This window comes from Ochotona princeps, chromosome 22 (genome assembly GCF_030435755.1).
Source record: "Ochotona princeps isolate mOchPri1 chromosome 22, mOchPri1.hap1, whole genome shotgun sequence".
NCBI classification, from domain to species: Eukaryota; Metazoa; Chordata; class Mammalia; order Lagomorpha; family Ochotonidae; genus Ochotona; species Ochotona princeps.
Window position 1 is genome coordinate 20,190,856 of NC_080853.1, and position 68,780 is coordinate 20,259,635.

Here is a 68,780-nt window from a genome sequence, read left to right on the forward strand (position 1 = left end):
ACACAAGAAGAGAAGCCTATCTTCCCCCCGCCCCCCGAAACATAGATCAGTATTGAACTGTCTAGAAGGACACCCAGGAAACTAACAGTCGGTGTTTTGGGGAGGGCAGGAGGCGAGGTACATGTTTTTTACTGCCTGTTACATGACATACCTTGAACCATTTGCTCAGCGTGTATACGGCCTATTAAAAACCATGTTAACAAAGCAAAACAAACACCTTTACATTCTAGCTGGCACTTGCTGGTTAGACTGAACCAAGGAAGCTCAGCCACATTCCAGGGGTCCCCCCAAGCTGACTTCAATGGCAGAAGTGGGTCTCCAGCCAAGAGCACCCATGTGTCTGCACTGTCCCCACTCCCAGGCTTCCTGCCATTGACAAGGTTGAAGATATTTTCCTGTGGCTTTGCCAGAGGCTGTCTGTGCCTGGACCAAGGGCAGGTCTGGCGGCGAGCAGTATGCTTTCCTAATCAGCTCCTGAAGGGGGAAGTGCAAGCTCCTGGGACACAGGATAGGCCAGACTCGTGTCCCTGGACCCAGGAGAAGGGAGGGAGCGGCCCCTGGAAAGTGCCTGTGCGTGGGATGGGCCCCTGGGGGCCCTCCTTCCTCCATGTCTAGTAGAAACGGGTTCAAGTGTGACCAGTGCAGGTGACTTGGGGACTCACGTGTTGCCACCAGCCTTGGGTTTTGTCTGCGAGGAAGCCCTGGTCAGTAGGGCTCACCCATGGCATCTAGTTCAGGCTCAGAGAGTCAGCTGTGAGCAGTGAGGGGTTGGGCGGCTCAAACCCAGGGAGCGCTCAACATGATCTGGTAGTTGGGTCATTGCACCCATGTGGGGGACCTGAGTGGAGTTCCTGGCTTCTGGCTTTGGGCCCTGGTGGGCTGCTATGCGCATGTGGGAAGTGACGCACATGCCCACATTTTAATTTTAAATTAAATTTTAAATTTTCATCTATTTTTATTGGAAAGATTGATTTTTACACAGAAAGGAGAGAAAGATCTTCCATCATTGGTTCACTCTCCAAGTGGCTGCAACAGCCAGAGCTAAACTGATCTGAAGCTGGAAGCCAGGGACTCCCATGTGGGTGCGGCAGCCCGAGGACTTGGGCCATCCTCCCCTGCTTTTCCAGAGCACAAGCAGAGAGCTGGATCAGAAGTGCAGCAGCCAGGACACACACTGGTGTCCATATGGGGGGGTGCTGGCGCCACAGGCGGATGGATTAGCTTGCTCCTCTCCTTTTGGCCTTCTGAGTTCTGACTGTGGCTCCACTGAGCTCCTGGCTCCTCCGAGCAGTGATGTGGTCACCCTCTCGGCTGACCCTGTACTGCGCCCCTGCCTAGGACTGCTGAGGGGACAGCTGGGGCCCAGGGTTTGTGCTCTGTGTGCAGGTGGGACCTCCGGAGTGGGGGAGGGAGCTGCTTCCTGCTCTCACAGTGGCCAGACCTCAGAGCGTCACTCTGCCATGTGCTTGCTGTCTTTGTCCCAGAAATACAATAATCTCAGCTATACAGGACTCGGTGAGCACAGGTGCATTCACACAGGTGGAGTCCAGGTGTGTATACACTCACTTGTGCAATGACACATTTACGAAAGGGCATAAGAAGCATCGAGTGAGGACTGGCCTTGTGTGTTGACCCGGCACAATCCCAAGATGGGTCAAGAGAAAAGGAAGAGGCAGGAAGTGAGATTGGGGCGTGGGGAATCATCTGTGCATGTTCTAGCTGCTTCATGGGAAACCCTGGGATTCCGGCTGCTCCTGGTGGCTAGCTGGGGGTTGGAGGGAAGAGGAAGGCAGACAGCACGCCATTCATCCCCTTCTTCCCTGGGGATTTAGAGTCAAGTGAATGAGATACACATCCTCACTCAGAACCAGATAAGACTGCATTAGAACCTTCACTGCCACGCAACACCATCTAAGCAGCAGCCGGCGGGGAAACTTTGGAATTCTCCACCCCTAGACAAGTCCAGGGAAGGGGCTGCCTCTGACCTGCAATATCCACAACTCTTTCATTCCTTAGCTGGGAAAAACATCTTTTATTTAAAAATATCTTTTATTTTTAAACCCATCAATTCTCTCTCCCTCCCTTCCTCTCTTTCTCGCTCACACACACACACACACACACACACACACACACACACACACACAAGCATCACCATGCTCATACCCTCTGTCACCCACAGTCTTTGTTTTTTCAAAAGTTCTGTCTTGTCTCTGCTCAGTCAGGGCTGGCTAGCCTCCATGGATCCTTGCAGCTCTCGAGGGTGACGAAGAGATGCCCCAGGGTCCTGGCCAGAGGCTCCTGAGGGTCCAGGCCACTGTCCCATGGTCCCTTCACAAAGAAGAGATGGCTCTGGCTTCTGGGGTCTTCTCCCCTGTACAGCCAGTGGCCAGCTCCTGGCTTCCTTCTCCCGGGTCCTGCACCGAGCAAGTGCCGCTGGCTGGGGGCCCAGTTTCATCTCCGTGGTCCTCGAAGCGGGGTCACCCCTCTCACCTTCAAGCAACTGCCCCCCAGGTCCCGACGACCACCCTGTGGGAGGGGAGAAAGAGGAGGTGCAATCAGATCACCCCCAACATGGAACAAGCCTGTGGGCACAGCACAGACTTGATGGATGAATCCAGATTGGCCACCCCGACACCACAGCTGACAGTGAATGACGACAAAAGCAAGAGGATGCTGAGGGGACACTTTTGGGGCCGAGAGGACCAAGGGAAGGTGGTCAGCTAGGAGAGGTGCTGCCATGCCTGCATGTGTTCACCTCCATTGTTTCCCTCTGGGTGCTGTGGCTTGGGAAAAAAACATCTGATGATTCTGCAGCCCAATGTTTCACATTCAAGGGGGAAGTATTCCCCCACTCAGAGTCCTTCCATCTGCCCCACCACATCCTCCACCTCCTTCCCAAGTGGTCCAGGCCCTCTGGCTGCCCAGCCACCCTGGAAGGCTTCTTTCTCTACTGCGGAGGGCAGATTTCTGGCCTTTCTGGGGACAGTTCCCAAAGGGGATGGTGGTCTCTCCTCAGTTCCCCACCAGGCTGGAAGCTCAGGGAACGCTGCCAGTTCAGAACCTGGCTCAGAGCAGGTGCCCATCAATGCTGCTTGAGTTAAATAGCGGCAGCTGGGAGATAAGCATACAGGGGCGGGTCTGAAGCCTCCAGATGAGACCCAGTCTCGATCAGGCCCTTTTAGGTGAGGTGAGAGGGACCCAGCACCGTTCATTAGCCAGTGAGGTCACAGATGGGAGAGTGGCCCCTGTCCTGAGGCCTGTAGCTGTGTGGGGATCTGTCCCAGGGCACCCAGTCAGTTGGTAGGAGTTAGGCGGCAGATCCTCATCATTCAATAAGCCCTCCTGGTTTTGGCCAGCGCTGGTGTCATGAACCCCAAGGTGAGTACTCCTCGCTTGCAGCCCTGCCAGGGGGGATGCTGTGGGACAGGCAGCTTTCTCAGCCCATGTACACAGACAGCCAGTCGGCCATCTGGGAGCTCCGGTCCGGGCCTCCCTCCACCAGTCCCGGGTGCAGGTTGGGGCAGATCCATCCAGATGCGAGCCCAGCCTCCCTGGAGGCCCTCCAGCCCGGGGACAACATGTTCACTCACAGGCAGGGCTATTTTCAGGGCTGAGGCCACGGTCCCAGCAGAGTCCAGGGCCTGGGCTTCTCAGACAAAGTCTGGCAGGAACAGCTGAGGAGGGTGGAGGGGGCAGAGGAGAGGGTGTAGTGTGGAGGTCACGGGCGTAGTGTGGAGGTACTGCCTTCTTGCCTTTCCCGGGTTAAGTCCCCGGACCCAGGAGTATGGCTTCACACCCCACATCTGGGGTTTATCTGCACACCTGGGTCCCCTGTGAGCATGGGGACTGTTCACCTCCTTGAATCTGTCTCCTCATCTGTGAAATGGGCACCAACCTTCCCAAGGCGTTTGTGAAAGTGAGTGCAGCCTGTGAAGTGCCAGGAGTACTGGACGAAGTCCTGGCTGAGGGACTGTCTTTTAGGAACTCAGAGCCAAGGAACCCCAAGTTGGGTCCAAATGTGACAGTCCTGGGTCCCAGCTGGCCTCGTTTCCCTGCTTGTCAATGGAGTTTCTTCACAGGCCACACAGACACACACACACTAGCTCAGGTTACGCCAGACCGTACAGGGAAAGGCCTTCCTTAGCTGTACCCTAAGTGCTTAACGAGTATGTCCTTATTATGTCCATGAGCAGCATGCACCGCTAACGGATGGCGGCTCTGGATCCAGCTGTCCTCTAAGTGGGCTCCTGAGCTGGGTCCCCCTGCAGTAGGGAGCCTTACCAGATGATCATGCTCCCCCCACCCCGCCAGGGGACAAAAGAGAAACCAGAACAGACCCAAGCACTCCTTCCTCTGTGCCCACTCGCTGTTTCTACCACCCACAGCTGTGCCTCAACCCGCCTTGAACCATAAGGATGCTACAGGGAATGGTTTCCATAGAGAGCCCAGCCTCAGGGCATATGGGATGGGAGGGAGGTGAGAGGGATGGTTCAGGGAGGAGTAGCATCTGGGGCTCCCACCCCAAAGTGTGGAAGGGAACGGGGCTCCCCAAGGCGACCTTTTGTCTTCCAGCCCAGTCTTTGATGAGGGGCCTGGGGTGGGGAGAAGGACGACCCCACCTGACTGTGTACTCCCAGAGGAGCCAGTGGAGTGGCGAGCGCATCTCCTACAGCCAAATTTGGCTGTGTTCTCGGTCCCACACACAGGTTCCAGGGAAGCAGCCAGGCCTCACGAAGGCCCTGTGCAGAGGGAGAGCCTGAGGCTGGCAGAGATGTGGCCTGCTTGACTGCTGGGGGAGGAGGCCTATGATTCCCTGTTCTCCCACCCCAGGTCTTCACCCCAGCGCCTGTAGTGCCAGGCCTTCGCACTTGGTCCTTCCCCCACTGCCAAGCCTAGGAGATGTGAGTGCAAGGCCCAGCTCCATGTCAGGGTTTGAGTTTCCCAGCAGGTGGGGAGAGTCCCAGGGTTGGGAGGGTTTCCCCTGGGCTCCTTCAGTTTCTGGTTCCCCCTGCCCCCAGCACAGTGTTCCATCTTCATCTCCCTGCTCTGGGTGGAGATCAGGTGGCTGTAAACCACCTGCTTCTCAGAGTCAATGAGGGTGGCTGCTGGGCGGCTACGGGCAGCTGAGCCAGTGGTAGCATCATGGCTGTCAGCCTGTGCCATAGCCTGGGGCAGAGATGGGGCCCCCAGGTGGGATGCAGGTTGGGGGTCCTGACAGGGTACCCCTCAGAGGCTAACAGGATCAATGGAGGGGAAAGTGAGGTAGCCCAGGGGCGCCAAGCTGGGCTGAGAGTCCAATGAGCTGGAAGCGGGTGAGCTAGGGCCAAGGCGCGGAGACACTGGCATGAGACACCACAGAGCTGTCCTTTCTACAGTAGGCCGGCTGTGAGAGCCACAGACCCAGGAGTCAGGGACCCGGATGCAGCTGCCCCCGCTCGATAATTTGGCCACCACAAGCCAGTCTGGATTCTCTCAGCCTCAGTCTCCCTGGATGTAAATGGTGGCAGCTTGGATCTGAAGTTGTCACACAGCCCAGGTGACAAAGAGGGAGAGGCTGGGCATGACACTAAGCTTGACTCTGTAAGTTTGGCTGCTCCCCAGCCCCCGTGGGTCCTGGGCTGGCCTGGTTCATGCCCCAGCTCTGTCCAGCTGACCCCACAGTGCCTGCTCCCCTACACTACATTGCTGGCTGGGTGCTTGGAGGAGGACCTCTTCCCACCTATTGTCCATCAGCGGGGCACCTCAGCTTGCTGGTAGAGGGTATACGACCCCCTTGCCTCTCAATCGCCAGTGTTTGGGCCAGGGTCTAGGACTGGGGGTGTCATGTCAAGGAGGCGGCAGCCTGGGAATTTCACCTCCCACTGCCGCTGTCCCTCCTCAGATTCAGGCGGAAGCTCCAACAGTCGGGATTCCAAACGGCCCGGCAGTCTTTGTTACCCTTTCCTTGTGCCCTGTTCCAGGAAGGAAGGACAGCCCAGCGCACCTTTTGAGGCAAGAAGGCATCCTCCCGCGGGCAGCCCTGCGGGATTCCCCTCGCCCTTTGGGGTTGGAGGAGAAAGAGCGAGAGGCTGCGCATCCCACGGAATCAGGCGGCGGTCGCGCCATACGCCACAGCCTCCCCTCTCCCCGTGTTCTCTGCAGGCCCCGATCCAGCAGCTGGGCGCACTCACCCCCTTGCGCTGGTTGCTGAGGCAAAAGGTGCAGATGGAGCGTGGCTGGCGACCGTCGGCAGTGGCCGAGGGGACGGAGCTCTTGGCACTGCCGGCCGCGCGGAAGCACGGCTGCCCGTCGTCGGCCGCGTCGCCCAGCAGCAACACGTTGGCCAGGTGAGCGATGTAGCTGGACGCCAGGCGCAGCGTCTCGATCTTGGATAGCTTGCGGTCCACCGGCTCGGTGGGGATGAGCGTACGCAGCGCTGTGAAGGCCGTGTTCACGCTCTGCGTGCGGTCCCGCTCCCGCGCATTGGCCGCCTGCCGCTGTCGCACCACCACCACGGGGCCCGCGCCGGCCGCCCGTCGCCCGCCCCCGGGGCCGGGGCCTCGCCGTGCCGCCTCCAGGCCTTCGCAGCAGCCGAACGACTGATCCGACGCGTCGCTCTCGCTGCGGTTCTCCTCGTCCTCGCTCAGCAGCCGCACGTCCGGGTACAGCACGTGCGCGCCGACCGGGCGCAGCAGCGCGAACGCCATGGGCGCCCGGCCGAGTCCCTCGGCGCGCCGGCTCCCCGCCTCCTCGGCCGCGCCCCGCCGTGCGCTCCCGCGCGCTCCCACGGCCCCGCCAGCCGCCGCCTTATAGCCGAAGGTGGGGCCGAGCCCGAGGCCGCCCCGGCTGGAGGCGGAGGGTCCGCCGCGGCCAATGGAGAAGCGCCCGCTGCAGCTCCGGCCAATGGCGACACGCCCGTCGCTCCTCAGGTCCCCAGGTTGAAAGCCGGGCCCGGGAGTCAGGCGGACGCCTTGAAGGCTCTCAAGTCTTCGCGAGGCGAGCTGGGCAGGGGCCAGAGGTCTGGGCCAGCGAGTGGGATGGGGTGTCCCCATTTTCGCCCGGACCGGCTGGGAGATCGCATGCAGGTCCATTCTCCTCTCTTGGCCTGGGTTTTCCTGGTTGGGTCGCAAAGACGCCTCCTCCAGCCCTCATGCCTGCAAATTTTAACCGTGTGCTCCTTCAGCTTTTCCTGTGCGGTAAAAATTGAGGAAGTGCCTTCTCACATGGCAGGTGGCCCTGGCCCACACAGTTCTAGAATGGAGTCCTGTAATCTGTATTTTGTACTAGCCCAGGATGATGGTGGCAGTGGTGTTGTCATGGGAGAGAGTTTAGTGAACAACACTGGAAAAACCAGGATTTGGCCAATTTGCGTCCTGATGACAAACTTAGCAACAAACAAACAAACAAACAAACAAAACAATCGAACCCCAAATCCAAACGCTTACTAGTAATTCCGCGTGCATTTATCGATTTGCTCAGCAACTCCTCCAGAGCCTGCTCTGCAGCCAGTCTAAGGCCGCGGGCATGCACCAAGCCACTGTGGACCATTAGCGAGCTGATATTGTGGTGGAGGCTTTCGGCTTATGCCGCAGCCCTGGGTGCTTTCCCATGCCCAGCTGACACTGGGTCCAGCTGGAAACCTCTGATGGACAACCACAAGCTCTGACCTGCAGCCTGGCCAATGGTGAGGGGGCTGTGCTACCTCTTGGAATCCATTCCCCACACCCCATCACACAGGTCAGACTGTGCCTCCTTTGGGAATCTTTCCTTGGTTCGTCCTAACCTGTCCCCTCCTGGTGGGCTCTGGGAGATCTACAAGAGTTGAAGATGACTCTGGGGTCTTTCTTGTGCACTTGCCAGCTCCATCTCAGGGGCCTGAGAGGACCTCTCTCTCTCTGGCTCAGAGGGGAGGCACTGGTTGACACAGTAAGTACAGGTAGCGGAGCCGGGAAGCTTCTAGCTGCATTTTGGCTCCTCTGGCCCCTTTGCTCTCAGGTCTGCTGTGTTGTGTTTTCCCTGCTTCGCTGACCCAGACCAAGAGGCATGGAGAGGAGGGGCTCTCCCTCGGCTGGCTGCCTGGAAAGGAGCCTGCTTAAGCCTTCTGGACCCCAAGTCGGCCTGAGAGTCTGTTCCCACACCTGGCTCCCCGCCGTCCCCCTGCTACCCCTCCTCCTATTTCCCCATACACCATTTGACCGTGACCCTGGCCAGGCTGGGATTTGGGGAGGAGGAGCAGGCGTCTGCAGCGGCCCCCTCCCCGCAGGGCCAGCCCCACACGCAGCCCCCAGGCCCGGCCGCTGCTTCCTGAGTTGATGAATTATTACCGGGAGATTTCCTTCCCTGTCTGCGCCTCCTCCTTGCTGGGGCTCAACAGACGCTCCCTCCACTTTCGCTTTCTCCCTCCTCGCCCCCTCCCTTCCCCTCTACTCCTGACCCTCAGTGGGGCTTGAAATTCCTCTGTCCAGTTACAGCTCCAAGCAAGGCCAGCCGGAAGGCAGGGAGGGGGATAGCCTGCCTGGCTCATTCATTCATATACTCCTTAGGCAGCTTTTGACACGTGGGATCCTGGGAGTAAACTAAAACCATGAATGAGAACTGAGCCGGGCCTGCTTGCTGCCAGAGAGAGAAAGGCTCATGGTAAACAAGCACTTGGAGGACAATGTGGTGGGAGAAGCCCAAAGCCTGGCATCTCAGAAACCCAGGTCTGCTGTCAAAGTTAGCTCCCATGCCCCTGAGACCAGTTTGCTGCTCTGAAAATGGAGCATAAAATTAGTGCCCGTTCGCTGGGTAGGGGATGGCAGTCTGCCCAGTGCATGGTACAGTCTTGCTACCTGAGAGGGCTTTGTGCAACCGTTATGCCCCATCCAACAGCCTGGGCTGCCAGTGGGAGGGGGCTCCTACTTATGTCTTAGTCCTTTCCCCCACCAGTCCCAGCCCTGTCTGGTCTCTGCTCTCACATGATCCCAGCCGTGTTGGCCTCTGTCTGTCCCTGTGCCCACACAGACATGGCCCTGCTGTCTTCCTAACACCTTTCCTCATTACCCTGGACTCTCGCCTAAACTTTCCCTGAATGCCAGGATCAGCTCCACACCTGCCCCTCTCTGCTGCTGGCACTCTCGGCTCTCCCTCTGTCCCTGGTTGTTTGCTTTCTGTGGCCTTTCTCACTGCGTTGCCTCATTCATTTATTCATTCATTCTCAAGTACTGAATGCCTGCTAGGTGCCAGGCCCAGGTCTGGAGTATGGGAAGCTATGACAGTGAACTTGGAAGACACTTAATTGCCCATTGCCCATTCCCCTCTTCTCAGAGACAGGGCTTTGTGTATCTTGCCCATCACAGGTACAGGAGGTATATTCATGATTCCCACATTATGAGTTCGGAGAGGAGAAAGTGACTTGCTTGGGGTCGCACAGTGGACTCATATGGAAAATCAGTTTGATCTGACTCTAAAGCCTAGCTCCTTCCTCAGCCATGTGGCTGAGGGGTCACCAGGTCAGAGGAGGAGGAAGGTCTGATGGGCAGAGAGCTCAGCGGCTGGGTCAGGAGCTAGTCTCCCTGAGCATGGACCCCTGGGCTGCAGTCCTCCTGAAACCATCAGTTTTGTCCATCTCTGACCCTTCCCCAGCTATCATACCTGCCAGGAGTGCTACCTATCTCTTTGGGTCTGACTGGATAATCCTGCTTCCAGTTCCATTGTCATGGTGCAAGTCATCATGGCCATCACTGCCCTGATTCCTCTTTATTTAAAAGGAAGATTGAGAGGGAGAGAGAGAGAGATCATCCATCAACTGGTAAACTCCCCAAATGGCTGCAATGACCAGGGCTGGGGTAGGGTGAAACCAAGAGCCTGGAGCTTCATCCAGGTTTCTTATGTGGGTGCAGGGGTCCAAACACTTGACCATCCTGTGCCACTTTTCCCAGGCCATTAGCAGGGAGCAGGATTGGTAGTAGAGCAACTGGCACACAAACCCATATGGGATGCCGACGTCATAACGCCACAAGCCAGTCTCTACTCTAGTATCTTTGAGGCATGTCTTGGATATATCATTTTCCTGGATAAAAATGGGGTGGGGACAGTGCTATGACACAGCAGACTAATTCTCTGTTTGAGGTGGTAACATCTGATATGGGACCAGGTTCAAGTCTTGGCTGCTCCATTTCTGACCCAGCTCCCTGCTCTTGACCTGGGACAATAGTGGAGGATGGCCCAAATGCTTGGGCCTCTGGACTCACGTGGAAGACCTAGAGGAAGCTCCTGACTTTGGGCCAGCCCAGCTGTGGCCATTGTGGTCATTTGGAGAGTGAACCAGTGGATGGAATCTCTCTCTCTTTCTCTCTGTGTGTAACTCCACCTTCCATGTTAAAATGTGCATGCTATATTTGTATACAAGTGGCAATTTCTGTAGTTCTGAGTCAGATTATTTTGTTTAGCTTCCTCAGTGCTGCTCTGTGTTCTAACTCAAGTCTGCCGCTTCTGCCAGCATGGTCAGTATGTGTGGTGTGCATGTATCCCACATTCCTCCTTTCCCCATCCCCTTGGTGGCAGCCCCAGTGATGCCCTCCAGCTCCTGCCTCCCTGGGCAGAGTTGTGATGACCACGGCTCTCGCCAACTCCTGTGTGTGCTTCGCTGGTGCTCTCATTTGCTTTTTGTTACTTAAACCAAAACCCCTGAAGAGTGTATTTCAGGGAAATGCACATTTCAGCTTATAGTTCTGAGAGTCGCAGTTCAAGATCAGATGGCCCCGCTAGTGTGGGACCTGGTGCAGACTGCCACGGGTAGAGGATGTGCAGGGCAATGGTCATAAAGAGGACCAGGAAGCAGAGAGAGAGAGAGAGAGAGAGAGAGAGAGAGAGAGAGAGAGAGAGAGAAGCTAGGCCACTGGGCTTCAGCAACCCATGCCCTGGCAGGAACTACCTACCTTAGGGCAGGCCCCTTCCCATCAGCCCACCTGCTAGATCAAGTGTCCCTCCCAATCTACCCATCACTCGCAGGTATCATTAACCAGAAACCCAAGTCTTTGGGGACTGAAATGTCTGAATGTGTTTGGAGAACCCAGTGTTGTTGGATCCCATAGCATCATAGTAACACGCCCATAGCATCATAGTAACACGCCCAGGGCTGGGGTTGTTGAGATGGGGACAGTATACATCCTTAGCCTAAGTCCTGCCTCGCTGCACTGGATGCTGGCTGCCCCAGTCCCATGCACAGCGCACAGTGGGCATCCCTAGAGCATCTCCAGCCCCTGGAAGGATCTGAATTGCCAGTGACAGAGAAGTGGTTTGTCCCGTTTGACCCTCAATCTCATTGTTCTTCCCTCGTTAGACTCTAGGGAAGGGGCTGTGTCCCAGCACCATGGACCAGAGCCTGGTGCTTTGAGGCGTCTCTGAGTGAAGGAACAGGCTGATAGATTCCCACACTTCCATTGAACCAAACCTCACCTGGGCGGTTGGCTGTGCTTCCCGTGTGGATGGCTGGGTCTAGCTGGGGATGTGGGACAAAGTTCTGCACCTCAGCCTACTTGAAGAGACTAACAATAGCTCTGTGTCAAGAACTCACATATTAATGACATATAAGTGATAGTTCTCTACTCTGCAGCCCGGGCAGGATGGGGCTGGGGGCTGGGAGCTGGCTTCACAGAACCTTGACCTGGGCAGATTACACCATCCACACTATCCAGTTTGGTAGCCCAACCCAGACAACAAGTCTGGGATGAGAAAGCCAGCGTAGCTTGGGGGAGCTTCCTGCAGGAGGTGGTGGCTTAGATCAAATGTAGAGGGTCTCAGCTACTTTATATGAGGAAGCCCCAGGATGCAACTCTGCTTTTGTCTATCCTGTTACCTGTATGATGCTGGAACAGCAGGTGCCTATGTGGGTTACTGTCCCAGGTTGGCCTGAAACTACAGCTGTTTCTCCCCGACCCCCAGCAGCAGAACTTGGCTGTGTTCAGGGCAGCCATGAGCCCATCCACAAATACTCTCCTTCTTAGCTTACCTCGCTGTTTGGGGTGGCCCCGTGACTCATTCTGACCAAAGAGATGAAAACACCAGTTACTAGAAAGGGCCTGATTCCCTAAAGGAAATGGCAGAGTTTCCAAGAAAGCTAATGCTTTCCCACCTTTGCTTTCCTCCTGCCTGGAATGGAGGTACAATTCCTGGAGGCAGAGCAGCCAGTTTGGAGCCATAAGGACAGGCACTACATGCTAAGGATGGCTGAGTGGGAAGCCAGAACAGTTGTGATTTTTATGATTTCTTCAAGCAGCTACACTAGTCCATGACTTCTTGAAAAATAGAAGTGTCACCAGCATAGCCACTGTGCTAGGTTTCTGTTACGTGCAGTCAAATACAAGTCATTGTGTATCCAGGTGTTATACTGATATTCAGGATGTTAGCACAAACTGCCTTTTACTCAGGGTCTCACTTCTTCCTAGGCACCGGTGGCTGGGGTCACCACTGTGTCACAGAAATGGAAACAGGAACTTGCCCCCAGATAACCCAGCTAGGAGAGTGGTCAAGGCCAGACTGCACCTGCGTTTCTCAATGATGAATTCGGGGCTCACAGCTGTGATGAATGATAAACTCACCCCAATCTTCCCATCAGGACCTGAGGTCTGTGCCCTCATCCTTGGAGCCAGAGCAGGCCTCTGACCTTGAACTTGTCCAAAGTGACTGTGCATCTCGTGAAGTTGGGGTCATCAAGGATAGTGCAGCATCCTCCATGTTTGTTGGAACTCTGACTTGAAGCTCAGAAGGGTCATGTGACAAGTTCAAATGGCCTTTCTTTAAAAAAAAAATGAATTCATTAATTTTCAAGGCAGAGTGACAAAGAAGAAAGACATACAGAGAAAGCTTCTATCTGCTGGTTCACTCTCAAATGGTCACATCAGCCAGGGCTGGGCTAGGTCAAAGCTGGGAGCCAGGAACTTTGTCCTGGTCACCCATAGGGATGGCAGGGGGTCCTGGTGCCTGGACCATCATCTGGTGCCTTTGCAGGGGCTTTAGAACGAAGCCGATTGGCAACAGAGCAGCTGGGTCTGGAACTAGCTCTTGATGTAGGATGCTGGCATCCTGGCAGCAGCTTAAACTGCTACAGTGGGATGTTGGCCCTTGATGTGCCATTGTGAATCCCCAACTACAGGATCTGTGATCAGGAGAAAGCTGGAACATGAAGACACTTGCTCATTTGGGAGCAAGGTGAGGATTTAGCTACTGAGCAATCATGGCAGGCCCTTGTTTTTATTATTATTGTTGTTGTTATTTTTAAGATTCCTGCAATTATCTGAAAGTCAGAGTTATATTCCCTCAGATAGACACCAAAGGCAGCCTGGTTAGGCTGAGAGCCTGGTTAGGCTGAGAGCCTGGTTAGGCTGAGAGGCTCAAGCACTTGGACCATTTTCCACTGCTTTCCCAATTCCTAAGCAAGGAGCCAGATCAGAAGTGGAGCAGCTTGGAAAGGAACCACCGACATCATAAGCGTTGGCTTTAGCTGCTACTTTGTGATGTCTGCTTGCCCCACCAAAGCTTGTTTTTGTGTGTGTGTGTGTCTCTGTTTGCAAACACCCACATTAATACACGGTGTTGATTCATTCCTCTGTTGCCCACATCAGCAGCCCAGTCAGTAACCCAGGGCTGGTGAGGCTCAAGCCCCCTCTGTTGGGAACGGCCAAGTCAAGCCACCCTGAGGAACATTGTTCAGCCCCCGCCCCAGCCCTGTAGCCCTGCAAGTGGAGGCATTACCAACGGGCAGCATCACCAACGGGCAGCACAGTGCCTTGGTAAATCAAGGTACCAGTTTGGTGAGAGGAGACCTTGAGCAAGAAGGCAGAGATGCCGCCAATTTAACCTCAGCTAGAATGTGGGCATCAGTACCGCAAGTCCATCCAATCTCCTCCATGACTGCTGGCGAGCATGTGGGCAGCATCAGTGTGTGTGTGTGTGTGTGTGTGTGTGTGTGTGTTATACATGCAGGATCTATGACTGATTTCATCCATCTAGGGCTTGCTGGGTAGCAGTAGGGGACAGAGATGGCAACGGCAGTAATTGTGACTTGCTGAGGTCACATGTTGAGCGATCGCCTCCTGAGCTTATCCAGGCCTCGCTGCAGTCCCAGGAGAGCCATCTGCCAAGGAAGCCCATCTCACATGGGGGGCGGAAGCTCAGACCCAGCAAGGTCGAGCACTTGACTCCAGCCAGTCAGAACCGGATCTCAAAGCATTTCCAGCTGAGCGCTTCCCGCTTTGACACACCTGCCTGCCTGCTTGCTCACACCGGTTCTGCACAGCCCACAGCTGGCCCACGGCACTAATGCAGGCTTCAAGGCTGGCCTCATCCCCAGGGGGTCTGGGGCTGGGAACAGGCTCTGCCCAGTGGGTCAGAGGGGAAACTGAGTACCCCAGGGAGGAGGGTAGTGGGCAGAGCAGAGGCTGCTGAGGCAGCAGGCAGGCCTGAGAGGTGTCCTGCAGGGTAGGAAGCAAGGATCTTGACTCTGACCCCAGATCCCCTCCCACAGAGGGTTAAAGCAGCCCAGGCACCTCCGGCAGAGCGGAAATCAGGTTTTTTTGAGAGCTGAGCAGGGCTCGGAGGGATGTTTTTCCTTTCCATGTGTCTGCTGGTGGTTGGCTCATAAAATGCACCGGAACTCCATGCTGCACTGTGGAATTCCTGCTGGTCGGAGAGAACAAGAAGGTAGACAGGGGTGGGGGGGCACGATGTGACCCCTTGTGAGCGAGATTCCCTACCCCACACACACCATCTTCAAGATTGTGGGTGCCCCTCTGGAAACCTCCCAGGACTCCTTGGTGGGAGGCAGGGAGAGGCAGGATGGTGTGTGTGTGTGTGTGTGTGTGTGTGAGAGAGAGAGAGAGACAGAGAGAGGGAGAAACTTATAATGAGAAGTGACAGCCACTCGCCAGTTTTTCCTAAAGTGAATTTGGAGAGTGGACAGAGACAGTCATGTGGAGGCAGGTCAATGGTGTGTGAGTCAGGTCCTCCTTTGCTGTCTGGCTTTGAGCAAACCTCTGGCTAGCTGCTGACCCAGAGCCCCAGTTGAGACAACTGCTGGGCAGCACGTGTCAGTTGGAGATGCCAGGCTGGGGTTTTCCTGCCAGAGGGCACCTTGCGTGCATCCCTCCCGGAAGGCATTGCAGTGAACGTTCCTCGTTTACGGATAAGGCTCAGAGTGGGAATGTGGGCTGCCTGATGTTACCCCCTGGGCAGAGTGGGTCAGTGGGGGCCAGAACCCACTTTGTCCTACCTCCCAATGGAATTCCTAATTCTTCTTGTCCCTGGATACCCTCCTGCCCCACCCCACCTCCTGATGTCCATATTCTTGAAGACCTAGCTCATGCATCACCTCCTCCAGGAGGCCTGCCCTCACTAGCCACACCCTTGGGGGTGATTACATGATTTGGTTGTTGGGCTGAGAGATCTAAAAGTGGAGGTGGAGCTGGGCACAGCCAGGTCTGCTGCCCCGGCCAACTAAAGCAGCTTTTGATTTACCTTGAAGCATCTAGGTGCTATGACGGTTCTAGGCCACGGCTCCTGTCTGCCCCCTTGGGTCTGAGTGGGTTGATGACAGCTGACATCTAGAGACATGGCAAAAGTGACTCGGGGTGACTTTGGAGGCTAGTTGTCGGTGCCTCCATGCCATGCTGCGAGGAAACCCAGGCCCTTGAAGAGGCCGGGCACAGGGAACACTATTGACCATCATCCCAAGTGCCTTCCATGGTGCGTGGATCCAATTGATCATCACCCCAAGTGCCTTCCATGGTGCGTGGATCCGATGTCTGATCCTTACTGCACTAATGATTGTGTTCCTTTCGTTTCCTTTTCCTGGAACTTTTTCTTTATTCTGAAAGTTCTTTGACTTTCACACTCTCAACTTTTTTTTTTTTTTTTTTTTTTAAGAGTAAGGCCAGTTGTTTTGTAGGTTGTCCTCCTGTCTGGGTTTTTCTTTATGATTAGGTTCAGATCAGGCCCTCTCACAGGAGGGGTGCTGTGCCCACACCCCCAGTGCTGCCCACCAGAGCCACGTGGCACTGACTTGCCCTGATACTGGCGGTGTTCACCATGATCCCTTGGTTCTGGAGCATCCCTGGGGAGGTCATTGCTTTTCTCTTGATCACGAAACTGGCTCTTGCAGGGAGATGCCGTGTGTCTGCATACTCCCCAGCCAGGCTGGTCCACCTGCATTCCATCCAACTAGAAGGACCCTGGAGGTTATGGGCATGGAGCCATCTTTCAACATAGCAGACAGATATGCTGCCCAGTCCAGCCTAACCTCTCCCTCACCACCTGCTTCTCACTGGTCCTTCCAGGGTGCACCATGCAGTGCTGAACTACCACTCACAGCCAACCTTCTCAAGCACAACCTTCTCTAAACGTATGCTGTCTCATGCCATATTTCACTGCACATCTTGGAGATTTTTCCATTTGTGCCTGTACGCAGACATCTCTTGTTGATCCTTGATGCTCAGTTCTGCCTGCACTCTCAGGGTGGCACACTGATAAAGAAATGGAGGCCCAGAGTGGGGAAGGGTTGGGTCTCCAAGGTCAGAGGCCAACAAGCTTGGAAAGCAGCGCATGATCGCTGCCCACAGGAGCCACTGTGGCTTGCCTTTGGGAACTCCACCTGCCAGGGCAACTCTTGCTGCACCGGCAGCCCAGGCTCATGCCCCACTTCTCAGCCTGGCTCCCCTTGGTCACCCCCAGCCTCGGGTCCCCCTCTTAGCTCTCATTAGGGACTCCCCTCCTGCTCCCTGCTGGGCCAGGCCCTGGGAGCCCCATTGATCCTCTGACAGCCCAAGACAGATGGGTGGAGAGTGTGTATTCAGGTGCAGGCGCCAGCACATGGAGGCCAGATGAGAGCAGGGAGGTGGGAGGGGGAAGAGGGCAGGGGCCGGGTGGGGTGGGGGCGGGAAGGGGGGAGTAGGGATCTGGGGAGGGTGAGGCTATAGCAGCCCCCAAACACCTGCCTTGGCCCTTCCTCCCCCCGCCTTGCTTCCAGAAGGCCTGGCAGTGCAGGCTCCCTATACCTTCTCCTCTGTCTCCCTGGGCCCAGAAACCTGAGGGTGCTGCAGAGAAGCTGGAGTACACAGGGAGCTCAGGTCCTCCTGTGAGACTTAGGGGGCTGTCCTTTGAGCCTTTGAGTCCTTAGGGGGGCAGGCAGGAAGCCGGTTCTGAGCAGCACTGGCAGGTGGTGCCACAAGGTAGGCAGTGCCTCCAGGTCTCTGTGCCCGGCCTCTGTGTGTTCCCACTTCATGGCTCCAGTGTGGCTGTGGCTGCAGAAATCCTGGCCAACACAGTCCCTGGCCCTTGCCCAGAGCCTGCACAGCCACCTGCCCCACATAGGGCAGTGCCAACCCACCCCAGCCTGGATGCTGGGAGACGCTGTGGTTGGAAGAGGTAGCAGTGGCTCAGTGAGGCCACACGGGGAGCCTGGGCTGAGGGAGGGAAGAGGGGCTCCCTGGGCAGGAGATGTGGGCATAGGCAGAGTGAACCCAGATCTAGGGGGTATGTGGGCTGCAAACAGGCTGGCGTGCAGAGAGAATGGGGCACACAGGAGAGAGGAATGTGGACAGAAGGAGGATTTGCATGGAGATAGGAGGTAGAAGGGAGAGCCCATGGGAAGCAGGGTACATAGATGGGGAGGAAGAAGTCTGTTGCTTGCTTTGGGGTCCACAGAGAATAACCGCAGAACAACACCCAGGTGCAGCCTGGGCCTGCAGCGCCTGACCACTGGGGTGTGCCCTCCCAATCATCAGTAGCCACCATGCCAGCCTGCAGCAGGCGGTGGGGCTGGGGAGGGACAGCCGGGCCTGGGGGCAGGGTTCTGGACCACCTACCTGGGCCAGGGCCAGAGGAGAGAGCCAGGAGGGTGCAGGGGTCCTTACAATCCTCTGGCTGTTAGGCTTAAAGGTCCTCAGATTGCAGGGAAGTGGTCCTGTGCAGAGGAGCCCGGAGAGCAGAGTGGCCGGTAAGGAGCAACTTGTGGGGCCTCCCTGTGCCGGATGCTGCCCGCAGGTCTCTGCTGAGTGCTCACTCTTGACCCTGAGAGGCAGCTACTGGCATGAATACCATTTTACAGATGGGGAAACTGAGGCATGGAGCCAGGGAGCAACAGAGCTGGGATTTGAAGCTGGTCTGGCCCACCAGCCCCTGTGGGGGCAGGAGGCTCTTCCCTGCTTTCCCCTCTCGGCAGGGATGCTGTATGTTTGGTGCCCCCGGCAGGGGTGGGAGGTGAGATTTAAGTATGAATAAATAAACAGGGAGCAGATGGTGTGCGGGGGGCGCTCCAGGAGGGGTTGGGCCAGGGCCTCCCACTTCTCCCTGGGAAAACATCAGCGGGCCACAGCAAATGGATTCCAGACTCGGGGCCCGAGAGTTCCCCTCCAACCTCCTTCCTAAGCCTGCTCCCCTGCTCAGGAGAGCAGCAAACCTGCAGTGCAGGTTCTGCTCACTTCTTATTTCTCTTTTTTCCTGTGTAGCCTCTTTACCTGTCTGTGCCCCTATTTCCCCATCTGTCAAATGAGCGGGAGGAGGATGAACTCCATTCAGTCACTGTTCAAGGGCTACTTCCTCTCATTGCTCCAGGCACACTTGGTTCAAGCAAAAAACTTGGAGTGTCAAGGAGGCACCAGGTGTCTGTCTTTTGTTTGTCAAGAATCCACCCAGCAGACACCTGCTCCGGTCTGCCTTTCCCTCAGCACCATGCCTGCCTGGAAGCGTACAAGAGCCAGTGATAGCTTTTCTCTGTAGCTCCAACACCAGCCCAGCCCAGGCAGATTTGAGAGCAAGCGAGTGAGCGAGAGAGAGAGAGAGAGATCAAAATGAGATCAGTCTTCCATCCACTGGTTCACTCCCCAAATGGCTGCCACAGCCAGAGCTGAGCTGATCCAAAGGCAGGATCAGCTAGCTCCCAGGTGGGTGTAGGGGCCCGAGAACTTGAATCGTTCTCCACTGCTTTCTCAGGCAACAAGTACGTACCCCTGCGCTGGGGACTCCCTTGGTGACTTTCAATTGATGATGAATTCTGAGTTTTGGTGGGTGTGTGGGTTTTGCTGGTGGGAGCTCAAAGCAGGCACCTCTTTCTGGAGCCCTGTCTGGCATTTTCCAAGGAGAAGACAGTCAGAGACCAGGGGAGCTCCGAAATTGGGTGATGGGAGTCACTCAAGCGTTGATATGGAGATAGTCATGGGGCTGCGTGCATTTGTCAAGATGCCTCACGTGGCAACACTTCAAGTGGCTGTCTGTATGTAAAGGAGACCCTGCTGTTAAAAGTCAGACTTCCACTGCAGCAATGTCACCAATACGTGGACGTGGTGTGGCCAAAGGCCTGGAAGCCAGCCACCATGCAGAGTAGACAGGTGGAAAACCGGATGAACTGGAAACAAGCAAGCCAGTGAATATCTTTCCTTTCTGGAGTCAGTCTGTTCTACACAGCCCTGGTGTCTTCAGCAGCTGCCCTCAGAGGTTGCCCTGTCTCAGCTTGCATTGCTCCGGGGATGGGGAACTCACTACCTTGTCACACAGCCCCTGATATTGGCGAACACTGAGAATGAGAGAAAAACTTTTGTTTTTATGAACTTGACCAACACAGCGAGACTCTGGGCTTGGTCTCAAGTCAAACGGAAGCAAATAGAATCAGGCATTTAGGACTAATGACCCCTGAAGCCCTCTGTCTTCAGTGACCCAGACTGTGAAGGGGGCACTGGATGGGGTTCGTAGGAACGTGCTTGTCACCTCACTGCTTTGGGATGCACTTTGGGGAGCAGACGCCCCGTGTGTGTCCTGTGTTGTCTGAATCTCCCCCTCCCACCCCACCCCAAGCACCAGGGGCAGAATGGGATTCACCCCAGGGCTTGGGGTCTCTGTCCCATGTTCACCTGCAGGACCACCAGGGTCTCTCTTTAGATCACACGCTGGCCACTGGCAACTCCTGGTTCCCAGCACTTCTTTCTGCTTGGGCCTAGCCCAGCAGCTATACCCCTCCCCGATACTGTGCCCACCCCTTCCCACTCCTGCTCAGCAGCCAGAGTGGGACCACATTCCTTCCCTGCTCAGAGTCTTGCTAATTCCTGGCTCACTCAATGGGAAAGCAGAGGGAGTCTCTTGTCCCAGCCCCCACTGCATCTCCAACAAAGCCTTTCCCAGCCTCGTCACCTGCCCTCCATCACCTTCCCACCCCAGGTGTCTCAGACACGCAGCCTCCTCACTTGTCTCTTGCTAACTCACTCTTACTGCTGACAACCACCTCAGGGCTTCCGCCCGGGGCCGTTCCACCTGGCCATGCTTCCCTGACACCCCCATCTTTCTTGCACTTCCAGTGCAGGTCAGTCAGCACCCTGCTCTCACCGGCTGAGACCTTGCCCAGATTCACACGTCCCATCCCTCTTTCTCCTTTGCCTCTTGGAGCGAATTGCTCCAGGAACTCACGGTCTCTCTTTCCTGCACATCACTGGCTGGGGCAATGCAGGTCTCTGTGCCCCCTGCCCGGAGGGGGATGAGGATGGCTGCCCATCCTGCCCAGTCCCTCCGTGGTGCCGACCCCCTCTCTGAGGCTCCACTCCACAGCCCTCACAGGCCCCAGCGAAACTTCCAGAGACAACTCCGTCCTCTCCCTCTACCCCTCCCCTGGCAGGACCCCAGCCACAGCCTCCAGCCCAAGTCCTCCCCAGGAGAGAGCTGTGGGGGCAGACCCACAGCGTTCCCAGGGAAGCCAGAGCCTTGGTTTCCAGGCCGCATCCTCTTCGGCAGGAGTAGGAATAGCCTGTGGGCATGAGCGCACTTGCCCCATTGCATCGTTCCAATGTAGTATGTGTGCTACCAAAGTCCAGCTCTTGCCCCTATTATAGAGACTGGAAAACCGAGGCTGGGTGAGGTGAGCTACACCCCCAGGACAGCTAGAGTACCAGTTACTCCAACATGTCCCTGGTGTACCTGCGGAGGATTAAACCGGCTTGAGGTGGGGGGGGGGGGGGGGGCGGTCACACGATTGGTGGCCCAGGCACCAAGTTCAAAGCCGGCGCCCTGGGAATTTAAAGTGACTTTGTGACAACAGGCACGCTGGAGTTGCTTCCACAGCGGCCGGCGGCGATCAGGGTGGGAGCCCAGGCCGGCAGGCCTGCAGCCCGGGCGCGGACCCGTTGAGGCCCGAGGTGGGGCGCGCAGAGCCCGTGGGCTGGAAGACATTACACGGCTGTCGGCCGGGGGCGTCGCTACGAGTTCCGGAGGGGGTCCCGGCGGCGGCCGGCGCGGCCGAGGGGACGGCCCATCACAAAGCGCGCTTTGTTCTGTGCTGCCCCCCGGGAGCTGGAACCAATGGATTGGCGGCAGCTGGGGTCATCCGTCAGCCAGCGCGGGGGTCAGGCCTGGGGAAGGGGCCGCGAGTCGGGGCGCAGCGGCCGCGGTGTGGGCGGGGGAGGCTGCGCTCATGGGCCTCAGTTTACCGGTGTCTGTGCTGTCCCCCTCTCGGGTAGACTGAGACTCTTGGACCGAAGCCGCCAGGGCTAGGTGGCCACTGTGCTGAGCTGGAGTGAGCAGTGGGCATGGGGGCCCGGACCAGTGGCACAGTGTGTGTGTAGGTCTAGGTCCACTCTCCTGTCCAGCCTGGGAGACCCCTGCTTTACCTTGGGCACCAAGCTCGGCTTGCCCCCACTTGTCTTAACTGAGCCTGGCAGCTGACAGGTGGAGCCCAACCATGTTGGTTGGTTGGAGGTCCTTGGTGGCTGGGCTGGAAGGACCCAGGGAGGTGGGGTCTGAGCCCCCTGGGGTTCAGCCAGAGCCTAGAGCCCCTACAGCTCCCACTTCTGACCCAGTGCCTGGCAAGACACGGGAAGAAGGCCCAAGTATTTGTGCCCCTGTGGCCCCTTGGGAGACCCAGTGGAGTTCCTAGCTGCTGGCTTCGACCTTTGAGGCCACTTGGGGGAATGGACCAGTGGGTAGCAGATGTCTGATATTCTGCCCTTCAAATAAACATCCTAAAAAAAGGAAAACAAACAAACAAACATAAAACAAACCAAGGGGTCGGTGCAATGGCTCAATTGGCTAACCTTTTGCCTACAAGCGCCAGCATCCCATGTGGGCACCAGTTCATGTCCTGGCTGCTCCACTTTACATCCAGCTCCTTGTTTGTGGCCTGGGAAAGCAGCAGAGGAAGATGGTCCAAATCCTTGGAACCCTGCACCCATGTGGGAGACCCAGAAGAAATTCCTGGCTCCTGGCTTCAGATTGGCTCAACTCCATTGTGACCATTTGGGGAGTGAACCAGGGAATGGAAGATCTTTGTCTCTGTCTCTTCTTTCTGTAAAATCTGCCTCTCCAATAAAAATAAACTACCCCCTCCCCACAAAGCCCATCCACCGCTGAGTGCCTTAACTGCTTTGTTCCCAAGACAGGCATTTTATTTTTTTTTTAAAGATTTATTCATTTTATTACAGACAGATATACAGAGAGGAGGAGAGACAGAGAGGAAGATCTTCCGTCCGATGATTCACTCCCCAAGTGAGCCGCAACGGGCCGATGCGCGCCGATCCGAAGCCGGGAACCTGGAACCTCTTCTGGGTCTCCCACGTGGGTGCAGTGTCCCAATGCATTGGGCCGTCCTCAACTGCTTTCCCAGGCCACAAGCAGAGAGTTGGATGGGAAGTGGAGCTGCCGGGATTAGAACCGGCGCCCATATGGGATCCCGGGGCTTTCAAGGCGAGGACTTTAGCCACTAGGCCACACCGCCGGGCCCCAAGACAGGCATTTTAGTATCTGATTCAGGAGAGCTGGGGGCCAGAGCCGTAGAAGCTGTCCCCCCCATCTGTGCGTGCACCTGCAGGGTTTCAGTCACATCTGCCCCTGAAGGAAGAATACAGGTTCCCCGAACCAGGAGGGCACCGAGCAGTCACCAGCCTGGATGAGAGAGGCTGGCAGGGTCACTGCTGGAAACACAGTGGAGAGTAGAGTGGGATGGGGTGGCAGGGGCCCACACACCTCACACGGTCCCCTTGGGAGCTTGGAGCCGTGGGCAGGTGGCAAGCAGCATAAGCCAGACCCGCGTGGACTGCTCCTGACTGGCTCCTGCCAGTAGCAAGAACTGTGGGACAGGGCGAGAGGCTGATGGAAGCCATCAGGAACAGGAAGTCGGGTAAGGAGACAGCAGCAGGGAGAAGACTCCTGGGAAATGAAAATTAAAAAAAAAAAAAAAAAGTTAAGATCCACTGTGGTGAAAGGGATGGAGTCATGGGGTCCTTACATGTGGCCATGGTCTGGGGCCAGTCTCCCAGGGCTGGGGTGCGGTTGGGAAGGGGATGCTCAGGAGAGGCAGGTGGCCCAGCTTGGGGGGAAGGCATCGGAAGTTTTTGAGAGGGGCAACTCCAATGTTGACAGGAAGTCAGCTGTGCCGAGGCTGTGAGTGTGCAAGGTCATAGGGCAACAGGAGATGATGCATGGCCTGATGCTCTAGGCTGCCAGCTAGGTCTCCTGCTCATGCCTGAACCTCTCACCCCCCACCCCAAAGTCTGGGTGAGGAAGGCAGCCCTCAGCCAGTCCCATCCCACAACTGTCGTTCAGCAGGCTAGGGACCCGGGCTTGCCTTAGGGAGGGACATGGAAGCAGCGTCACCTGCTGGCCAAGCGTGAAACTGCAACTCTAACCATTATGGGGCAGCCCACAAGTTTCACTCTGCAAAACCCAGCTCCACTTCCTCCAACGCCAAGCGTGTCCTGTCCCCCAGGTCCCCTAGCACTGCTTGGCTGGGGCCCTTCTGCTCTCATTCTTATTCCAGCCCTGTGTGCACCGGAGGGGAGTTACTCCTGGCCACACAGAGGCACAGCAAGATCGCCATGCTGACAATCTCAGGCCCAGCTTTCAACCCAGACCTATCAGGTGGACTTCGCGCTGTACCTAAGCGGGTCCAAGCATGTTTCCTCTGCTTTGTGGATGGATGAGCGCCGAACTGAAAATGATCAATAGCATCACAGGGAGTGGTCCTTCGACAACGCAACATCCTCACCTGGGTGTCAGAAAACCTGTATGGACCCAAGCCCCTCCCCTCGAAAGCCACATGCCCCTCTGTGTTACTTATGCTTTTATTCTGGAGTTACTTTAGCCTTACAGAAAGGCGGCTGCTAGTACAGTCGCTGTCTCGCTTCACTCTGCCCACCTGGCAGCACCATCTCACATGACTGTGGGTATCTGTCCAACCCCAGAGGCTGGCCTTGGCATAGCATGGCCCACGGCCCCGTCTGCACCTGTCCTCTGCTTCGCCTCTTCTTCCAGGACAGGGTCTCAGTGACTTTAGGCTGGGCAGAGCAGGGAGTACTCTGTGTTTGTGTGTGCATAAGAGAGAGAGAATGAAACAGAGAAGAGCGAGAAGAGCGAGCTCACCCATCTACCTGTCCGAGATGAAAACAGGCACAGAACCAGCACGGTTCTCTCCCCATCAAGAAGTCAGTCTGGTTCCCACCCCTTGATTCTGGGCAACGCTCCAGGACCATAACAACTTAGTGGCAGGGACACATCCTGGACCCAGAAGTCTGGCAGCTCACGTTCCTGGAACCTGCAGGCCGCCTGTGAGTAAGCCAGAGCTGGTCCACTAGGGAGCGGGGCCCAGCAGGAAGAGAATGCGGTCAGGCCAGCCAGCACCTCTACTGTGGGCAGGCACAGGCCTGCTCTCAGCTGCAAGGCTGAGCTCAGCTGGTGCCTGTGGAGGCTGATGCACGGTGTCCCCCACCCCCCACTCTCAGGAAAGGGACCCCAATTTCTGCTTGGGAGTCCCAGGAGATGAGACCTGACCACTCTTCTCAGACCATTTTTGTCCTCTGATGTCTCAACTTTCTCTGCAGCCAGGAAAGCCATGTCAGGGCGATCTGAGCAGATGCACGGGGGACCCAGTGGGACATGGGCCTCTTCCTCACTCATGGACACTTAACTGACATGGCCCTGTCTTCTCCCCTGGTTTCTTCCTGGCACAGATGTGATCCTGGAGACACAGCAGCCACCTTGTGACCAAAAGATAAGAAGCACTGAGGACCAAGTGAGAGAACTGTGAGAGGTGAGCTCCACCTTGCTGAGTGGCTGAGCAGACTTAGCCACCTGTGTCAGGAGTTATGTGATGCAGAGAAACAAGCCTGTTTATTCGTGCCACTGCGGTGAAATGCAGTTGCTGTATGGGCTGTATACAGACAAAGCCTGAAGGACCCCAGGCCTTGGGAATCGGGGTCCAGCAGCTCTCCTTCCCCACAGCACCCCTGTTACAATCGGTCAAGAGGAAGGCCACACACACAAGTTCACGTTCAGAGATGGGAACCCGGCTCCCATCCTGTGCATTGTGGATCCAGGGCCTGGCAGCTCAGCAAAGGGTGTGCCTGGAACCAGACCCTGCCTGCTGTGGGCAGAGGGAGCGATGCCCAGCTCCACCTCCAACAGGGCCCAGTTTATGCGATGCCACTGGCTGCATCCTGGAGGCCGCTACTGCAAGTCCGGCGTGGACGCGCCCAGGTACACACGCAGGTCCGAGAGGGTGGACTTCACCAGTTTGGCTGGGATGGTCTCTCGCCTCAGCTGCTGGTAGGCAGCATAGCGGTGGCAGCCCCCAAAGGAATAGAAGTAGTTGCCGCCCTGGGCCCCCCTGATCCACAGCACGTCGATGGGGGGCACGCTGTCTGGGTCCTCCTGGTGACAAGGAGATATAAGGTGAGCAGGGTGCAGCCACAGGGAGCTCTTGGGGGCACACAGGGCTCTGTCAGCAGTGGATGTTACCCTGGGGGCTCAGCCTTGGCGACAGGGTCCACTCCAGGGAAATGGGCAAAGGCTACAGGTGAGTGACTTTCCTCCCTAAAGACCAGGTTGCCCATGTCTTAGCAGCATCTAGCCTCTGGCCCTGATCTTAACTCGGTCAGGATGAGCCAGGCATAGCCCATACCTTCCTAGGGCTTCGTACTAGAGGGGTATGTGGAACCCACAAATGGATGTGGTCATACAGGTGGCATCACAGACACGGGGGCCCACAAGGCCTGTGCAGAGTGGCCATGAGGTGGACAACCCCTTGGGAAGAGAGACAAGTGGCTGAGTTCAGACAAAGCTCCCAACATGCTATGGCCAAACTCAGCCGCTTGGGAGTTGTGTGGCCTCGGGCGCTGTGCCTCAGTGGTCCCCATCCATACAACGGGATGAAGGCAACAGAGTCACGTTACACAGCTGTGGCACCAAGAGAGTTCAAAGTGCACAGTAGCACCTGCCAGGTGGTGCAAAGGGCCCGGGGCTAAAGATACAGCCAGGGGGAGGCCAGTGGGACTGATACAGGCTCCAAGATGGGGGTTCAATAGAGACCAGAATGGTCAGTGCAAGAGCCCACTGAGCAGTGGGCTGCCCTGATCTGAGAACCTCCTGGGGGTGGTCACTGGGGCACTGGCTGGGGGTGGTGGGGCAGGCAGTTGAGTCCCAAGCAGGGACTCAGCGGACGATACTGGCGTGGCCCACACAGCAGCCAGGACAGAGGGAAGGGAGGCAGGGTGGGGGGCATGAGGGCCGGAGGGTGTGGGCCGGGAGGTTGTTGGGAGCATATGGGGTAGGGCATTAAGTGTGAGAGCAGGAGGAAAGACAACCGGACACACAGAGACACCAGGTCACGTCTGGTGGACATTGGGGCCCCACGGGAAAGGAAGCGACAGCGGGGGAGCCCAGACAGGCAGCTCCAGCAGTGGGAGACAGAAGTGCATGTTCCAGAACGTTCCAGACACGCGGGTCAGCCGTGGAGGTGTCTGCTAGAATTCTGTTGCCCACTCCCAACTTCCCCAGGGTCAGGGGCGAGGGGACAGGATGTCACAGAGACTTGGCTGGCCCCACCTTCATCACTGAGAATCCCCAACCAACTCCCTTGGGGATGGGCTGAACCTTGGTCTCCTCACTTCCTGCACCTGCTGCCTTGACTGGCAAGGCCCACCTCGGATGGAGAGGGCGCCACCGGCCGGACTGCTCAGTACGTGTCCCTCCCAAGGGCCTGACTTTGAACACGCCTTCCCTGCCTCCTCGGCTTCTCACCTGCGAAAAGGTGGGGTGGATAGGGGGACAGCGCCGGAAAGGACTCGGCGGCCATTAAGTGAAGGCTTTTGGCCAATCCTTTCCTTGTTCCAATCAGGCAGCGGAGGCCCAGGGAGGCCCGTGGCCGCTCAAGGTCACACAGCCCAAGCTAAGTACCCCATGGAGCGTAGGCCCCGCTCCCCACCCCACACCCGGGACCCCGTTCCTCGCACCGAGCTGGCCTCCCCCAGGGCCTCACCCGGATCGTGTCCACCAGGCTCTGCACCTTGGCCGGGTCCAGCACGGACGGCAGCGGCCGGATGAGCACGCTGAGCGGCACGTTGTGCACGGCGTCTATGCAGCCCGAATGGATGCTGCTGCCCTGCGCGCCGCCGCTCGGCCCGGGCCCCTCGTGCGCCCCCCGGCCGGCGCCGGCCCTGCCCAGCGCGCCTCCTGCGCGCATTCCCATGGCGCCTCCGCCCCCGCCCCCGCCGCCGCCTTCCCGGCTTTAACTCCGGCCGGGCCGTACCATCCGGAGAACCGGGAGGGGTGGGGCAGCCACGGCGGCGCGCGCTCCTCCCGCGGGCACCACGGCGGTCGGCCGGCGGACCCCGCCTTCACCCTGCGGGACGGCGCGGGGCCTGAGCTCGCGGGGCTGCGGGGCTCGAGCGGCACCCGGAGCGGGCTGTCCGCCGGGGGTACCCCTGCAGCCTCCCCGTGGCTCCGAGTGGGCGCGCCCGGACCCGCTGACTCAGGGTGAGCTTGCAGGTGTTTGCGCGGGAGAGGCGCGGGTGACGCGCGCTCGGGGTGACTCAGGCCCGCGCGCACGGGGCGGGGAAGGGGCCGCGGCCCGGCTTGCCGAGCGAGGATGACTTGGCTGCTGCCGCACAGCTTGAGGGCGTGCCCGGCAGACGGCCTTCGGATCTGTTGTGAGCGCGTTGCTTGGGTTAGTACCTCACAGAGCCCTCACACGACCCCACAAGGTAGGCAGGATCCCTGTTCCCATTTCACAGAAGAGGAAACTGAGGCAAGGGCAGGTATCAGCGACTCTCCCCTGCTCCCCACTCAACCGGGGGCCAGAGTGGCTCAGCCAAGGCTTCATGCCCAGACAGGCTCGCTCTGAAGCCCTTCTGTACCCCACTGCCAGCCACCCAGGCTCAGCACCAGTGTCCGTCCCTGGGAACTTTCTGGAGCTGGGCCCTTGTGTGACTTTCGTTACTGACACTCTTAAAAAAAAAGTCTTTATTGTTTGTATTTATTTGAAAAGCAGAGGGAGATCTACCTGATGGTTCACTTCCCAAATGCCCATAACAGCCAGGACTGGGCCAAGCTGAAGCCAGGTGTTCTGTGTGGGTGGCAGGGACCCCAGGCCCCAAGCGGGTCACCTGCAGCTTCCTGCTGTGTGCGGTAGCTGGAAGCTGGACTTGGAAGCAGAGCTGGGGCTGGAGTGTAGGTGGAGGATCCCTGCCCTCTGGGCCCCAAACCTCCCTCCGCTGGTTGTGGAAGGAGGTGGAGCAGCCTCCGGGGGTACTCTGGCACTCTGGGCTTCCTGGCATCCGCCTGGCTGATGGAAGGCCACCGACCCGTCTTACATCCTTTCTCCCTTGGCTCTGGTGAAACACAAGGGAGTGCAGGCCGTAGGAGTGTGACGGGAACCAAGTCAGACTTTGTTTCAGGAAGTAGCGCAGCCACCCCCAGCTCTGCCTGGAGTTAGTGTTACAGGAAGTAAGAAGGACAGGGTGATGGGATTTTGGAGGAGGAAAAAAAAAAAAAAAAACATGGAGACTTGACCCCAGTCTCTCCTCATGATAGACCCAGTGGCGCTGCTACTCCCAGTGTGTTCCCAGAACTGCCTCAAGTTGAAATAGCTTGAACACTAAGATTTGTCTTTTCACATCCAAGACTGGTGAAGAGAGTAGTGGGCAGCGTTGGTCGACCTGCTTCACGGGGCTTGAAGGTGGTACAGATTCTTCTTAATGAATGTCTTGAGGCAGCTGGACTCATTCACTTAGGTTATTACTTTGGTTCTTGAACCCTTACATGAGGAATGTTTGGGATTGGGGGTGCCTGGGAGGGGGTTGTTCGGGCCGCAGAGGGGGTGGGGCGAACGGAAGAGACTCCCTGCTGATGCTCAGGTGCTTGCTCCTTCTTCCTCCCGCATCACAAGGTCTGGAGGCGCTGGTGAGTGGCAAAAGTCCCTTTAATATCCCTGAATTGCGTTACAAGTAATACTGCTGAGAGTGGGGGAGGGCTGGGAGGAAGGCGAGTCCGGGGAGGGAGGGGGGAGCGCCAAGCGCTCATACAAAATATGGCCATAAGGCTTAGCATGCATGGAAAATTATTGCTGTCAGAAGTTCCTATTTACAGAGTCAACACTCTCCGTAATTGCTTCTGCAAGCCCTCTCGCTCCCACCGTCCCTACGCGCGAAGGACCACCTGCTCAACCCCACCCCCAGCCGGCCCTGGGGGCGTGCCCCTGCCACCTGCGCTGTGGGTAGGGCGGAGGAGGGTGGGAGGAATCATGGACTCCTGCCTTCTCCTCACCCCGTGCGGGCTGGGGGCAGAGCGGCGTGGGCAGAGGCGTGTGCTTAGAGCAGATGTGTGCTTTCTTCCTGGCCCGGGCATGCAAAAGCACGGCTGCGGCGGAGGAGGTAGAGGCGGCCGAAGGGCGGGTGGCTGGCGGACCCTACCCCTCTGCCCGGGACAGTTGCATAGACGTGGCCGGGAGAGGGCGCTCCTCCCGGGGAGCGGGCCAGAGGCCCCAGTGGAGTCCGGGGCTCAGTCGGTCCCTGGAATCGGGGGTTCTGAACTAGAGGAATAAACAAGCAACAAACGAGGAGACTCCCCTTCTCCCCACTCCCTGGAGCCAAGCGCAGAGCTCAGGAGGGTGGGGACCTGCCCAGACAGGACCTCCTGATGTCGCCCCACCCCCACCCCCGTTCTGGAGCCCCCTTCCTTAGCCAGGCTCCGGGCAGGGGGTTCCCCTGAGACCCGAGACGGTTTGTGTGTGTGTGTATGGGGGTGATTGGAGCAGTCTTCCAAGGCCTGTGTCCCTCTCCTTGCCTGCCTCCATGACTGCCCAGTCCGGCTGGGCAAGCCAGTCTGTCTCTGGGGAGGAGGGGGGGGGTTAGGCCAAGCGATTAAATAGAATCATAAATAAATAAATAAATAAATACACCAATAAATAACTAGAGGGGTCCGGGAATGGGGTCAGGGGTGCGGCGGGCACTAGGGAGGGCCACGTGGAGTGTGGGTGGAGGGGTGGAGTGCGCCAAGAATGGGGGAGGAGGGGTTCCGTGAGGGGCGCCGCCCCAAGCCCACTGTCTGTTAGGGAGACTCTGGTGGTGGGGATAGGGAGGGGATCTGAGACAGCAAGGGCTGTCGCGTGGAAGTGCACGCCTGCACCTATGAATGCATCTGCCTGTGTGCTCGCGCGCATGTGTGTAGGAGGTGAGGGAATGTGAGTGTCCAAGACTGGACTCGCCACAGGCACACAGGGTGCGCATCCAGCAGAGGCCAGGATGGGTCGTAGTCTGAGGGCTGCCAGGCCTGTGTCGGTGTGCGTGCGAGGGAGACTGAGGCAGGCCTGGGAGTCAGGCGGTTAGATCTGAGCTCAGACCTAGCGCTCTTCCTAGAGGAACAGTGATGGGGAGACTAGGCTCGGAAGCCAAAGGAACAGTAGGGTAGGTATGCGTGCGTGTGTGAAAGAACTCCCTGGTTCCGGGGCTCGAAGGAGGTGCAGATCTGGTGCCTGAGTTGGGAGTCTTGAAGGCGTCGTGGGTGGGGGTCAAGGTCTGAGGGGCGGCCGGAAAGGACAGGTGGGGCAGCCGGTGCCAGAGTGAGATGGGGCAGGAGAGCTGGGTAGGGATAGGGGTCCCTACGAGGGGGAACGCGGGCAGAGGACTGCAGCTGGGGTTGGAAAGGACGCTGCGGGGTGCAGGTGGCCAGGCGCCGGTGAGGCCCCTGGTGAGCGAAGTTCCGGGCGCTCAGCTGGCCGCGCCGGTGGGGGGTGGCGGGGGCGGCTCGGCGCCCTTGACGCAGGCCGCCTCGCAGTGCTTGTGGAGGTAGGACTTGAGCGCGAAACTCTTGTCGCACTGGCGGCAGCGGTAGTGCTTGAAGGCCGAGTGCGTCTGCATGTGGGCGCGCAGGTTGGAGCGGTCGGCGAAAGCCTTGCCGCAGTGCGCGCAGCCGAACGGCTTCTCGCCCGTATGCGAGCGCATGTGGCCCTGCAGTAGCCAGGGCCGCGAGAAGGCCTTGCCGCACACGCCGCACTTGTGGCGCAGGTTGTGCGTGAGCACGTGCATGGCGAGCGCGGGCATGGACACGTACGCTTTGCCGCACGTCGGGCACTTGCGCGCTAGCTGGCTGTCCAGGCTGCGGTGCGTCTGCTTGTGGCGGCTCAGGTTCGACGACGTGGCATACGTCTTACCGCACTCAGCGCACGCGTGCCGGTGCCCACCGCCCGCCGGCGCCCCCGCGCGCCCCGCACGCCCCCCGCCGCCGCCGCCCCCATGACCCGCGCCGCCCCCGTCCCCGCCGCCCCCGCCCCGGCGTCGCCGCGAGCGCCCGTCTGAGATGAAGAAGGCGTCCATGGAGTAGCTGTCGGTCACTGCAGCCTCCCCGCGGAAGTAGCGCGCCGACAGGCTCGACTGCGGACTCTCGGGGTCGCTGTACTCTTCCTGCGTCGCTGATGGGTAGGCAGGCTCGGCCGGTGCCAACTCCAGGCCCGGCTTCTGGTCGGCATCATAGCTGCTCGGTGGCAGGCAGTGCGGGACGTAACCTGGAGGGAGCGAGACAAGTGCGAAGAGGGTTTCAGCAGGTGCCCTGGAGTGGTTCCTGTTCCCTCCCGTCCCGTCCCGTCCCTGTGGCCGCTCTTAAGAGAGGCTGTTCCCAGTGTCATCAGGCCTGCATCTCAGCTCTCAGAGTCATCCGTGGTGCACACGCGTGCGGGCGCATTGCTGATGGCTTGCTCTTACTCTGAGCTTTCATTGCACAGGACCGCGCCGTGAAGGTCTTACGATTGTATCTACTTCGCAGGCAGAGAAAGAGAGGCAAGGTCACAGCTGCCAAGGGGTGGGGTCCCCGTAAGGTTCAGACCTTGGCTGTCTGAGTGAAAGGTGCCTGCCTTTCCTAACAGTGCTCTGCCCCTCCCAACAGGGAGCTTCAGAAACCTCTAGTTGTTCCCCTGTGTGGAATGGAGCTTTTCATTGTACCACCACCATCCCGCCCCAACGTGGCTGGAAGGACTGGGTGCAGCGAAAACCACAGTTACTGGATGCAGACAGACCCTGCCTCTGCCTTAGGCATGAGAGCTCGGCATCACCCCCACCCCACCCCATTTCACCAAGGGAGTGAGGAGCATAGAGTAGCTACAGTACAAAGGCACTGGTTACACTTTGCACTTGCTGGAGAAACTGACTTTGCTGAAACTTACTATATTGTCTGCCTCTGCCTTGAGGACTTTTGGGCCAGCTGGATGTGTCAGGCAGATGCCTGGCTCAGGGCAGGCGTGTGATGCATGCTTGTCACCTGAAGGAATCCCGGGCTCGGCAGACCCACCTCCCGGCATGGCTGAAGGGGTCAGGTGAGTGGCAGGTAATGGGAACTTCAGAAGGGCCCCCCTTGCCGTTGCTCCCCGAGTCCCTGGTGAGCATTTAGCTTTTCTCCGTTTTTCACTTGTTTGGAGCTGGACTGTCTAGGGATTGAGTGACTGACTGGTGGGTGGGCAGGCTGGAGCTCTCCCAGGGGGTTCCAGGGGCCACCCCAATGTGTCTCTGCCTCTTAGAGCCCAGTCTGCCCCCTCCTTGCACGTGCACAGGTGGGAAGACACCTGTGAGCCAGACAGGCTTCCAGGAGACCGAGCTCCTTTCTTTCTTCCCACAGCCCCCTCACCTGGCATCTGGGACCGTCTCAGGGTGGTGTCTGTCTCCCAGCCCTGCAGGCAGGGCTTACCCTGACCTTTTCCTCTGGCCCTGCAGCCCAGCTGGCACAGGGCTCTGTGGACACAGAAGTGACTGAGAAGGGACGGGGCAGGGTGGCATTGGAGGACTCGGGAGGAAGCAGCTCTGTGGTCAGGTGGGGGAAGGACAGGGAACAGTGGCAGTTTTTTTCAAGGGGTCTGGGGGGGGCAGACTGTTAGCCCCCCATTCCTGCCTTCCCATGTGCCCTCGGTCAGCAGCCTCCCCAGCTTCCCACCCCATGCCTAGCTTGGTTCTCCTGTGTCAGCATGATCAGAGTGAGTGGGGCACCTCCCCTGGGCTCCGCCCAGACCCCTCCTCCTGTGTTCGCTCCTGTTGTAAGGATGGTGATTGCTGGCATTGACCATGCGCTCCCTGCGCGCCAGGCTCAGGCCTGAGGCCGTCACCGCCTCCCTCTCCCTGAATCCCTACTCTCTTCCTGCAGGTGCACCAGAGGTGGGGGGCATTTGCCAGACAGGTCTGTTCATCTCTCCCCACATGTTCCACCCCCTTTGGGAGGGTCCCCAGTGGCAAGGATTTGTCCAGCCAGCCTCAGTCCCCAGCAGTGGGGCTGGTGGGGTCGGCTGGAGGCAGGTCCTTTCCAGCTGGGGCTTGGGCCAGGGAGTAAGAAGGACAGTTTGATTCCCTGACAGGGATGGAGTCCAGCTGGGTGACCTTGGCCAAGTCATACACCTGCCCATGCCTTGAGTCTATTCTCTGGAGGTGGAAATTGGAGGGGTGGCTGGCTGGCATGGGGCCCGTTGTTAGGTAGAAGGATGGCTAACTTGTTAAGCAGTGCCACCGGGTTGAATTTGATTTCACCATTTATAGCTGTGAGACCTTGGACACATGCTGGGCCTTCCTTGTGCTTCCGCAGTGACAAGCCCTCCAGGGAGCTGGGTGCAACCACCAGAACCTGCCCCTATGAATGGGACTCAAAGGTTGGTCCCATACGACAGAAGGAGAAGCCAGGGCAGCGAGGGAACAGGCATAAGGTTGCCCAGGGAGGAAACCAAAACTAAGATCCTCACCTAGTGGCCTGGCATGCTAATCCTGCAGTGTGGGCTGGCTGCTAGGAGGAACACCAGTATCCTCAGGTGGGTTTCGGTGCCGCAGTTTTGTTTGCATCCACCCGGACTTAACCTGTGGCTTCTCTCCTGGGCTTCTCGTCCTCACCCAGGATGTGCTGATGCAAAACGCTGGTACGGGGAACTGGATGCTGTGCTCTGGCGCCCTCTGCTGGTGGCCCGAAGCATTGCCGTGCTTTTCTCCTGTGCCTGGGAGCTCCTTAAGCTGAAGTAGGGGTGCCACAAAGGCTTTGCGGCTGGCTGATGTGGGACTGCCTTCAGGACAGGAATAGGGAGGCCCGGATCTGATGCCCGGTGGATGGTGGATTTGCACCTGCTGAGAGCATCCTAGCAAAGGTGGTGTGGTTGTGTGAGGAGAAGCCGCCCTGGCTTGCTTTGGGACCTTGGCCAGCTTGCTTAGTCTGTCTGAGCCCAGGCTGCAGAAGGACTGACTGGGGTGCTGGAGAGACCCCCGAGGGGGCATTGCAGCCCCTTCCTGTTCTTCTCAGCTGCACAATAGGATGGAGTGACTGAAGGCATGCCAAGTGCCTAGCGTGATGCTTGGCGCACGATGCTGGTGGTGCTGGCAGGGATGTTTTTCCTGGCGGTGCCCTCTTCCTCTCGCAAAGTGGAAGGAGATGCAGGGGTATTTCAGCTGCTGGTGACCTTGGGTGGCCTCCCTCAGCTCTCTGGGTCCCCACTACGCTCTAACCCTGTGTGTGGAACCCAGACTTGGGGGTCTGGGGGGCCTTCCCCTGCCTCCAGGGTGACCGTGAAAGGCTGGGCTGCTTGTATCCGCAGAATGGAATCTGAATTTTTGGTTGGGTCTTGGCAGAAGCACAGGCGAGTGGGATCCCCCCCCCCCCCCACCTAACTAGGGCAGAGACCAGGCTTCTTGCAGACCCTTGCATGCATGCCCCAAGGTATGTGACCTTGGGCAAGTCACACAACCTCTCTGGGCTCAGCTCTCCTGTTTTTGGAGTGGGGAGCAGAGCTGCCCATTCTGTAGGGCCCTGGGGAGGGCCAAAAACTGCTTTGGAGGTGCGGGCATGTCTCATGTGAGCTGGGGTCTTGGCCAGCTGCTGGCTCCTGAGATGGGAGGGTATGTGGTTCTGGCACGAACTCCAGCTCTCACAGAAGCCCTGAGAAGGGAGAGGGCTTGCCTGAGGTCACCAGAGGGCAAGTCAGCTTTGAACTCGCCTGAAACTTGAGTTTTTGCCCAAGGACTAGAGAGGGGCTATGAGCTATAGGGAGTTTGGGGGTGGGTCTCCTTATATAACGCTGCCCTCTTGGCCCAGGACTCCTTGGATAGTCAGGTGTTGGGGAAAAGAGAAGCTACTGCTCTCCCCAACACTCCAGCCCGTGCACATCCTTACAGATAATGCTGCACTTAGTAAGTGCTCACTGTGTGCCAGGCACCCTCCTGAGGGCATTAAGCGCATTAGCTGTCGTGCAAGGTCCTTGCCTCCCATATCCTGGATCCCATATCCCGAAAGCCCAGGGTGGGGCCACCTGCCCCCCTGACTCAGGTCACACAGCCAACTCTGCCAGGAGCTGGTTTTTGGAGCTATGGAGCCAGTGTAGACTCCCCAGGGTATCTACAGCCTTCAGGGAGTGCCCAGGCCTTGCCCAGAGGTGGGCAGCCAAAGAGAAGAGCCCAGCGGTGGACTGGATTCCCAGACAGCCTTGTGTGCTGAGGAGGGCTGGGTCTTGCTGGGCCGTAGAGGCCGCAGGGGCTGCGGCATGGGTCTATTTAGAGCGGCTGCTTGCTGTGCCAGGGCCTCGGGCTTTGGGCCTCGGGCCTCGGCCCCAGCCAGCTGAGCGGAAAGCCAGGGCTGCCAGCAGCCAAGTAGGATAAAAATAGTTTCTCCTGTCTGTTCGCAGATCTGGGCAAAGGGGCTGCCTACCTCCCCCTCCCCTTATTACAGCATCTTTGTTAGCAGTTCCCTGGGCACTGGACCAGAAATGACACCCACCTCCTCCCACAGCCTGGCAGCTGGTGCCTCTGCCCGCGCGGGGGGTATCCCTCAGTCCATGTGAATAGAGGACAGCATGAAGTCTGGCCTCACATAACCAGAGCTCAAGGGCATGGGACTGATGCCCACTGACCCGGGCTTAGAGAGCTTCTAGAACATTCCAAAGCCACCCCCCCCAACACCTCCTGGAATTCCCCATGTAATGGTCTTTCCTGACTATGACCCAATTCCTGTGGCCCACAGGGAGGTCCACAGCTCTGTAGGAATCAATAAAAGGCTTTTGAAGGAGGGGAGGGTGGTGCTGTGAGCGAGCCACTCAGCGCCTGTGATGGCCCAACCCCAACTGGTGCAGACAGTCTGCTTTTGGGGGCAGCCCCCTACCTCCTCTCCCAGTCTCCTGTTGCCTGCAAGAAACATGCAGCCAGAGAACCCGTTCCAAGCCTCTGTCTGCCCAAAGACTGGCCGCGACCACTACGCTATGCTCCAGGGGTGGAGGCCATAGCCGGGCAGGTGGCCCAAGGCCTGGGGACCTCATGGCTGTCAGCAGTGGCTCATTCTTGTGCTCCTTGGCATATGTGTGTGGAAGAAGCACCCAGCAGAGCCCGCTGCTCTGTTCTGTGCTTCCTGGCAAGGCTTGGGTACCCTGATTCTGCTTTGCCCTTGCCAGCTAGAGCTGGCCCTCCTCCCCTGCCCTCGCTGCCCTCTGTCTGCTGTGTGTCTGTGGGGGAGGCCTGCAAGCCTTTGGGTGCATACATTGCTGCCTGGCCCAAGCACCTTGATCTGCCCCCAGGAAGCATAGAAGGATGCTACCTTCCTGCGGCCCCAGGTGTTAGGGGAACCGTAGACTCCCATATGCCAGATCCCCTGGGGGTCTCCTCATCACACATGCCCCTGAGCCCTGTGAATTCATGCCAAAGCTGGATAAGCTGGTCCCATGGAGGTCTGGGAAGAAACAGATCCTGCCCAACTGCTTGAGTTCACACCAGAGGAACTGAAGCTGGGTCGAGACCCAGCAAAAAGTTTGTGATGGGACTGGGCTTGCATGGGCTGGAAATTAGACATGGTTCTTGGATGTTGATTCAACACACCTGCGCTTAAGACATTGAAACTTGATCCTGGGACCATCATTGTGGTGTAAAATGCCTGCAATGCCAGCATCCTATATGGAAAACGGTTTGAGTCCCAGCTGCTCAACTTCCCATCCAGCTCCCTGCTTGTGGCCTGGGAAAGCAGTCGAGGATAGCACAAAGCCTTGGAACCTTGAACCCACGTGGGAGACTCAAAAGAAGCTCCTGGCTCCTGGCTTCAGCCTGACCCAGTCCTGGTCGTTGCAGCCACTTAGGGAGTGAACCAGCGGATAGAAAATCAAGCTCTCTTTCTTCTTTCTGTAACTCTGCCTTTGAAATAAATAAAATAAGTCTTTAAAAAAAAAAAGATCTGAACTTGGATTTGGCCTGGACCTTGACCTTAAGCATGGTCCTAGACCTGAAGTTACCCCTAGACATTGGACCTGGACTGGCTGTTGAACCTATACTCTGACCCTCTGGCAGGTCTTTCACTTGGACCTTGGGTCTAGACGAGGTCTAAGATGCAGAAGGGCCTGCTGTGTGACCTTGGAAACCTCGCTAGCTGTCTCTGGGCTCCTTCTGCTGAGGGTTGGTACAGCAGCCCTTTTGCATCACTGCTTCTCAAGATGGACCTTGGGGAGGCGCAGAGTGGAAGACTTGCAGCAGCTGGGGCCACTTGGCCTGGCCCGGAGCGACCAGCTGGTGCCATCAGAGGGAGTGAGAGGAAGTGGGCGCTAGTGTAATGTGGTCAACAAGCTGAGCCCTGGCGAGAAGTGGGAGTTCGTCCTCAGGCGGCTGGCGGGGCTGCTGTGGCTGCGCAGGGCAGACAGCTGTGTTATTGGATTGGCATTGATCCCTCCCATGCCTGGGTCATAGACGCTCTGAGAGAGTATGTGGGTAGCACACGGGCCAGAGGGAGGGGGTCCTAGCATCTGGCTGAAGTTCAGAGTGAAGTGGGAGAGGCAGTGGACCCTCCAGAAGATGTTCTTGGCAGAGGGCCCCGAGAGCACCAATGTGCACATGAACCAGCAGCTGTCATTCCTGGGATGGCTGAGTCCCCGCGTGCCCTCAGCATGGGGACCTGTGGTCGTGAGGGATGGGCTTGGTGGCTTGGCCAACAGATCTGGGGGACTTTGCTTTTAAGGGCTCCCTTCCCTATTCAGGGGTTCTTGGATTTGGGGTTGCCTGGAGCCAGACACATCCTGCTGCACCTTCTGCCTGTCTGGGGAGGCTGAACAGGAAGGAAGCAGAGGCAAAAAACAGTGTGTGTGTGTGTGTGTGTGTGCGTGTGTGTGCACGCGTGTGTGCGTGCGTGCGCATGTGTGCGTGTGCGTGCGTGCATGTGCGTGTGTGTGTGTGCGTGCGCGCGCACACGTGCGTGGGCGCGAATGTCTGTGTCCTCCAGGAATACCCCAGCTTTTCTGCAGCAGGGGGACCCCCTCTTTCATTTAGGGTCCCCCATCTTCAATCATGAGCTTTCGTTCTGCCAAGGTTCCCTCCCCACACCTCCGTTCTCCACCCGCATCAGCCTCAGCCTGACCCTGCAGCCAGAGCTGCAGGAATGGCTTGTAAGAGGATCTTTCTAATAACTGGAACTCTCTCCAGCCCCAGGCCCTCCCTCCACTCCTCCCTCTCCTTGTCTCCCCCCCCTTTCTCCTTGTTTACCCAGCACACTCACACACGCTGGGAGGCAAAAACGTCAGCTCAGCAATTTTTCGCACTTCCCTCAAACGCTCAGCAAGGTTATTTCCGGCAGAGTGCAGACAACGGACACCAGGAGCCTGGCTCTTCGAGGAGCGCCCCCCCCCCGCCACTCCAGTACCCCCTTCACTGGCACTTGCAGGAAGGGAGTCCTCCCTGCCTGTTCCAGCCACACCCAGAGGATGGACAGGTCACTGCATACAGGCCAGGGCAGCCTGTGTTTCCTACTCATACCTAGGCACACAGGGTCACTCCCCTACCTAGCTCCCCATTCCCGGCCCTGATGGTGTCATGTGGACACTGAGGGTGGCTGGGACAGGGTGCCCATGCTCACTGCAGGTCAGCCCGCAGAGACTGCACTGCAGCCAAGTGCCCTGGGAGCTGTGTGCTCGTGGTGTCCCAAGGCAATCCTTACCATAGCCACTTCACATCAGACCCCTAAGCCACACATCCCTCAAGCCTGCCTCACCACACTTGACCTTCACAGAAGCTGAGCTGGTCCAAGTTAGGAAGATGCTTAGTTCATGGCATCCTTGGAGGCTGAAGACCAGAGCAGGGAAGACACTTGCCCAAGGTCACCGAACAAGTTGGCCACATGGAGCTCAGGCCTCCTGTGTCCCAGGCCGGGCAACCAGCTGGCCATGAGGACTCCCCAGAGGCCAGAGTGGGACGGGAGCCCTGTGGGGCTAGGGACAAAGTCCTAAGGTGTCAGACCCCTCTGGGAACTCCACAGGACATCCCTATTGTCCCCACCCTATTGGCCACCATTCACTCTGGGGCTCCTTTCAACGTCTTTTTTTTTTGGACTGAATTCAAAGCAAGACATTCTCTTGCCTGCCTCCCCGAAGAGCCGCCTGCAGTTTGGGCTGTGCATGGGGAACTCTCTGGCTTGCCTCAGCGCCAGTCCGAGGACACGACCAGAGAGGGGCTGCAGAGAGCAGGCACCCTGTACCTTGCGTCAGTCTCCTGCTGGACCCCTACCCCTCGGCTCACAGCAAAGTCCCCTTCCTCCCAGCTCCTGGCACACACTCCGCAGCCCTGGCATGCTCCAAGATCCACCCCTGGCTCTGCTAGCCCTCAGCCCAGCCCCATCTGTGGCCCCAAGGCAGCACCAGGGTCAAGACCAGAGGGCAGTGGGATGCAGAGATGTATGGGCAGAGAAGCAGGTTTTCTGCCAGGGATGGGAAGAGGGGGTCTGGGAAAGGCCCGGGGCTGGGAGGGCTGAGGGGCTGTGGCTGGATGCCTTCTAGCTCCCCAACTTCTTTGACCTTGATGAGGTCAGACAGCCTTTTGCCCAGCACCCTCTCTTTGCCTGGCTTGGCAGAGTGATGGAATGCAGCCAGTGCTTGGAAATCCCTGAGAGGGAGCCCCCACCCTCCTGGGCTCCCCTCCTCCTCCCACCCACAGGTCCTCAGTCCTTTCTGCACTGTTCTCTCCCCAAAGTTGCTGCCACATGTGATGCTGGGGTTATCTCCCTACCAGAGAGCACCTTCCTTGCCCCTCTGGCTGTTCTGGGGACCCTCCAAAAAGAGCCCTGGGGTGACCCTCTTTGCTCCAGGAATCATCCCCTTCTGGGTCTGAACAATCTATCCTGTCCCTAACAACAAGAACTTGCTCTGAGAAGGAGGGTTGGATGTGGGGGGGGATCACAAGGATCCACAGGGCTGGTCTTGGAGAGGGTGGATATAGAGGGAAGGCCAGGAAATCGGGAACTACTTTGGGGAAAACCCTTCCTAGGAACCCCAGCTTCCTGGCAATCCCAAGGACAGGCCTGGCCCTTGGCAGGCATGCAGAGAGGGTAACAAAAGAGTTGTTGGGCCGGGGGATTTCCTGGAACACTAGCCTGGCTGCCCCATGAGAGCAGGTTTAAAGGAAGGCTGGTGAGCCACCCCCTCACCAAAGAAAAAACTCCAGGGAGGCCACCTCTCTAATCCCAGAGACTCCTTACCGACCCCACCCCCACAGCAGCGGCTTCTTCACCCTCGCCCCCTCCCAGCCCCCCGCAAAGCATCGGGAAGAGGTGCCCTCTCCTAGCGGGCCCCAAGGACTCCCTAACACTGGCCCCTCCCAAGCCCCCTCTCTGTTCTCGCCTCGACCCTACACTCTAACCCCGTCCTAGGGCCACAACTTTCCAAGAGTCGGCTGGCACGAGGCCGCGGGATGGGCTGACCCGGCGACTTCCCCTTTGTAGGACCCAGCCCCTGCCCCGCCCGACCGGCCCTTGGGGCGGGCAGGCACACACCGCCCAGCGGTCTCCTCCCTGAGTTCCCTGCCGCGCGCACCCCTCCCCAGGCTCAAGTTGGGGAGGGCCAAGCTCCCCTTGCCTCTCCCCACTCACCCCGCACCCCATCGGGTCCCACTCACCGTTGTCCCCAGGAGAGCCCCTGGCGCCGGGGAGCACGTAGGCAGTCTCCAAGGGGTGGTAGGTGGGGGCCGGCACCCCGCTGCACTGGAAGGTGTCCCCTTTGATCTTCTTCACCAAGAAGGAGCGCGGCATGATGCGACTGGCGGGGGGCTCGGCGGGGGCACTTGCGTGGGGCCCCGTGGGGGGTGGCGGCCAGCGGGCGCGATTGGCTGTCCGCGCGGGCTTTCAGCACTGGACAGCTCCCAGCGGGCGGGCTGGCGGCTGGGCGGGTGGCCTCACGGAGCGGGCCTCGGCGGCGGCGGCGACCCCCGCTTGGGCTCCGGCTCGGGCTCCGGCTCGGGCTCCGGCTCGGGCGCGGGCGCCGGCTTGGGCTTGGCGGCAGCAGCGCGCAGACAGGCGATCGGAGGAGCTGCGCTCAGCACTCCGGCTGCCGGCTTTATATGGGACGCAGGCTGGAGATCAGGTGGTCCCCTAGCAATGGAACTGTTCGGCGCTCTAATCCATCAAATGTCCCCCAGGACAATCGCTGCGCACACGTTCCCCTGAACCGGCGGCGGTGGGGGCAGGCCAGGCGCAGGGAGCAGCGGGCAGGCAGGAGGCGAGAAAGGAGCAGAGATAGAGATGGAGAAAGGGGAGTGTGTGTGTGTGTGTGTGTGTGTGTGTGAGAGAGAGAGAGAGAGAGAGAGAGAGAGAACGAGCGCGAGACGCGGAGAGAGGTGGAAATAGAAGCAGAGAGACCAAGCTAAGGACAAAAAAGACACAAGAGAGAAACAGAGAAAAGAGAGACGGAGAGACACACACTCGCTCATCCACAAGAGGAAGAGAGCTCTGAACACACACAAAAAGGAGTCCTCCCCCCCCCCCCGCCCGCAGCGTGCAAAGAAAGGAAAGGAAAAGTCCGAACTAGAAGGGGCGAGGCGGTGGGGAACCGGAGGAGTGCGGTCCTCAGCAGGCGGGGTTCAGACACATGGGGACGCCGGGTAGGGAGGGAGTGCCCAGTGGAGTATACGCTGCCTGCAGACCTCTCCCCCTCCCCCACTTCTGAAGTGGCCAGCGTGGACACTCAGCTTGAACTAGGGGGAGCCCCTTCTCCCAGCTTGGACTTCCACGGAAGCCCCCTCCCCCGTAGGGCTTGGGATTCAACTTTCCTGAGCCAGCACTGGTGCTGGGGAGCGGGTGCCCCCATGCCGGGGCCAGCCCCACTCAGCCTGTACTGTTCCGCTGCCTTGCTCCTGCAGGCGCTGCAAGAGGAAGTGAAAATCGCCCAGTAATTAATTTCCCGGCTGCCGGGGGTGGTAGTTTTGACACATTGGAGGCTGTGTCTTTCCCTGAAGCGGGGAGTAGACAATAGAGACACGTGCACTGGGAAGGGAGAGGGGGGAGGGAGGGAGAGCGGGGCTCCTGCTGGAACTCTTTGCAGGTCAACTCCTTTGTCTCTGGAAAGCTCAGAGCAGACCCCCACCCGGCCCAAGCCAGGGGACAGCAGGAGAATTGGGCTCCTTGTGCCCGCAGGCTTCAGGGCCAAGTGTGAGGGTGGTGAGTGGGGCCTCAGCAAGTGTAGGGTATGGTTAGAGCAGGAGTCCCAGGATGGGAGTCTAGGAATGCCAGGCTCTCACTGGTCAGTGGCATTGTGTGAGTGGGATGCCAGGCTGATGGTGGGGGTGTCCTTTGGGTCCTGGTCACCCTCGGTTGGAGGGCTGGGACCCAGAAAAGGCCTGGAGGTGCCAGTAGGGATTGCCTTGAGTCAGGGACCGTCATGCTCTTACAGATAGTGACACAGAAGCCTTGGGTCTGGACAAAGTCATGCACGGTGTTGGGGGTGGGAGTGGGGTGGGGGGAGTGAGCTGCCTTCCCATTGCACTTATTGTGTGTTATCCACCACCTCCCCCTGGGTCATTGGGTCAAGGTGTCACACCCCCAGCCTCATGACACATCCTATGACCTCTACTGTGGCCATGCCAGCCTGCTTCTGGCTCCTGCTGCTCCCTTCACCCCCACGGTGCTCCTTCCACTCTGAAGAGCCTTCCTGTCAGCTGGCCAGCTTATCCCTGTTCCTAGCTAAGCTGAGATACCACTTCCTCTAGGAAGCATCCTTGCCTCCCTTCATTGAAGACTAAGCCAGCTCTACCCATCTGTCCTTCCCCATCATGAAGACAAAGACCCTGTCCCCTGCATGGCTCAGTACTTTCTTTAAAGATTAACTAATTTATTTGAAAGACACATAGAGAGAAAAGAAAATCTTCCATCTGCTGGTTCACTCCCTATAGAACCATAACACCCAGCACTGGACCAGCCTGAAACCAGGAGACAGGAACTTCACTTTGGTCTCCTGTGTGGGAGGCAGGGGCCCAAGTGGTTGGCCATCATCTGCTGTCTTCCTGAGTGCTTTAGTAGGGAGCTGGATCAGAAGCAGAGAAGCCAGGACTCGAACTGGCATGCTAAGGTGGGGTGCTGCTGTTGCAAGCAGCAGTTTAACCGCAGTCAGCCCCTAGCATGCTCTCAATGGTTGCACACTGGGGTCTACCCACTTCCCTGTCTCCTTCGAGCTGTGAAAGCTTAGGTAAATTAGTCAATCGCTCTGTACTTCAGTCTCCCAGGTTATAAAATGGGATTGATTGGTGTTGCTCCCTTGGGCTTGGAAAGCCTACAGGTGCACTGTGGAAGCCCTGAACCCCAGGGTTCTGTTCAGTTGTGCCTGTAGCCTCCAGTGCTAGCTGCCTCCTCTAGTTCCTTTAATTTCCTTTTATTATTTTTAAAGATTTATTTATTTTTATTGGAAAGTCACATATACAGAGAGGAGGAAAGACAGGAAAATCTTCCTTCTGCTGATTCAATCCCCAAGGCTATGGGCCGTCCTCTACTGCTTTCCCAGGCCACAAGCAGGGAGCTGGATAGGAAGTGGAACAACCAGGACACGAACTGATGTCCATATGGGATTCTGGTGCATAAAAAGTGAGGACTTTAGCCACTAGGCTACTGCCCTGGGCTCTCTTTTATTATTTTTTAAAAGATCTGTTGGAAAGTCAGATTTACAGAGAGAAAGAGAGAGAGAGCAAGATCTTCCATTCATTGGTTTATTCCAAGTGGCCACAACAGCTGAAACTGAGATGATCTGAATCCAGAAGCCAGGAGCCAGAAACTTCTTTTGGGTCTCTGACACAGGTGCAGGGTTCCAAGGTTTTGTGCTGTCCCCTACTGCCTTCCCAGGCCACAAGCAGGGAGCTGCATGGGAAGTGGAGCAGCCAGGACACGAACTAATGTCCATATGGGATCCTGGTGCATGAAAAGCGAGGACTTTAGCCACTAGGCTACTGCGCCAGGTCCACCTCCCCTGTTTCCAAGTGGTGAGGCCGATTTCCCTGGCCTCCACACTCTTGGGAGTCTGGCTAGACATGGACTAGGGAAGCACATCCCTATTGCCGTTCCTTCACACTGCTGTCCAGGCAGTGCGGGACACAAAGGACACAAAGTGATGCTGACTGCAGAAAGCTGGCTGGCCAAAGTCCGCCGGCAGAGGTGACGTTTGAGCCAAGACTCGAGATGGCCATGGGAGGGACCCTAGGAACAATGATCCAGGCAGAAGCTGTATAAGTTCAAACGCTGTGGGAAGGGATGAGCATGGGCCGGTTGAAGAATAGCCAGAAGTGGAAGAAGACGAGCTCAAAAAGTTGGCAGGGCTGGATTCCCAAGCACCTGCTCTATAAATCCTGACTAGTGCCGTGTGTCTGTGCAGCAGTTAGGCCCTTGTTTCAGATCCCAGCATCCCTGTTGGAATGCCTGGGTTCAAGTTCCAACTCTGCTTCCAATTGCAGCTCCCTGCTAGTGTTTGGGCAGGCAGCAGGTGGTAATTCAGACACTGGGTTTCCTCCCAACCACTTGTGGGAGATGCTGGCCCATTGCTTTAGCCAGGCCTCACCCTGCCTATTGCAGGCAGTGGGGGGCGGGGACCAGTGACTGGGAGGTCTCTCTGTCATCATTTCAAAATAAATAAATAATGTTTTAAAAGCTCCAGAATCAATGGATGGATAGATGACTATGGTGGTGAGACTTAACCTACGACCATCGCCTAGAACAACCACAAAAGATCTTCAGAACATTCATGGCACATGGGTGTTATGAAAAAAAGCTATGCATGGATTTTTTAAAAGATTTATGTATTTTTATTGCAAAGTCAGATATATATATATATGAGGAGAGACAGAGAGAAATATCTGCTGTCCGATGATTCACCCCCAAGTGACTGCAACAACCCGTGCTATGCCAATCCGAAGCCAGGAGCTCTTCCAGTTCTCCCATGCGGATGCAGCGTCCCAAGGCTTTGGGCTGTCCTCCACTGCTTCCCCAGGCCACAAGCAGGGAGCTGAATGAGAAGCGGGATTAGAACCAGTGACAATATGGGATCCCAGCACTTTTAAGGTGAGGACTTTAGCCACTAGGCCACAGCGCTGGGCCACCTATGCATGGATTTTAAAAAAATTTTGCAGCACAGAACCTTTGTTATTCAATTGCCACAGGTTTTTTTTTTTAAGTATTCCTGCATGTGGACCTATTGACAGGAGAATAGCCTCTCACTATTCAGAGAAAATTATTTATCTGTTTGGTTACTCACAGCCATTTTTTAAAGCCTATGTTGGGTGGTGAGACCTCTGGCCCCTGAGGTGCCTAAGACAAGTGGCTGACTATGAGCTCGCCTCTGCCTGTGTGGTGTTCCACAGCTCGCTTCTGCATTGAAGAACATGAAACAGCCTTGAGAGAACTCAACAAGGCCTTGAGGACCTACAGTCAGCAGGCAGAGTGAAGGCTAGACTATCCCTTGCTGTGTGGTCTCACAGGGTGGGACTCAGGGATGACCCACCCCCTCAACCAAGCTGTAAAGACCTCATGGGAGAGATGCATCTAAGATCTCACAGGCAGTGTCAGGCTGAGGAAAACATGCTACTTCTTGGGACTGATGTTTGGTTTAGCGATGAAGATGTTGCTGCTTAAGACACCTGCAACCCAGAGGTTCAAGTCTCAGCTCGGGATCCTGACTGCAGCTCGATGCTCACGCAACATCCTGTGAGGAAGCAGGATGACTCAAGTCCTTGACCTCTTCCCACCCAGCAGCAAGACCTGGGTTGCGTTTACAGCTTTGACCTGGCCCAGGCCCAGCCTCTGCAGGCCCTTGGGAGAGTAAACCAGGAAATGGAAACTCTCTCCATGCATCTCTATCTCTAAGGAAAGATTCTGGTTTCTGGTCTCAGAGTAGACAGTGGTGTGTGCAGAGAAGAATAAACCTTCGGTTGGAAGCTGAGGTTCAAACATCCCAGTATGTGGAGCCCCAAGCAGGGATGAAACACACAGTGGCTTGCATTGCATCTTCTCTGGGTTGCTGAGAAGGGCCTCTGTCCCCTAGGCTAAGCTCAGTGTCTCATGGGTTTCAGAAAGACTACTCTTAGAAATTTACTTCTCCAGTCACATCGGATGAGGAGAGAGAACTTAATTCCCAAGGATTTGCTGTAGCCTCAGGGACTGGAATGAAAGATCCCCAGCTGAAGGAAGTGAGGAAAAGGTTAGGAAGAAGACTATCCTCTACTGCTTTCCCAAGCTACAGGCAAGGAGTTAGATGGGAAGTGGAACACCTGGGACATGAACCAGCATGCACATTGGATGTTGGCGTTTGAAGGTGGAGGATTAGTCAGTTGAGCCATCACGCCGGCCCCAGAAAAATTCTTATCACATCAGTAGGACCATGCCTGAGCAGCTCTTGGTTCCTGCTACTGTGCTAAGCACCCACTGTCCAGAGAAGCTGGCTTGATCTCAGGAGTTTGGAGTTGGCCTGTTTCTTGTTGCCTGCTTTGCTGTTGCTCTGCCATGTGATGCTGTGCCTCTGTTTCCTGATCTGTAAAATGGGATCATGAATAGGCCTGTGTCACAGGCTGTCATGAAGATGAGGCAGTTACATCCTTGCAAAGTGCACGTGGTGGTGCCTGGCCCTCGGACACTTGCTGCACATTGGGATTGCTGCTCCTTGTCTGTACCTCACGTGGCCTCATGGGAGGGAGCGTGGTGGGTCTAGTATGCAGAGGGTGGTGGTGTCTAGCTCAAGGCCTTGTGGTTACTGTGTGGGGAGGCTGGGGGAAGGGGGATTTTCCCATCTCCATATGGCCAACCATGTGTGTCCCAGGACCCCGGCTGGCAGGGCCACAGCGTCTGCCTTCCCCACTCTGGTTCTTTCTGGACTTGAAGCCTGCCCTGCCCATCAGGACACAGAGCAGCCTGCAGGACCTGGGCAAGCCCCGTTTAGCTGGCAGATCCTTACCCTGCACCCTGGGGAAGGGGTGGGTGGAGAAGTCACGTGACCTACCCATCTGAAGTCCGATCTAAACCTTGGTTCCCTTCCTCTGATCTGCTTTCTTTGAGCTCTAACTTTCTTCTCTGTCAAGTGGTGCTGGGACAAGACAGTCCCGGAGCTTCTGTCCAGAGCCGATAATGGAATTCTGTATGGATTCCAAGGAGGAGAGTAGCCACAAATGCATCCGTGGCATGCTGATGGGCTCCTGCTCCGGTTAGCCTGGCTGACTGTTTCTCAGGCTTGTTTTCTCCAGATACTCCTGCTGGAAGCCAAGGAGGAGGTGGAAGAGGAGGAGGAGGGACTGGAGCTGTGCCACGCCCCCATGGCTGGGCACCCGGGAAGGTGTGGGTCCTCTGGGGTCAGGCAGGAGCCTGCTTCTTTTCTCCCTTTCTGTGTGTTATATTGACTCTCTGGGATGCTTCTGTGCCAATGCAGGTTGAAGGGTGAGAGGTTTATTGGGATAACACCTGCCAAGAAAGGAGGTGAACTTCTGGCTCTGTACAGGGAGAGGCAGGAGATGGTAAGACTAGGGGAGTGGGAGCCCCAGGCCAGGGTTAAGCTCAGAGCATTTTGGCTGCCACTGCAGGTGGCTACAGAGGCCAGTATTTCCAGCAGAGCAGGTTGGCAGGAGACAGAAAGTCCAGAGACAGAGCCCAGGCAGGCAGTGGCCTCAGCTGTGCCCTGTGACCGACAGTGACTGGGCAGCGGCTGGAGGCTTGCATTCACTAGGGCCCCAAGAGCTGCATGGCACCTCCCTCTGGCTGCCACAGGTTCTTCTCCACCCCCCAGTTTAATAAACAGTTATGGAGCTCTGGGCCGTGAGCCAGGACCCAAGCCAGGCACTTAGAGATGGGATCTTAGTGCACCTCGCACCAGCCTCCTGAAACAGCCCGTGGAGTTGGCTCCGTGTGACAGAGAGGGGGTGTAGCCACGCACCCAGAGTGTTGCAGCAGTGGGTGGTGAACCGGGTTCACACCTGGCAGTTTGCCCGGATGCTGTGCTCGTGGCTCTGCGCCCCACTGTGGCCTCCTCTGCAGCTACTAAGGCAGCCGTGGGGACCTCCAACGACCTGCACACTCACCTTCCCCCTGGGCCTGAGACATCAGAGCCTTCACCTTGGATGTTCATCTAGGCTGCTGCCCCCTGTTTCCAGCCTTGCCTGGTGAACCCTGCTCCCATGGCTTTCTCTGTGTGAGCTCAGCATGTAGCCAGGAGAGGGGTGTTTGCAGGTCCCAGAGGGCAAGTCATCACAGAGAACTTCTGGTACATTGGAAGCCAGATCCAGTCCTAGCTGCAGGTGCCTGCCCTTCACCACTGTCACAGCCTGTTGGACCATCCGTGACTAATGGACAATAACATCAACCCTCAGAGAGTCACTGGGGCTTGTCTGAGGGGCCCACCTGGAAACTGGAGGGCTCAGGATTCACCCTGGGCTGGCTAATGGCGATGCCCTGATCTGAACATCTCATGGGTCAAAGATGCCAGCAGAGAGGGAGAGCCCACCAAAGGCCTTTTTCTGCTCCTGCCCCTACTAAGGCCAAGACCTCATGGACTGGGAGCCTGGATCTGCCTGTCACCTGCTGGGCAAAGCATAAATGCCCAGTATGTATCATGTGCAAGAGAGAATGAATAAGTGAGATGTACCTCCTGGGACCCCCGTTGACCTTGGTCCCTTCAGGTCAGAGCTGGGAGTAAGGGGGTATGTGACTGCAAGCCCCCAGAGTTCGCTCTGCTTTGAGGTGTGTTATCCCGCATGCTGAGATGTTCCTGGCCATGTCATGTTCCCAGCTGCTCCCCAGGATCTCTGCAAGGGTTTCCCTGGCAGAGGTTTGGTCAGCAGGCCTATGGAAGATCATGGGTCATGACAGCGACCCTCAGCATAGTTGGAGTGGAACAGCTCAAAGGTTCCTGCACGAAACTCTCTCCCCACCTTTTTTTTAAAAGAAAGTTTATTAGTTTTTATTGAAAAGTCAGACATACAGAGAGGAGGAGAGACTGAGAGACAGATCTTCTGTCCGTTGACTCACTCCCCAAGTGGCTGCATGACTGGAGCTGTGCCTATCCAAACCCAGGAGCCAGGAGCTTCATCCTTGACTGCCTTCCCAGGCCGCAGGCAGGGAGCTGGATGGGAAGTGGGGCCATTGCCAGTAGAACTGGCACCTATATGGGATCCTGGTGCATGCAAGGCAAGGACTCCAGGCTATTGCACTGGGCCTAAAAGTCTCCTTTTTGAGCAAGTGAGATGGTTCCGAGCCCGGGGCTGGGTCCCTTGAGCCCAAGCCTCAGCCCGGGTCATGCTCCTGCTAGCTGCGTGACTCTGGGTGATTCTCTCTGCCTCTCTGTGCCTCGCTCACCCAAGCCCGATGCCAACCTGTGGAAAGCAGCCATTCCACATGGGCGGCCTCTGAGGGAGCAGCCATTGCTCCACCTCAGTGGGAAATGGGGATAACTGAGGCACGGGAGAGCGAGGCAGCTTCCTGGGTACATGTGGCTTCCCTGCCAGATCAAGGCCAGTGCCCTCAACTCCTGGCAGCCTCTCTCCTGCCTCTTTCTTTGCCCTGCCAGTCGAGCCCAGGGCCACGTCTCCAGCAGGTGCCAAGGCGGCTGTTGGGGCTGCAGAGTCGGCGTTTCTGGACTCCTGAGGCTCCTGGCTTGGAGGACTCAGTCCCTCTAGGCCCCTTGGCACTGCCTCCCACCTCCCGCCTCTGCTCATGCACCATCTGGGACCCGTCAGTTTTCGGAGAAGGCCGGCAGGTGGTCCAGGTGCACGGAGGTGGGGGTCTGTCAGCACTGACCTGTGCCTGACCTCAGGACGTGGCAGGTGCATAAGCTCCTGAGGAGTCAGCAGTCATGTGCCCTTCAAGTGCACCCCTCCCATCTTACTCCATCTGCAGACTGCTGGAGCTGGGGAAGCCTGAGGGTTAAAAGCAGGGACCATCTGGGTTCAGGTGCCAGCTCTGCTGCCTCCTGACAGGTTATCCACTCTGGGCAATCTACCCGTCCTTTTTGGGCCTCTGTCTCTTCAGCTGTCAGATGGGGGAGTTGATATTAGTGGTCCCTCCCTCACAGGGCAGGTGGGAGAGGACTGAAGTGCTTGCACGCAGTCGGAGTTCAGTGACATGAACTCTGGTTCGTCCCAAGTCCCTGCTCCTGTGGCCGCCCCCACAATACTTCTCCTTTCACCAGCGGCCATGACCCAGAGAGGTTTAGAAATTATCCAAGGGACCACAGTCTACAGATGCTTGCTGAGCACCTACTGTGTGCCAGCCATGATGTGCCAACCAAGGACCTAGCAGCGAAGCAGCGTATATTCACTGAGTCCACAGCAGGTAGCTCTGCCCCTGTCCTGTGCGAGACACACAGGGAGAAAGAGGGGCAAAGACCACGACAGGTGAAGCGAGGGCAGCTGGAGGAGCGGCAGCCCAGGAGGACCTGGGTCTCTGTGGCATCCAGAAGAAAGCAGCAGGTACATAGTTGAGATGCAGAAGTCCATGTTAGATCTGGAATCTTGGAGGTTGTGGGATGTCGGGGTCTGGAACCCAGGAGCACGCATCAGGTGGATAATTGCTCATCTGCCCCAGCTCCTCCTCCTCCTCTGTGGAGCAGGTAAAAGGCAAGCAACTTTGATTTCTGGAGCCTCATCTTCCCCATCTCTGAAATGGGGTTTGATAAGCCCAGCACACACTCAGAATTAACAGAACCGGTTAACATGGACATAGCTTGGCACAGCAGAGGCTTGGGGGGAGGTGGCCTGCTCTTGCCTTGTGTGCTCACACTTGCCATAAATGGAATCCATGCTGGCCTCCCAGTGTGGCCTGTAGCCAGAGGGGGCAGTTGTGGGTCATGTTTCCAGAGAGGGAAGACAGAAAGTGTGACTGCCACATTGAAAATTCAGCAGGGGCCAAGGGCCTGATGTCAGTGTCCAGCATTGGGGACAGCAGTGGGCTAGCGCTCTGGTCTTGGGCTCTCTGGTGTCAGCAAGGAAGTGTCTGGCCAGAGCTCAGGCTGGATTTGGGGATTTTGTTTGCTGGGTGGGAAATCTCCTAGGCTGGTATGGGACCTGCTGGAGATACCTTGGGGTGGCAGATTGTAGCCAGTGATCCCAGAGGCTTCCACAGCCCCTGTTGGTGTCTAGAAACCCCAGGGTGGAGGGATGCATACCTCCTGCTGAGCTGGCATATTTGTCCTTGGACTCTATTAGACACCCCTCAAGGCAGGGACTGATGTCGCCCATGCTAGTGTGCTGGTTCTTAGCACCCACCTGGCTTGGAGGGAAGTTCAAATTCATGCTCTGAACACATCAGTGGCTTGCACATATCTTCCCACCTTGGTGGGCTCCCTGAACCACGTGCTGGTGTGTTAATGCTCTTCTGAAAGTACATGGCCTTGGGCCCGGTGGCATGGCCTAGCGGCTAAGGTCCTCGCCTTGAACGCACCGGGATCCCATATGGGCGCCGGTTCTAGTCCCGGCAGCTACACTTCCCATCCAGCTCCCTGTTTGTGGCCTGGGAAGGCAGTTGAGGACGGCCTAATGCTTTGGGACCCTGCACCCGCGTGACAGACCCGGAAGAGGTTCCTGGTTCCCGGATTCGGATTGGCGCAGCACCGGCCGTTGCAGCTCACTTGGGGAGTGAATCATCGGACGGAAGATCTTCTCTCTGTCTCTTCTCCTCTCTGCATATCTGACTTAATAAAATAAATAAAATCTTTAAAAAAAAAAAAAGAAAGTACATGGCCTTGAACTCCCAGAGGTGTGTGACCAGGGTGGCAATCAGGAGCTTCACCTTCCTCCCTCAATCCTATTCTCACAGTGACTCCTCTTTCCCCCAAGAATGACCCACTGTTGGCTGCACAAGAGTCCATTCTTGATTGGTTGAAAGCAGTTGCCTGAGTCCTGGTGTGATGGCTCAATGGCTATATCCTCACCTTGCAAGCGCCAACATCCTATATGACCAGTGGTTCATATACCAGCTGTTCTACTTCCCTTCCAGCTCCCTGCTTATGGCCTGGGAATGCAGGAGAGGATGGGTTCAAGGCTTTGGGACCCTACATCTGTGTCAGAGACCCAGAAGAAGCTCTTGGCTCCTGGCTTTGGATCAGCTCAGCTCTGGCTGTTGTGGCCATTTGGAGAATGAACCAACAGATGGAAGATCTTTCTGTCTCTCCTCTCTGTAAAGCTGCTTTACTAATAAAGCAAACACATTTTAAAAAGAAAGCAATTGCTTGGAACGTGGTGTTGGGATAGACTCTGGAACAATGTCTGAGCTTGGTGAGAACGATTCTGTAATTGATGAAGGATGTCTGCTAAGATACAGCAAGGGGATGCTGTGCATGGTGTGTTTGTCACCATCTGTCAGATTCTCCTGAGGTGAAGGCCATAGCAAGAAATCCTTGGGGCCATTGCAAAGTTGGAGAGAAAAAAGGACTATGTCTTTAATATTTCTCACCCCTGCCTGAAACCAAGCATCCCTGCAAACACAGAAGCAGGCAGTGGGCCACAGCGGTGTCAGCAGGACCTGCAACGTCATCCCCAGTAGCCATCACAGAGAGGCTCTCATTTGTAGATGCTCCAGATAGCGTGAAACCACAGCACTTTCTTGCTAAATCTTGTGTTCTAAAATGTGTCAACAGCCTCAGGATGACTGCAGAACAGCTCCATCAGCGGATTTGGGTGACACTTTTCATACAAGGGTTTCTGATGTGGTCCTGTGTGTTAGGAGGAGAATCGTGGGTTCTTCCAGGTATTGAAGGCACTTGTCACATTGGCTTTCCCAATTCCCTGACCCAGATCTGGAGAACCTCTGGAGTGGCCAGCTCCAGAGATGCCATGGGAGGTAAGGGGTCTGGAGTGAGAAGTTGGCATTTCCCAGGCCTAGGCATGATCTGCTGGTGATTGGAAGGCAGTATGATCCCTGAGAGATTCCAGATCAGCCAAGCTTATGAGCTCAGGGGCCCCAAATTCTGGGAGCTTCCAGCCCAGGGGATGGGGAGGAAGGTCGCCAAACTTGGGACAAGGAGACCTAAGTTCCTCCATCCAGCATGTGCACCAGCCCGTCTAGATCCCCAATCCTCCACTCGTCATTCACTCACTATTACTTTGTTCCTGAAAATGCCCTCAGCACAGGCGGGGACTGGGTCTGGGCACAGGGTGCAAGCACAGGCGTAAGACCCCGTGCTTCCTTCCACAGACACAATGACCTTGTAAGGAAGGCTCGATGCTTTGATGCATGGAAGTTCATCAGATCCTGAATCCAGCTCTGAGCTACCAGAGAGGGCTGCCTAGAGGAGGTGACCACCCAAACAGCAGGAACTAACCAGGTTCTTGAGTGCTGCTATAGGCTGTCTAGGGAGCAGGAACCACATGTGTCAAGGAACTGGGGTAGAAAGAGGACAGAAACTTGCACAGCATTCTGTGTTGGGACTGAAGGGGTGGGGGATGGCTGGAGGGGTGGCCTGGCTGATGAGAAAGGGGTATAGGGTCCGGCCACCTCACTTGTCTCAGTAGCACGAAGCTGTGACTTTCATGGTCTGGGGAAGTTCAAGGGCACCGTCTGGGGTCTGGGGAGGTGGAGACCATTGCACAGGGTTTGGCAAAGGCCAAGCTGGAGCTAGGGGCCAAGTGAAGCCTGCCTCTCCAGGCAACCACCGCATGGGCTCTTGCACTCGAGGCCCGAGTGGGGCCCTGTTCCTTTATTTATGTGCTGTGTGAGCAATTTGCTCCTTGCCGGCCGGCTGGCTGGGTGTGCGAGGTGGGGGGTTCCTCACGCCCCAGTTGTGGTCCGGCCTCTGCAGGCTGCGGGGTAATGAGTGAGGTAATTAAGTGTAAAAGACAGGAGCAGCCGAGGGAGGGCTGAGGGGGGCGGGCAGTCAGTGGTTCTTTTCAGGAGCAGGGGAGTGAGATAATGTAGGATAATAGCCTGGCCTGGCCCTGCCCAGGCAGCCCGGCCTGTGCTGAGAGATGCCCCCCAAATGGCCAAGACAATTCAGCCCTTTCAAGGGAGAATGGGGGGGCTCGGGCAGGGCCTGGGGCCCAGGGACAGCTGTATGGAAATGACAGCTCCTCTCCTTGGGCCTGTCCTGTATGGGCTGAGGGTGGGAGTAGCGCCTTTGGTTAGAGAGGTGGGGAGGGTGGGGGTGAATATTGATGGGACCATGAAAGTGCATGAGATAAGGAGTCCAGGGGGGACTGGGAGACCAGCAGTTGTGTGTGATAGGCAAGGCGGGCAGGCTGCAGGGTTTGATGAACCTAAGGGGCCATGGTGGCTTTGGCCCAGGCTAGCTGTGGTGTGTTGACCTCAGGACACTCGTCTGCACCCTGGAGCTGTAGAGGGGGATTAGCATAGGGGTACTTAGCATTGGTCACGCAGTACAGGCTGCGTCACTGCTCAGGATAGTCAAGTTTGGAGCCGGAGTTCAGTGAGCAAGTAGCTATTTTCCACTGTGCTCTGGCACCTCCTGCCAGGGCTGACATTGGAAGTCAGAGATAGAGACCCACCAGTCAACAGGCAAAACATCAGGGTCACAATGTCTATTTGCTTCTGACAACTTGTTCCATGGTATGTTTGTACACATGGGACATCACTCCAAAGTGTTCACTAGAGTCTGGTTGACCTAGCAAAATCTTGGACACCATCTAAATGTCTACTGGCCTTGAGCAAACAAAAGCAGGGGATGGGGCACGTTGAGCCCGTTGGGTGGGCCTCAGTTTGGCCCCTGCCAAGGCAACTGCGAGTGAGACTTGAAGTGCAATACAGCTGCAGCAGGCGCCATCTGAAGTTGATCAACGTGTGTGCCTGCAAGTGATGTCATCAATACCCAAATGACTCAGAAGAGAAAAAGATTCCCCACCTGAGGATGCACCAGCCACATCATGGAATGCTATGCAGTCATCAGCAAAGGTGAGACCACATTTAATATACTGATACAGAAAGACCACTGACATGTACTGATCCACTGGTTCACTCCCAAACAGCCACAACACCTGTGCCCAGGCCAGTCTAAAGCCAGGAACTGGGAATTCCATTGAGTGTTCCAGGTGAACATCAGGGACCCAGGCTCTTGGGCCATCCTATGTTGCCTTGCCAGGTATGTTAGAAGGAAGCTGGGTGGGAAGTAGAGCACCCAGGACTTGAACCAGTACTCCACTGTGGGATATCCATGCGGTAAACAATAGCTTAATCCATTGACATGACCCTGACCCCTTTTTCTCTTGTGCTTGTTGGTAAGTCTTCAGCCTATTTTTCTTTTTGATTGCTTGTCCTTGTCATTGATTTGTAGAAGCTCTTTACATATTTAAGTGGTAAACTTTAATGAACAAAGTCAATTCTAATGCAGATTAATTTGTTAATATTTACTTTATGGTTTGTACTTGTACTTCTTATTTCAGAAATCTTCTCTAATCTGTCTCATTCTATCATGCATATGTATACATTTTCAAGTGTTCATATCTTACATTCTGTTCTGTAGCTATTTTTTCCAGTTAACACTAGAACATAAACATTTCCTTGTGTCTAAATATTGCATAGCGTCATTGGTAAGTGGTTGCATATTTTTCCATTGCATGGAGTGTACCACCTTTATTTACTGAATCCCTGTTGATGCACACGTAGGTTTGTTTTCAACTTTTCCCAGTGGGCAACAGTCCTACTAACAATCTCCCATCGGCCAACATGTGGTGTAGGAGGAGGTTGTTGCTGATGCCCGTATCAGAGTGCCAACATGGGTCCTGGTTGTCTCACTTCTGGTCTAGCTCTCTGCTAGTGCACCTAGGAGGGTGATGGATGGTCAAAGTGCTTGGGCCCCTGCCACCCATGTGGGAGACCTAGATAAACTTTCTGGTTTCTGGCTTTGACCACGGCCCACATCTGGTCGTTTTTGCCATTTGGAGAGTGAACCAGCAGATGGAAGCTCTCACTCACTCCACCTGTTTGTCTCTATCTCTGCCTTTTAAATACATGAACGAATGAGTCTTTTGAAAGAAACCATCTCCTGGAGACAGGGTCGGGGGGCTAATGCTGTCATTCCTGGTTATTTTTCTTCAAGTCCTAGAAGTGAAACTGCTCAGCCAAGTCCAGCCCTTTGGTCCTTCTTTCACAATTTTCAGAGGTTCCCCTTGAGATTCTAGCCTCAGGATGAGCCCTTCCTGAGGGTCTGGGAATTGGCAAAGCAGATCCAGGGGATGGTGCTGAGCAGGAACGAGGAGAAGGTGGGTTGTTCTGTGTGTGTGGAGCCTGGACCCTGGGCAGGCTGAGAGCACCCCCGTGCGGGCAGGGGAGAGGCCTTTACTAAGTAACACTGAGCAAGCAAAGAGTGGGGAAGTACCCAGAGAGGCCTGCCTGGGTAGTGTCTCCACTATGGCTCTCAAGGGCAGGAGCGGGCGCTGTCTCTATTCCTGTGTGCTGGGTGCATGATGCTCCCACTTGTTCATGGACCCAGGCAATCTTCAAAGCCCCCCAGAAAACTCTCGGCTTTCGAATGGGAAGACCTGAGCTCGGGTGTCCCCTGCTGCTGGGAGTACTGAGCTGCTGGGACTGAAGCACTCACTTTAGGTAACGTCCAGTGTGGTCTCCTGTTAGTCGTCAGTAATGTTCATATGTGGCAATGGTAGAAAGGCTCTCACTAGGATCAGTTGACTTTATTATTTTTTTTAAGTATTTGTCTTTTTGAAGGCAGAATTACAGAGAGAGATGGAGAGGAAGGTGGAGAAAGACAGAGGTCTTCCACCTGCCAGTTCATTCCCCCAAGAGCTGCAATGACTGGGGTTGGGCTCGATCAAAAACCCAGGAGCCTGGAACTCCATCCAGGTCTCTCATGTGGGTGCAGGGGACCAAGCACTCAGACCACCTGTTCGTAGTTTCCCAGGTCTATTAGCAAGGGGCCGGACTGGACGTGAAGCAGCCAGGTCATGACAAATGACTCATGGAATGTGGTGATACAGGTGATGTCTACAACCCTGGCCTCCAATTGGCTTTATTATTTTTTTTTTTAAGATTTACTTATTAATTTGAAAGGAAGATTACAGAGAGTGAAGGAGAGACACAGAGAGATCTTCTATCTGCTGGTTCACTCTCCAAATAGCTGTAATGGCTGGAGCTGGGCTGGTCGAAAGCCAAAAGCCTAGAGCTTCTTCTGGATCTCCCACATGGGTAGAGGGATCCAAAGACTTGGGCGATCTTCCGATGCTTTCCCAGGCACATTAGCAAAGAGCTGTGTTGGATGTGGAGCAGCCAGGACTCAAACTGGTGCTCATACAAGATGCCAACACCACAAGCTAAGGCTTAGCCTACTATACCATGGCATTAGCCCCACTGATTGTATTATTATTTTTTTAAAGATTTATTTTATTTTTATTGGAAAGTGAGATATACAGAGAAGAGGAGAGACAGAGAGAAAGATCTTCCATCTGATGATTCACTCCCCAAGCGGCTGCAACGGCTGGAGCTGTGCTGAATTGAAGCCAGAAGCCAGGAGCTTCTTCCAGGTCTCCCACACGGGTGCAGGGTCCCAAGGCTTTGGGCCATCCTCAACTGCTTTCCCAGGCCACAAGCAGGGAGCTAGATGGGAAGTGGGGCTGCTGGGATTAGAACTGGCACCCGATTTTTTTTTAATGATATAGTTAAAAGCAAACACAATGGGGCCCAGCACAGTAGCCTACTAACTAAAGGCCTTGCCTTGAACGTACTGGGATCCCATATGGGCACTGGTTCTAATCCTGGCAGCCCCGTTTCCCATCCAGCTCCCTGCCTGTGGCCTGGGAAAACAGTTAAGATGACCCAAAGCCTTGGGTCTCTGCACCTGCGTGGGAGACCTGGAAGAGGCTCTAGGCTCCAGACTTTGGAGTGGTGCAGTTCTGGCCGTTGCGGCTGCTTGGGGAGTGAATCAACGGACAGAAGATCTTTATCTCTGTCTCTTCTCCTCTCTGTGTATCTGATTTTCCAAATGAATAAATAAAGCAAACACAAGGCAGTTTGTCAGAGGGGCAGACTGTGGATGGTATGTGGAGAGGTGGTATCTGGACTTTGAGAAACACCCTCCTGGACCCATCAAGAGGGGAGCAGGTGGGGCAGGCAGCGAGGAGGTGACTCGTTCAGCTTACAGAGGAGAATAGAGAGAGGAGTGGCCATTTGTCCCTGGTCTTAGGTGAATGGCCCCTGCGGGATCTTGAACTTGGCCCCTTAGACTTGCAGGAGGGAGGACTTGGCCCCTGGGAGGAGGTAGGTGATTTGTGTGGGGGAGGGGCAGGAAGGGGAAGGAATCCACCTAGCATTTGTGGGGCTGCATGAACAAGTGGCCCAGGACCCTCACAGCCCTTGCCTGATGTCCACCACAGCTACAGCAGCAGGTATGGAGTGCTTGTTGTGTGCCAGCTCTGGGCTGAGCAGCTCTGGCTGCCTCACTGAGCACTCGACCTTCAGGAGGGGAGGGCATCTGTCATCATCCCACAAAACGGCTTCGATCCGGTGTCTGCTGTAATGCAAATGCAAGAGGGGAACCCGAAAAGCACCCGAGGGTGTCCTGGAGGAGGTGACCTACGAGTCAGAGTTAGTCACGTACTGGAATGCTGGGCACTCCGGAGTCCTGCCCCTGCCCTTAATGGACCCCTCTTTCATTCCCTGTGAGACTTCTCCCTTTTTAAGGACCCTGGAGGCTCAACCTTAGGGACCAGGGAGTGTGAGACTAGCAGTGGGTGGATGATGGGACCGAACCCCCAGAAGTAAGCTCCATAATGCTATCCTGCCCAACCGCAGGGGCTGTGTGTGCCACTCCAGGGTTTCTCGAGAACAGTTGCCCAGCCAAAGAGAAAGTCGGTTACAGGGAAGGGATGGGTGCCAGCTGTCTTGGGCTGTGCAGCTGGGGACCAAATGCATGCCTTGGGTCCCACTGGGGGCTGTGACCCGAAGCAGAAAGACACTGGTTTCTGGTGCACAGAAGGAATGTGGTGGGTTAGTAGAGGCCCTGAGACTAAGGGGAGGGTGGGACACAGGCTGGGTGTGATGCTTTGTTCTTCAGCACCCCGGAGGGCAGGTGGGTGGAGCTGCTCACTGGCCATTTGACAACTGCCTCCCTCCATAAAGGTGGCCAGAGTGGGCTGTGCAGGGCCTGTTGGGATAGGGCCAAAGAAAGGAAGCAAGTCGCCGTCTGGGCCTCCCTGGGGTCCCCATGGAGTTGACAGGCTGAGGGGTGGCCAAGGCTGGGGGCAGAGGCGGTGGAGGTGGGGGATCCCAGAAACCCCTTATCTCCTCTGGGCCAGTGTCAGCTCCTGTCCTGGGTCTGTGCTGCAGGCTGGAGCTGCCAGCCCCGACTGGGCCCCGCAGCACATTTGCATTTATATTGGAGACTTCTGTTTCCAGAGCCTTGTGGGGGTTGGGGGTGGCCACTGTGGTCAGCTGAGCCGAGATGCAAGAGAAGGCGGGGCCTGAAGCCCTGCCCCGCCAGGGGCACAGGAAGTGGCTGATGCACTGAGCTGGTCTGGCCCAGGGACCGGTGGTGGCACAGAAGGTTCTCTGGGCACACAGCCGGCCCCAACAGGCTGCCTGTCCATCCTTGCGGTACTCGCCAATATCAGCTGGGAGCTGGCTCTGCCCCCACAGGCCTGGGAAAGAGGTCAGAGACCTGTGCCAAGGAGACGTTGGGCCAGGCAGGAGCCCCGCCCAGTGCGTGGTTCAGAGGCACCCCTAGGGAAGCTGACACCCTCAGAGGCTGAGCTATGGGTGCCAGGGACCCAGCTCCAAGCCCAGTGTCTGTGAAGCCAGCAGCAGGAGCACAGGCTCTGCCACCAAGGATGGAAAGGACCTGACGCCCCCTTCCTCACCCAAGGGAGCAGAGGTGGTCAGTCAGGAGCAGGGCATGGGGGCGGTGGTGCTGCTTTCATGTGAGCAGAGCGGTCACAGTGGCGGTGAGGGTCTGACCAGGCTCCTCCTCAACCCCTCCCCCTCCAGCCTCGCCGGCCACAGGGGATGCAACTCCTCCCATCTGTGCAGTTCCATGTGGCAAGGATGGAAGGGAGGGAGGAGGGAGGAGCAGGAGGGCAGTGTGGAAGGAAGAAATGGAAGACAGACGGGGAGGGCACAAGAGGGGAAAGACAGGAGGTAGCAGGGGGCATTGGTGAGAAGAAAAGCAGTCAGGATGGGAGGGCTGCTGGCTGGAGCCCACGCTGTTGGCAGTGCCCTCATGCTGGCTGTTCTGCCACTCTCCTGCCCCTTCTTCTGCTCTGTCCCCTTTGGCCACAGTAGTGGCTGGGTCCTACCCTGAGTGAAGCTTGGTAGGAGGACCCTGGTGAGATTCCAGGGAGTGGAAGAGATCCCAGGTCCTGGTTCCACTGCCAGGGGCTTCACCTTCACATGCTAGTGCTGGGTTCAGCACTGTCTCTGCTGAGGGCAGTGGGCACTCTGCCTCTTGGGGGTCTCTGAGCTCCCCTCCCCCACCCTCCAGACGGAGGGCTTGGCCCCGTTCCCCCAGCCCGTGGCTGTGGGCTTGCAGCTGACAAACCTCCTGGTCCTGGATCTCTGGCCAGCAGAACAAGCCCTCCTTGTCTGTCACCAAACAGCCAGGATGGCCCGTTCCACCTGGCAGGCTGGACGCCTGCCCGGCTTAGTCTCCGAGTGTGAGGACCAGCACTGGCAACCTACTGCCTGGGTTCAAGTCTTGGCAGGACCTCTTGCTAGCTATGGGACTTCAGGCGAGACCAGTGACCTCTCCGAGCCTTCGGCTCCTCCCCTGGTGGATGTGCTGGTGGGATCTGCCTCCTGGTTGCAGCATGGGGGATACAGGAGTTGACCCGTGGGGAGTGCTTGGCGCGGGATCTGGTACCACACCCAGACATGAGAACTCTTACAGTCCTGGTCGGGCCTGGTGCAGGTGGCAGGTCCCAGGCACCTGTTCCCATGCTTTCTCCCTTAACCCCTTCGTGCCTATGTTGCCTGTTAGACCTGGCCCTGCTCTTTTACCTCCTCCTGATTGCTGCACTGGGCCCTGCTGAGCCAGATCCTGTTGCACTGTTTTCTAACACAAACTTGGAATCCCTTGACCCTCCTCTCCTTAAGAGGCCCCCTCCCTTAAGAAGGTCCCCTCTCAGGAATGACATGTAGCAGCAGGTACATGACATGGCTTTGGAGGATAAGTGAGAAAGGACCAGGTCACTTGGACTGGGCCTCAGGGGACACCCACTCATGGAACTCAGCTTTAATGCTATGAGGGAATTCAACACCCAAAGAAAGGCCCATGGGCAGGTGCCTGGGGGAGTCTCAGCTGAGCAAGGTTTAACTGACAAATGGGCTTGGGGAGACCCTTCTAGATGGTTCTATACATCTTCCCTACTGAGGCTCCAGCCGTCATGGAACAAGAGGCAGCTGTGCCCCGTGGGCCGTGGCTGGATTCCTGGTACATAAGAATCTGCGCGCATGGAGCAGTGGTGCAGAGCACAGGATCCTGGGCATGTGTGTTATGCAGCAGTCCACAGTCAGGGCTGCCCTGCTGCTGTCCACCCTCTGCTCTGTGAGGGTGGCAGCAGGAGGCTGCTCTGCACCTGTCAGAGCTGCCGAGTCCTCTGGGGGTGCCCTGGGCTGGGCCAGGAGCCTCCCTCTCTCAGTGTGGATGGGAAGCCAGAGTGAACCATAGCGTGCCCAGATCTCATTGAATCTATTTGGTCTGGAGCTGACTGTGAGCGGCAGGGAGTCCACAGGGCAAGTGAGCTAAAGGAGACAGAGACTGTGTTGTTTCTGTTAGGAACAGCCAAGAGACAGCGGCTCCAGGCTGCATGGTGGCCCCTTGATCCTCAGGGACCCGGCTCTTCCACGTTAATGTTCCACCCTCAATACCCCATGGCTCAAAAAGAGCTGCTCACACTCCAGCCATCATGCCCACATTCTAGCTGGCAGCAGATGAGGCAAAGGATACTCTGCTGTTTCAGGACTCCTAGAAACTACCTGGAACCCTACTCACCTACTTTTGCTAGATTCTAGACAAGTGGTCAGGCCTAACTGCAAGAGTGGCTTGTCAGGAAGGGCTGTATTCAGTGGTCCAGGCATCCAGTCCCACCTGGGCATTCTGACTCTGGTGGACTTGGGGAGGTACCAGCAATGCCAGTCACATTTGGCAACTGGGAAGCCAAAGCGAGCATTGTGGAACTTGAATCAAATATCACTTCTCTGCTGAAAATCCTTCTGAGGCAGCCACTGTTGCCGTGAGAGGGGCTGAATCCTCTGCCCCCACAGGGTGCCCAATCTGACCCTGGCTCCCCACGGCCCCCAACACTGAGTCACCATCTCCCTCGGCCCTGATTGCTTGGGAAATCCAAAGACCAGACAGGAGTAGCCACAGAGGCACTTACTCTCACTGGGCCCTCCTGGCAGCCCAGAGCCCTGCCCACCTACCCTGCTGTGCAGCCAAGGACCTCACCCTTGCACCACACAGCTCCTTCCGGTGCCTCGACTGGTCTTCATGGTCACTGTGACTGTGGAGGCCCTGGGACAGCGACTTCCCCAAGGTGGAATCCATTCTGTTGTATATGGAGATTGTCAGGGAGGGCTTCTTGGAGCAAGTGGATGGAGACCCAAAGATACAGAGGGGCTGAGCAGAACGGTCCCGGTGGAGAGAACAGCCAGTGTGAATCTTGGAGCGGGAGGAGGAACTGAGAGAAGGTCAAGGTGACTGGAACAGTGTGAGGTGGGGAGGAGGCAGAACAGTCCTGAACAGACAGCAGTGACGGTCCGCGCCCCCTGAAGACAGGGACCAGCAGCGGGGGTGGGGGGAGGATGGAAGGGGGGACGCGGCAAGCACCTGCTGGTCTGGCACTGCCCACCTTTCATCAGGGACCCCCTCAGTGGTGCCTGCACCTGCCTGTCCACAGGGCACTGTGAGGCGGCTGGGGCAGGCACACATGGTGGACACACCAGTTTGCTATGCACCCTGATTTAGGAGCTCAGCCTGCTTAGCTCAGGCACCTGCTCCCTGAAGTTCACCAGGTGGGGAGTGGCTGGCTGAGGGAGGGTGGATGAGGGTGCAGGCTCTGGTGGGGATGGCCAGGGCGTGAGGGAGCTCTCACTCCCACAGACCCAAGGGGCCATCTCTGAGACCACACGCCTCCCTTTCCCAGCCCCCCTTCCCTGGGTGGCCAAGAGTCCGGGTTTGAACAGTGAGTGAGGGACCAGGGCCAGTTTATCTGCCAGCACTTAGGGTTTCTTTCCCCCGCCCCCAGCAGCCTTAGTTTGCTCCGCTGTATAATGGTAGAGCTGACTGGAACAACCTGGGGTGCCCGGGTTGAATTTCTGCCATGGTATGATTGCTTCAGCTTAGCTAAGTTGCTTCACCTTTTGAGGCCTCATTTTACCCAGCTGTAACATACGGGTGTGATCATAGCACGGATGAGTATTTATGGGCCATGCAAGATGAAGGGCCTTGGGGCTCGGAGCTGGCCTGTCCCATGGTGAAAACAAAGAATTTTCACTCTGATTGCAGGGCCTGCTGCGCTCCCAAGACGTTGTGGAGAAAATCAAGTCCATTTGTTTGCAAACTTTTCTGGCCTTTGTTTTTGACAGAGCAGCTTAGCATTGCTCAAGAGAAATTTTACTCAGAGCCCCAGCTGTTCCGAAGGGATGGGAGGGGGGCGCTTGCCCCACCTGCTCCCCCATCTCCATGTCTGCAGCCCCCAAGGGGGCTACTGGAGCATAATTTGAAAACCTTTGCTCTGTTTGTCCCTTGCAACTCACAGACCAGAAACAAACACAGAGGGCAGCAAGGACCAACCAGGACTGAATGTCCTAGTGTAGCCTAGAACCTAGACCTTTTGGGTTTTCTCACTGCAAGACAAGGGGCAGGAGCTGGGAGAAAAGCTAGGACCAGAAGCCTCTTGGGGGACTGGGTGCATTGTGGCATCAAGTCATTAACATGCAAATGGAATGCAAATGGATGCAAAACAGCATGTTTTATGCTAATTTGCAGAGTCGAGAGCGACGACATTTTTGGTAATAGGGCAGCAGTCCTGGTCCCTGGGCATTGCAGAACACGCGTCCTTTTCTTCCTTTTCCCTTTCATTAGGACGATGGGGTCCATAAATCTTAGTTTGGCTGGGACCCTCTTCTTGCTGGAAAGCCTGGCTCCTGTCCCCAACAGGGGACCCCTCCTAGCTCCCCGCGTCCAGCCTGGGTTCAGGGATGAGCCTAAGCAGTAGGTCAGAGAGGCAGAACTCACCAGTTAGAGACCGGGGTTGAGCCGGGCCTGTCTGCCCTCGAAGTTTCTTTGCGGGGAGGGACCCTGACACTGCCCGTGTGTGCCTCGTGGCTTCTGGGCCATTGTTTGTCTGGAACTGGCCTGCCTCTCTGGGCAAAGCCTGAGGGCAGGCTTATTTCCTTCCCTCCTTCCCTGTCAGGGTACCACTACCTGGGACACTGGTTTCCAATGTGTCTGCTGTGTGTCCATGGATTCTAAACCTGCAGGTGCACGGTGGCGAGTGGTATCTGAGACCACCAACCGCTTCTCCCTGAGAAAACCTTAGGGAGGGCTCCGGGATTCAGCTTTGCACCTGCTGTTTACACTTCTCTCTGATAACAGTATCCTGTCCGGAGGGGATCATCTTCACTGCACCCATTTTATCAAGGAGTGAAACGGCTTGCCCAAGGTCACATTCCCCAGGAGGAATGACAGTGCGCATTTACAGAGGCATCTCAGCAAGCTCAGGCAAAACGTCTACTATGATCACGCATTTTATGAAAAGCTCAGGCGGGGATTTTCCAAGTCCCCTCTCAGGGACTCCTGTGAACTTTGCCCTTTGGCCTGACTCTACTGACAAAGCCAGACAAAGAGGCTGCCACTTCCGCACTCTTTGTCTCCAGGCTGGTGAGCTGCGGCTAGACACTGAGATAAGCATCTCTCCTTCAAAGGAATGACAGGAGACCTCCTAAATGCCAGCTCTCCACACCTCCACCTGTAGCCTGCAGACTCCTCCCCATGGTCTTGGGGGTTCCCAGATGCTCTCCCCCAGCCCTATGGCTCTAACAATAGTCCCCCAATTCCTGTGTGACTTGCCCCTGACACACTACCCTGCTGTTTTCAACCCGGCCCCTGGCCTAGGTAAGGCTGTGACGGGGGAGGGAGGTTGCTTTGTAAGCATCTCTGAACCTCCTGATCCTTGCCTATAGCACCAGAGGCAAACACACCCCACCTTTTCAGGTTCTGACAGGAAAGGAACCCACACCATAGCACCGCTTGGCTGCCTGGCGCTCCGCCCCGGAAGGCAAGAGAGCTCCAGAAGTATCAACCGTAGTGTGTCCCAGAGAGGATGGAACGTGCTGGGGACACACAGCGGGGTGGTGCACACGACTGGGGATCTCTGTCTCCTAGCGCTGGGGATGTCCAGTATCCCTCAAGGCTGCCTATAGATGGTAAACTGCAGCCGGAAGAAGTCCCGGGGTGGGGTGGAAGGCTCCCTCCTCGCACCCCACCTCGCCGCCGAGGCCTTTGATTGTGGTGAGCAGTGAGTCGCGGAGCAAATTAACTTTTTGCACACTTCATTATGCGCCGCCCCGCGTCCCCCGGGGCCGCGGCCCTCGCCCCCGCCCCGCGCCGGCGACTTGATTGGGCAATTAATCTTGGAGCCCGGTGCCCCGCCCGCGCCCGGGTCTTTGTGCGCCCGAGCGCGGGCCGCGGGCGCCCGGCCGGCCGCCGGGTCTGCTCGCGCTGATAAGGCGGCCCCGCGCGCAGCCGGCCCCTGCCTTTGTCGGGGCGCGGGGAGGCCGGGCCGCGGCGCCGCCGTCTCGCACCCCGTCAGCGCGCCCTCCCCGCCCCTGGGCTCGCTCCATCTGTTTGAGCCTCGCGATTCCCCCTCCCCGTGGCGGCCGGGGCTGGGGAGGGGGCTTCGCTCTCGGGCAGGGCGCCAGCACCCGCTCTACCCGGCCGCCCCCAGCCCCTGGGACGCGCCGGCGAACACACGCACACGCTCGGGGCCGCCAATTAAGCGGCGCGGTTATAATTAAGAAGGGGATGCGCGAAGCACAACAGAGGGGGACCCTGCCACCCATCGGGTACCCCAGGTGTGCAGAGCGGGAGGGGGGCCGCTGCTCACGTGACAGGGGGCGGCGTGGGGGAGGCAGGTGGGAGGGAGGGGCCCTGGAATGCGCCGGGTGAATCTGCGTCTTTGTGCTTTTTTCCTGGGGCATTGCCAGCAACTGACCCGGCCTTGAGAAGGCACGAGCTTGTCTGGAGGCGCAAACCCGCGACGCCCTCAGAGACCCGTGGCCTGCCGGTTTAGAAGGGGTCTAATAAGTGCTTTCTATTCACCTGTGGGACTATGTACGCCCGAGCGGCCCAGTGTACTGGACGGGTGCCCTAAGGTCCGACCACGCTAGCAGGCATTAAGTAGATGCGAATCCTTTCTTATTGTCTTCTGTGTTTTTTCTAGGACTAGCACAGGAAACACTGGGAAAGTGCTGATGTTAGAAAGAGACCCCTCCCAGACTGGTGGAGTAGGGGAGGGGGCAGGGGCACACGTGACCCCACAAACCCGAGTGTATGGGCAGAGATGTATATGGGGGTCCTTGGGAGGGGTCTGTTTACCCCAGAGCATGAGGTCCCCTAAGTTTGGGTGGAGGATTCTCCCACAATGGGGATGATCCCCCCACCCTACCCTCCTTTAGTCCTGGAGCAGAGCTGGCTCCTTGTAAGGTGTTCCGAGAGGACATCCCTCACAGCCTGGCACTGTAGTTTGGGAGATGGCTAGGAGGCTGGTCAGTGGGTGCTGAGCTGGCCATAGAAATAAAATGGGACATCCCGCTAGGAGGGTGGGCCTGTTTGCAGGAGACCCCCGCTCCCACAGCAGCCTACCAAAATGAGACAGAGAAAGCTACCCAGGGGTGACCCCAGACCCAGACCCTCCTCGAACCTCAGCAGCCTTATCTCCCTGCCGGACAGGTCCCAGCCTGCAGCCAGCTGTGCAGCTAAGGAGTGCGGCCCCCCAGATGATGGACAGGCCTTGGGCTCTGGCGGCCTCTCCCCTTGTCCCTGAGGTGGTGGTGGCTCTCTGATAATGGAACCTCCAGTCTTGCATGACGGCCATGCCTTGTGAGCCTACAGTCCAGAAGGGGCCCAGGGAACGAAGAAGGAATTAAAACGGAGAAATACAGCCCCCTACCACCCCTTCCACCCCCTCCCTCTCCCTCCACGCAGGCCTGCAGCTGTTTGAGGCTCTGGCCCTTTGCCTTGCTGAGCTGTGCTAGCTGGGCAGACATCTCCTTTTGGAAACCAAAGTTAGGGGGCACTTGGAGCTGACAGGTGGAGTTTTAAAAAGTGCTCTCAGCTCTGATTGCCCCCCATCTTCACCCCGTGAATCCCATATTCACTTCTCTTATCATCTCAGGTCCCCAATTCTGACATTCTGGTTGTCTATAAACACGCTGCAATTTTAATGCTGCAGGCTTTGAGTTTTCTAGAATTTGTTTTCAGAGATATATTTATTTTGAAAGAGTAAGAGGGAAGAGAGAGAGAGAAAATTCATTTGCTGGTTTACTCCCCAGATGGTCACAATGGCCAGGACTGGACCATGCTTACACCAGTAGCTTCATCTTGGTCTCCCACCTGGGTGGCAGGGACCCAAGCCTCCAGTGCCCTGATATGCGTTGTGGGCATCCCAAGTGACAGGTTAACCCCCTGTGCTACAACACCTGTCCGTTACCTACAATTCTGCAAGCTAGTATAGCTGAATATAGACATCTACATTGGTGGGTTTTCTCTTTTGGTACCTTAAAGATTCCGTGCCATCATCCATCTTCTCCCTTGTAGGATCTCCAACAAGAAATCCACCATTATTCTTACCCTTGTTCTTTGATGCTTATCAAGCCTGCTTTTCTTCACTTTTTCTTTAAGATTTATTTGTTTATTTATTGGGAAAGTCAGATATATAGAGAGGAGGAGAGAAAGATCTTCCATTCACTGATTCACTCCCCAAGTGGCCACAACAGCTGCAGCTGCACTGATCTGAAGCCAGGAACCTGGAAATCCCTCCTGATCTCCCACACAGGTGCAGGGTCCCATAGGTCTTGGGCCGACCTCAACTGCTTTCCCAGGTCACAAGCAGGGAGCTGGATGGGAAGCAGGGCCGTTGGGATCCTGGAAGCTGGTGGCCATATGAGATCCTAGCGTGTGTAAGGTGAGGATCCTGGCGTGTGCAAGGTGAGGATCCTAGTGTGTGCAAGGTGAGGGTCCTGGCGTGTGCAAGGTGAGGATCCTGGCGTGTGCAAGGTGAGGGTCCTGGCGTGTGCAAGGTGAGGATCCTGGCGTGTGCAAGGTGAGGATCCTGGCGTGTGCAAGGTGAGGATCCTGGCGTGTGCAAGGTGAGGATCCT

The 68,780-nt window shown here is 56.8% G+C and overlaps 3 protein-coding genes across 3 annotated transcripts; all 3 read right to left on the reverse strand.

The window, feature by feature from the left end:
- Nucleotides 1–1,383: 1,383 nt before the first annotated feature.
- Nucleotides 1,384–6,760, reverse strand: TCF15 (transcription factor 15). Its single transcript, XM_004585696.2, has 2 exons — nucleotides 6,171–6,760; nucleotides 1,384–2,526 (listed from the first exon to the last, which is right to left on the reverse strand). The coding sequence occupies exons 1-2, from the start codon at nucleotides 6,684–6,686 to the stop codon at nucleotides 2,452–2,454; spliced, it is 591 nt and encodes a 196-aa protein (XP_004585753.1). The 5' UTR covers nucleotides 6,687–6,760; the 3' UTR covers nucleotides 1,384–2,451.
- An 18,316-nt stretch (nucleotides 6,761–25,076) lies between these two features.
- SRXN1 (sulfiredoxin 1) lies at nucleotides 25,077–27,477 on the reverse strand. The gene is made up of 2 exons (XM_058679426.1): nucleotides 27,242–27,477; nucleotides 25,077–25,635 (listed from the first exon to the last, which is right to left on the reverse strand). Exons 1-2 carry the CDS (start codon nucleotides 27,449–27,451, stop codon nucleotides 25,432–25,434), a joined length of 414 nt encoding a protein of 137 aa, XP_058535409.1. The 5' UTR covers nucleotides 27,452–27,477; the 3' UTR covers nucleotides 25,077–25,431.
- A 3,491-nt stretch (nucleotides 27,478–30,968) lies between these two features.
- On the reverse strand, nucleotides 30,969–41,247 carry SCRT2 (scratch family transcriptional repressor 2). The gene is made up of 2 exons (XM_058679824.1): nucleotides 41,115–41,247; nucleotides 30,969–31,762 (listed from the first exon to the last, which is right to left on the reverse strand). The coding sequence occupies exons 1-2, from the start codon at nucleotides 41,245–41,247 to the stop codon at nucleotides 30,969–30,971; spliced, it is 927 nt and encodes a 308-aa protein (XP_058535807.1).
- Between the last annotated feature and the right edge of the window lie 27,533 nt (nucleotides 41,248–68,780).

Bases quoted from the DNA above. Each gene is read 5' to 3' on its own strand.
- TCF15 (XM_004585696.2), bottom strand. From the start codon at position 6,686: ATGGCGTTCGCGCTGCTGCGCCCGGTCGGCGCGCACGTGCTGTACCCG. The intron at 2,527-6,170 runs GTGAGTGCGCCC...CCCCTCCCACAG, and splicing joins TCAGCAACCAGCGCAAGGGG to GGTGGTCGTCGGGACCTGGG.
- SRXN1 (XM_058679426.1), bottom strand. From the start codon at position 27,451: ATGGGAATGCGCGCAGGAGGCGCGCTGGGCAGGGCCGGCGCCGGCCGG. The intron at 25,636-27,241 runs GTGAGGCCCTGG...CCTTGTCACCAG, and splicing joins GCCTGGTGGACACGATCCGG to GAGGACCCAGACAGCGTGCC.
- SCRT2 (XM_058679824.1), bottom strand. From the start codon at position 41,247: ATGCCGCGCTCCTTCTTGGTGAAGAAGATCAAAGGGGACACCTTCCAG. The intron at 31,763-41,114 runs GTGAGTGGGACC...CGCTCCCTCCAG, and splicing joins GGGCTCTCCTGGGGACAACG to GTTACGTCCCGCACTGCCTG.